The sequence below is a fragment of the Leishmania martiniquensis genome, chromosome 29, assembly GCF_017916325.1.
Source record: "Leishmania martiniquensis isolate LSCM1 chromosome 29, whole genome shotgun sequence".
NCBI classification, from domain to species: Eukaryota; Euglenozoa; class Kinetoplastea; order Trypanosomatida; family Trypanosomatidae; genus Leishmania; species Leishmania martiniquensis.
The window spans coordinates 613,240-681,210 of record NC_090164.1 but is presented as its reverse complement, the minus strand read 5'-3'; the positions used below and the strand labels follow the sequence as shown (position 1 = coordinate 681,210).

The window sequence follows — 67,971 nt, the reverse complement described above, 5'->3', positions numbered from 1 at the left end:
TCCGCCCTCACTCAACCCCCATCCCGCCCAATGGCGAACAAGTGCGATGCCGGACCGCTTCCACTACGCCTCGTTCTTCAACCTCAGGAAGTGGTTGCAGCAGGGCGTGTGAAAAACGTGCTGCAGGTGCCATCGCCCATCTACACCGCCACCTTCGTGGATGCACATCACGCACTCATAGGAGCCGGCGGGGGCGGCCGGCGATTTGGCATGCCGAACATTGCTCTGCTGCTGCGCGTGCGGTCACTGGTTACTGCGTCGACGGCAGACCCTACCACCAACCCAGCTGTGACGTCTAGAGCGCCAGCAGCAGACGCACCGTCCGTGTGGGGCTTCACGGCGGCGCTGGATCTCGGCCCCGACGACATTCCGTGGTGCACGTCCTCTTTTCTTCCATTCGAGGCACGTGGGCACGACGGGAAAGCACGCCGCAGCGTCTCCACAGAGCCGGCAGCGCTGGAGTGGACTCCTGCGCAGCGGCGCGTCCTCGACGGCCTCGTCGGGTTTGTCGCGCTGAGCAGCATCACGTCCTTCTCGCTTCTCGGCGTTTATAGTGGTCCCGAGCCGTCGACCGCCCAGGCCGCGGACGCCTCCGCATCCCCCGTCTCAAGTGTCCCTGCAGGCAGCAGCGCACACGCGGAGTCACGCCGCTACCTCCGCCAGCTGGCCCGCATCGAGGTGCCCAGCGATGGAAGGAACCCGGACAAGAAGCCCATCGCCCTCGTCCAAAACCTGGTCCTCGTCTCTCACGACGACAATGGGGTGCTCATGTTCGCCCTCACTGACCTTGTGCCAGAGAGCTTTGAGGATGAGGACGTCGACGCGTACACGACCCGGTACGCCGACCAGGTGGCGACCGGTGCTGCTGGCGCGGTTCTGCAGCGACGCGTTCCGCGCGTGCAAAGCAGTGCCGCCCCTGTAGCCTCATGGCAGTTTACCGCGCGTGTAAATGATCTGAGTGTTAATCGAGTGTGCATTGTGCAAGCCGATGCCGGCAGCGAAGCTTCGTCGCTGTCGTCAAAGCCTTGTAAGGCGCATCTGCAGGAGCACCTCGTTCTCGCCGCCTTACTGTTGGACAAGACGCTGGCACTGAGTACCGTTCGCCTGCGGCGTCGCTACACTGGCTCCCGTGGCGTCAAAACGTCCACCATTCGAGAAGAAAGCATTTCTGAAAACACCGACGCGGAGGCCAAGTTGGCGGCTGCGCCAGTCACCACTGTGAGCACCGCGCTGACGCTGACAGAAAGTTTGCTTCCGCTGCCGTTCAAGCTACTCCCCTCCTCTCTTCGTCTAGTGCGTCTCTTCGGCTGGGGCGACATCGACGCCGCCCAGCAGGCTGACATGCGGCGGCGCCTCACGTGGCAGTCTCTGCAAACAGGGGGTGCTGCGACGCACGGGCGACTGTGCAGCATCATGGTGGTGGCTTACAACTCTTCGACCAATGAGTCATACCTCATCGACGGCGCCGTGGAGCTCACCCCACTCGCCTCGTCTTTGTCATCCTTCCCTGTACCGAGTAGTGCCGGGGAGCTGAGTTTGAAGGTGCAGTGGGCGCAAAAGGACCCAGTCCCAGTACTGAGCGATGCCATTACGTCGCTGGCCGTGTGCACGGACGCACCCCCCGCAGAGTATGCCGCGCGCGCTTTAGCAAACCCTCTTGGCGCTACCATCCCCACTCACTGGATTGCGGGGACGGTTGAGGGCTGGATTGCATCTCTGCGTCTCAGCCACGGCTGCGGGCAGACGCAACGCTGGCGCGCGGATCAGATTCGTCCTTCACCAAACAAAGCTGTGGCGCGGCGGTACCCAGCACTACACAAGGATCCCATTTCGTGCGTGGCCGTCTCTTCCGAGAATGACGTGCTGAGTGCCGACATTGCGCAAACTGTGGCGCTGACAACACTGCCGTACGCCGTGCCGTGTGGCTGTGCCTCCACCGCGACAGCGCTATCGTCGAATTTGAGCGGCGATGCTGTTGCGCAGCCTCGCTCCACCTCTTCCTCCTCCCTGTTCCCTTCATCAGGGGCGGCGAATGGTTGGCTTCTGGGAATCCTTACAAGCGAGCTCGCCTGCGGTCCGCGGTCGCTGCGCGTCGGGTGTTTCCTGCTCGTGCCTCTCGTTCTGGTGTTGGCCGGCTGGATGGTTCGCATGTGACCATGGCGTGTGTGCTTTGCAGGCCGTACGATCCCGAATTCTGCCGCGCAGTGGGCGCAGTCATTTGTCTGTGCTGTCCTTGGTGATCGGCGTCTCCTTTGCCGTTGTATGTGTGCGTGTGTGTGCGCCAGTGCAGATCGCCGTTGTGCTCACGAGCATCATCGAGAAACCAACGACAATGAGAGAGAAACCAACGACAATGAGAGAGAAACAAAGGATGTGCTACACGCTTCACGTGGGACCAACGCGTTATCCTACGCCAGAAGCAGCGCCGGTCGGAGGAAGCGAAGGGAGAGGAGGAGGCGGGCAGGGGTTGCGCACAGATGAAACTGAGAGATGTATCTGCAGCCGTAGCGTATATTAGGCGCTGTGCCTGCACGCAGGCCCCGGACACCCATCCTGCCAGTTCCCCCTCCCCTCCGCCCGCCCTGCCATCCAGACCCACTGCACCTCCCGCAGTTACACATGGGTGGACATGATGAAATGTCTGTCATCCTTCGCCTCCTTCCCGTCCTTTTTCCGCTTTGCCTTGCGTTCACCTCCCCCCAACACACACACACACACACACCGTCTCTTCGCTCTTCCCTCCCCTCCTTTCCCTTCGCCCCCCTCTTTCTTTCGTTGTGTGTGTATTAGTATGCTTATCCTCACAGACCAGTACGCGGAAACGGAGGACGACGCCGCAGGAAACGTTACACGGGCAAGATCCTCCCCTCTTCCTTCTCTCTCTCCCTTGAGTCCCCACGCATACATCGCAGGCAACGATCACACGCCTCTTCTGCCACACCGACTCCCCCCCTCATTGCCACTTACCCCCTAAGCACACACGCCCAATCTTGCTTTGCGCTTCTTCTGTTTGCTTCTAGGCTTTCTCTCGCAACCTCCCCTCGCCCCCTCCCTCCGCTCCCCCCTTTTTATTATTTAGTTTGGCACCTTCCCCTTCTTTGTGGGTGGGCTTGGCTTCTTTTCCCTCTCTTCCTTTACGCCGCAAACACGTCTCTCTCGGCACCCAGAGGGAAAGCACTTAGTTGGCACCCCCACGAGCTGTTCTCCTCCCGCCGCGTTTGCTCGTTTCGAATATATATGCTTGCTTGCTCTCTTGCTCTATGCATGTCTGAGCGTGTACTCTTAACCCCTGCCCACCTTTCGCCCGCTTCATCTCCGCATTCTCAATAATACAAAAAAGCAGAACCAATACAGACGTCTCCTCCTCCTCCCCTCTTCAAATCTTCTTGGGCTCCCTGACACAGGAGCACCGCGAACTCAACAACAAAGAAAGATTCCAACGCTGCACGCACACACATACATATAGGCAAACATTGACGAAAAACCTCGCTGATTTTTCTTCATTGCGTTTTGTTTTTATTTCCACTCTGTGTCTGTGTGTGTGTGTGTGCGTCTGTGTGTTTCGCTTCCGTATTCACTTATTTCTCACGTACTTGGGTGCCTTGATTCGCTTCTTGTGGACACCCCCACGGCTTGCATCCACGCCCTCGCGTCGTCTGGTAGTCGGTGAATCTCCTCCTCCTCGTTTTCTTCTCTTCTGTGGTGCGCGTGTGCCTGAGTTCCGGCGCACGTGTGTGGCGGCTCCTTCTTTCTCTTCCGCAGAGCTCTTTCCCCCCCCGCCAATACAGCCGCACAAGCCATCAAGCGGGGCGGCGAAGCGCGAATAAAAATGATCACAGCAGAGAACTACCGCATCAATGAGATTTCGCGCTTCCTCATTCTGGTGGGGGGCCTCTGCGCCAGCGCCGGCATCTCTACCCTATACGGCTTCAACATTCTGAGCAACAAAATGGTCGAAATGTTCAACTTCAGCAGCTCTGACCTCACAACGATCACCACCGTGGGGGTTGTGGTTGGCTTTGCCACCTTTCCGTTCGGTATGCTGCTCGACTACGCTGGTCCCATACCAGTTCTTGCCTGTGCCACGCTCCTCACTACGATGGGTGCCACCCTCTATGGACTTGCATTCGAAAGGGTGATTCACGGCTCCGTCGTGCTGTTCTCCGTCTTCAGTGCCATCATGAACCTCGGCTGCTCCTGCTTCGATGCAGGCTCGCTCATGGCCGTGCTTGGCAGCTTTCCGCTGACGAAAGGCCCTGTCGTGGCCATCATGAAGACATTCACCGGTCTTGGCGCGTCCATCCTGGCCCTCATCAACTACAGCTTCTTCCGGGACGCGTACTCGCACTACATGTACTTCATGGCAGGGCTTATTCTCCTCATGGGCTCCGTGGCGATCACGTTCATCCGCTTCCCTCCCTACCACATCGTTGATCGAGAAAAATCCCGTGTGCCGGAGCAGATGCAGGTGCGCCGCCGCCTGACAGAGCGCGCCTACCTGACCCAGCACCCGCCGATGACTCGCTTTTACCTCGGATTTGGTATCATGATTACGCTCGTTACCTATCTTGCCGTTCAGTCATTCTCTGTGGCCTACGCGAACCCAAGCGACTCGGCACGCATGGGCAACACGATCGTGACGATCATCCTCATCTCAGCGTTTGGCATCATTGCAGCTCCGCTTCCGTTCCTGGGCGGCATGGACAAGGAGCCGAGCAAAGACCTCCCCGACTACCCGGAGGACGAGGTGAGGAGCGGGGAGCCCGAGGAAGAGGAGGGTGTCCTGAAGGCGACCGTTGGCGAGATGACGCAGGAGGAGACGGCACTGGCCGAGAGGCTTGTGCCGCAGAAGGTAGCCGAGGAAGTCAGGAGCGCCATTGACGACCAGACCTGCTCGAAGTCGACATCCCAGAGAATCGAAGCGCCCGATCACGACGCGGTGGTGCTGGAAGACGAGAACATCGATTTGATGCTTCTTTACGACAGGGACCCGCAGTACCAGTCCACCTTCTGGCAGAGCCTCAGGCGCCCCGACATCTGGCTGTGCTTCTGGAACTCGCTGGCGACGTGGGGGTGTGGCATCGTCATTACCTTCAACTCGGCGCAGATCTACCGCGCTTTGGCGAACGACATCTACGAAACCAAGACGAACACAATGTACTCGGCCATCATCAGCGTGGCGAGCGCGCTGGGCCGTCTGTCCATGGGGATTTTTGAGTTCATGCTTGCCCGCCGGCCGTCCGACAGCCGTCCCGTCATCACCATTGTGTATCCCGTGTCGTCCACCTGCATGGTGATTGGCCTCATTTTCCTCCTGGCCCTTCCGCTCGAATCGAAGGCCATTGTCATTGGCTTCTTCCTAAGCGCCTTTGGCAACGGCTTCAGCTGGGCCTGCACGGCGCTGACTGTGCACTCTGTCTTTGCCAAGGATATTGGGAAGCACTACAACTTCATGTACGTGGGTGCCTTCATTGCAGTCATCGCGTTGAACCGCTTTGGATACGGCGAGAACTACGATCGGCAGGCAAAGCTGAACCGCGCTGCCGACCTGGCTGCTGGCAGGACGCCCATCTACCCCCGCTGCGCTGGGAAGGAGTGCGTGACCAACAGTATGGTCATCCTTCTCTGTGTGAATGTGACGGCAATCATCGGGAGCACGTGGCTCCATCTGCGCTACCGCAGCTTCGTCGGCAAGCAGCGGATCGCGCGAGGCTCTGAACTCGATAGACGTCACCCCCTCTCATCGCGATGCGAGGAAGCAGCAGTGGATTGATGTGTGGCATTCCTGGTAAGGGGCCAAGGCACCTTGGGAGACGCAACGAAAGCTGCACTTCTCCCCCCTCCTCCTCCTTGTCGCTTCACCATTTGGCTTTGTGTTGTTGTGACGAATATGTTTCTCGGCGGCCCTCATTGCTCTCGTGTTTTCTGTCTTCCTTTCGTGTTGATGGGGCGGTGCCATCGTGTGCCTCTTCGCGATGTGCTGCCACTTCGGCGGTGACATGCTCTGCCCCTTTCCATGCGCGGGAGAGTCTGTACGAGGCTCCTCTTCGTGTTGCTTTGCTGAGTGATCGAGACCGAAAGGTGCGCGCACAAGTGTGGCGTGTCTACATGCGCTAGGAAGGGGAGGGGACAGAAGGGGAGAGCACGACGGCGTGCGGGCACGCGAAAGCAGTGGAAGAATAGGGGGGAGGGTGATGCACTGAGACTGCGCGGCCCTAGAGGAGGAGAGGATTCGCTTTATATATGCTGTTTTGGGCGCCGTACGTCACTACCTGATCTCCTTTCCTTGACCCTTACCCTGCCGGGTGCCTAGCCTCCTCCCCGCTTCTCCACAGACACACACGCACACGTGCCTTCCCTATGTGTAGAAAAAGCGCCGAAGATGGCAACACAGCATTTCAAGAGCGTCCCCCCCTCTCCCTCTCCCTCTCCCTCTCCCCCTTTTTTCTCTTTGTTCTTCCTCAACACGACGCCCTCCTGCGTCGATGCTGGTAGCTCTCCCCATCTCTTTCTGTGGTGTGCTCTCCATTTTCGGCACCTGTCCTCCGCCGCGTTCCCGTCTCCTTTTTTCCTGCTGCTGCTTTTCTTGTTTTTTGGCCGAGGACTGTGTGCCCACGTGCCTGCTCGCCGACGTGTTGGCGCGCATTCGCCTCGCCTGCGTCTCCGTCACGGATGGCGGATCTTCTCGATCCCCATGGGCGTGCACGAGCGCCCGAAACGGACGACGAAGATCGGGGCCTGGAGGCACGCCTTCGCACGTTCACAAACGTGGACAGACGAGCAGTGAACGCTGGCATCGCTCCCTCACTCTATTGCTAACGTTTACCTTTCTTTGCGCATCAGGGACTCGGTGTACATGGTACATTGGCGGGTGCTAAAGCGACGGAAAAGGAAGCCAACCGAAAAAAGGGGAGGGAATAGGCTGTCATGCCCATCCGACCTACGTGACGCTCTCTCTGGTGCTTTCCCTCCCGCTCTCTCGCTCACCTTCTCTGTCTCTCCGCCTGCGTGCTTTCGTCAAGGCACACCAATTGAGCCTTTCTCTATTCCCTTGGCCATATATATATATACATATATATGCATGTGCACGTGGGTGTCCACGTGTCCTCTCCACCTGCTGCCCCTCCTCCCCTTCATCGCCCTCATCTTGCTACCCAGCACGTTATCCCCACGGAAGGCTCGTCCTTTTACCCACAGCCAACACTGCATCTGCTCCTGCCTCCACACTTCCTGTCCATTCTTCCCTTTCTCTTTTTCGCCATCGCCGATGTTCTAATCCTCCGGCCGCGCCTTAGGGGCTCACAGCTCGCTATGCTTCGCTTTCACGGCGGAGCGAGTGGAAGCGAATCCCTGGCACTGCTAGTTGGCCTGCTGCGAGGACGATGTGCTCGGCCACGGTAGAAGAACGCGTGCTGTGGTGGTTCCAGACTCGCTCTCCCTCCCGATGGTGCTCAGTTGGTGCCCTCCAAAGGGGAAAAGGTGTACAGCGGCGCCTCGGATACGAAAGCTGGCGTCACTGTTCCGTTCCGTGCGGTCTCCTTTCAGCGTGTCTGTGGCGAGTGCCAATAGGAAGAGAGCGGCCCAGATGGAAAGCTTGGGGACTCGGCATGAACAGAGAAACTGGCGCCAACTGCACAGGTGACGCACTCGGCCGCTCCTCTCGAGCGCCAGGCTGGCATCCGTCGAAGCCGCGCAACACGGCGCGACACGCGGAGGCAACCGCCTCACACCAACATGCACGAATGCTGTGCTCACGCGAAGGCAGAGAGCGGGCGTCGTCCAGCTGGGCACAGGCGCCTGCACCGTACTCCAGGTCGCTGCAGTGATGGGGTATCATCAGCTGCAGCGCGGATGGCAGGTGACGCGTTTTGCCTGCAGCCCTACTGGCGTTGTGGTACCCCCCCACACACACACACATACACACCACCACCACCATCTGGGCCTGCTGCTATTGGCTATGAGGGGCGTCCATCCCGGCGCAGCGTCCGACGCTACCCCCCATCTCCGGTATTGATCTTGCACGCGGTAATGCGAGCACGCGCATCTGACCGGCACCGCACGCCCCCTCCCGCGTCGTGTGTGCCGCTGCCGCCCTGTCGCGACACATGCGGACAAGACACCCAGGCCACGTCACCGTCCCGAGGCAGGCGCCAAGAGCGGAGGATGCGAGCGCGACGCGCAGGGTGTATCCCATCGATTCGACTGCGCAGCTCTCTTCACACACAAAAACACCTTTGTGTACCTTCTGTGCTTCGTTCGCCTCACTTAGCGGCTTCTGAGGCCCTCTGTCAGGTAGTTCCCCCCCTCCCTTTCCCCCTCTTGATCACAGAGAAAGGGGGCGCCTATGCATATTTCGTATCTCCTCTCAGTCATCTCACCTCCTCCTTCTGCACACTCCCCCCTCCCCCTCCCCTCCACATACACACACACACATACGTGCATATAAGCACGTGCGCTTTTGGCGGCAATCTGATAAATCACCTAATGATTTTGGCTCTCTCTTCATCTCTCACGTTTTCCTCTTCCCACTCCCTGCCAGTGATCACATACCCCCAAATCCAAACACGCACAGAGACCGAAACACAGACACGCACTTTTGTTTGGCAACTCGAATTGTTTTTACTCTTCCGCTGTTGCCGTTTTCGTTTGTGCTCCCTCTCGTCATCCTCCTTTTCTCCCCTACCGCCTTCTTCCCCCCTCCCTCCGCACAGAGAGAGAGAGACATCACCAACTCTTTGTCGTTGTTAGTGTGACCGCCTCCAGAGTCTATTCACATATCCATATATCTATGCATATAAATAGATATACAGAGAGAGATACGTATACCCGCTCCGACACTTCTCGCTCCCTCTGTGTGACTCTCGCCCGAGCTCCGCCGAGTTTGTTCGTGCCGCACAGCTTTGACCTTTGCTTTCTACCCCATCCGTCAGCGAATCTTGTCCACACCCTACGCCTCCCCGTGACTCACGCGTCGAGCGAATGGTGTCCCCAGCCGACTACCGGATCAGCGAGATCCGGCGCTTCCTCATTCTGGTGGGGGGCGTGTGTGCCAGCACGTGCATGTCCACCTTTTACGGCTTCAACATCATCAGCAAAAACCTTGCGGACATGTTTGACCTGACCGGTGCGGACCTGACCACGATTACGACGATCGGTATTGTTATCGGCTTTATCACTTTCCCATTCGGTATGCTGCTCGACTACGCCGGCCCCATGTGGGTGTGCCTGTGTGCCTGCATACTCAACGCCCTCGGCGCGCTTCTCTACGCCCTTGCATTTAACGGCACCATCAAGGGTTCCGTTCCCACCCTCGCCGTCTTCTGCGCCATCATGAACCTCGGCTGCTCCTGCTTCGATGCAGGCTCGCTCATGGCCGTGCTTGGCAGCTTTCCGCTGACGAAAGGCCCCGTCGTGGCCATCATGAAGACATTCACCGGTCTTGGCGCGTCCATCCTGGCCCTCATCAACTACAGCTTCTTCCGGGACGCGTACTCGCACTACATGTACTTCATGGCAGGGCTTATTCTCCTCATGGGCTCCGTGGCGATCACGTTCATCCGCTTCCCTCCCTACCACATCGTTGATTGAGAAAAATCCCGTGTGCCGGAGCAGATGCAGGTGCGCCGCCGCCTGACAGAGCGCGCCTACCTGACCCAGCACCCGCCGATGACTCGCTTTTACCTCGGATTTGGTATCATGATTACGCTCGTTACCTATCTTGCCGTTCAGTCATTCTCTGTGGCCTACGCGAACCCAAGCGACTCGGCACGCATGGGCAACACGATCGTGACGATCATCCTCATCTCAGCGTTTGGCATCATTGCAGCTCCGCTTCCGTTCCTGGGCGGCATGGACAAGGAGCCGAGCAAAGACCTCCCCGACTACCCGGAGGACGAGGTGAGGAGCGGGGAGCCCGAGGAAGAGGAGGGTGTCCTGAAGGCGACCGTTGGCGAGATGACGCAGGAGGAGACGGCACTGGCCGAGAGGCTTGTGCCGCAGAAGGTAGCCGAGGAAGTCAGGAGCGCCATTGACGACCAGACCTGCTCGAAGTCGACATCCCAGAGAATCGAAGCGCCCGATCACGACGCGGTGGTGCTGGAAGACGAGAACATCGATTTGATGCTTCTTTACGACAGGGACCCGCAGTACCAGTCCACCTTCTGGCAGAGCCTCAGGCGCCCCGACATCTGGCTGTGCTTCTGGAACTCGCTGGCGACGTGGGGGTGTGGCATCGTCATTACCTTCAACTCGGCGCAGATCTACCGCGCTTTGGCGAACGACATCTACGAAACCAAGACGAACACAATGTACTCGGCCATCATCAGCGTGGCGAGCGCGCTGGGCCGTCTGTCCATGGGGATTTTTGAGTTCATGCTTGCCCGCCGGCCGTCCGACAGCCGTCCCGTCATCACCATTGTGTATCCCGTGTCGTCCACCTGCATGGTGATTGGCCTCATTTTCCTCCTGGCCCTTCCGCTCGAATCGAAGGCCATTGTCATTGGCTTCTTCCTAAGCGCCTTTGGCAACGGCTTCAGCTGGGCCTGCACGGCGCTGACTGTGCACTCTGTCTTTGCCAAGGATATTGGGAAGCACTACAACTTCATGTACGTGGGTGCCTTCATTGCAGTCATCGCGTTGAACCGCTTTGGATACGGCGAGAACTACGATCGGCAGGCAAAGCTGAACCGCGCTGCCGACCTGGCTGCTGGCAGGACGCCCATCTACCCCCGCTGCGCTGGGAAGGAGTGCGTGACCAACAGTATGGTCATCCTTCTCTGTGTGAATGTGACGGCAATCATCGGGAGCACGTGGCTCCATCTGCGCTACCGCAGCTTCGTCGGCAAGGAACGCAAAGCGCGCTGTGCGGCGCATGCGGAGGTGCCCAGCCAGCACGGTGAGCCGATCGCCGCCGGCGGCCTCTAGCATGGGACAGTCTTCTTCAAATCCTGGAAAAGAAGCGGACTCGCAGGCGCAGGGCGATTCCACATGGCCAACTTTTGTTGCACCCCTTTTTCGTTCAATACGTTTTTCTTGTGTAAGCAATCGCACTCGAGGATGCAGTGCGAGGGGGCGATGCTGCGCCTCCGCCTCCCCCTAATCGCCCTAGAAATGGCGGGATGGTGTCACGATGGCAGCTCACGGTCCATTATTCACTCTCTGTCTCTCCCTTTTTCTGTGCGGGGAAGGCCAAGCAGCTGATATGGATGTCAGGTGCCGAACTGCCTCTGCTGGTGGTATGGGGGGCAGGTGCGCACGGTGCGGCGAGGGCAGAGCGATATATCACTACGGACGTCGGTGGCCTGGTCCTGTGTGGCGTGGCTTCAGAGCTGCGTGCGACCGCAAAGGCGTTTGTATTGTTCGAATGATCAACGAAGCGTCAGGGTAACGCGTACGTATCCCGCAGGACTCGGGGCCCTGCCTTGTAGTGCGAGGAGTCTTAGCCCACCCAACCCCCCTCTCGTCCCCCTCCTCCTCTTCTCGCAAGCGACGTTTCCGCCCGCATCATTTCGTGCACTACGGCAATCGCTTTCGCACGAATGTGCGAAAGAATGGAATACAGGAGTGGGTGCCTCAGCAACGCACTTACATGTCCACCGACGCGCAGCGTAGCAGGTGGACACGAGCAAAAGTGGCGGCGCAGAAGCACTGTCGATGGCCCCTGCGTGTACAGGTGTGGATGGTGGGGCGGCCTCTTGTTTTGTGTGTGTGTGTGTGTTTTTCTTTCTCTCGTTTTATTTTTCTTTCACGTTTGTCCCCTCCCCTCCACCACTTTTTGCTGTGATCCCTTTTTCCCGTTTAGAGTCGTCTTTGCCCATCGATGCCACTCTCGCCCCTCTCTCGTGTTGTACATCGTTGCGGTCACTCCCCATTCGCTTTATTTCGTTTTCCCACCTGCCCGCTCCTCCGCTGTCTCGCAGTGTTACCACCGCATGGGAGAAGAGGGCGCCTCCCTCTCCACTCACGCTGTCGGGCCGTGCCTATGGCCCGTGGTTGGTTCTTGCTGCACCGTTCCTCGGTGCTGTGGACGCCTTGGCGCGCGCCTTCGTGCTCCTCTCTCAATACACCGTGATGCAGCGCACCAACAAGCGCATGCAAGAGGGAGGCACACACGCGTCTTGGTTCCCCACATGACGCTGTCACGCACAGACGGAGATGGGTGCTGGGCAGAGGGAGAACGCGCGAAAACGTCGAGTGTGCTGAGGAGAAGAGGGGTGAGCTGTTCAACAGAAAATGAATAAAAGTGAAGGCAAAGCGGCGAAGCTGTATTTGCTCTTTCTTTCATGACATGGTATATGTGCCTCGTTGGGTACGTGTGTGCTTTCTCGTGCTCGTTACTCGTGCCTTGCCGCCGCTTGGTGTGAGCAATAGTTCGACGGTCTATGTATCCAAAGCCTGTCTCGTTCATATATATATATATATTTATGTGTGTGTGTCTCATGGTGCTTCGCCGCAGCGACTGGCTCTCCCTCTTTTTCTCGCTCTATCCCTCTCTTTTTCTCTCTGGAGGGCGGGGGCACAGCTGCCTGCTACTTGTATGAATCGACTCTTAACGTCTCGGCCTCCCTCTCGTATTCCCGCTTCCCCTCCCCTCCCCCACGCAGCTACACTTTTACACGCAGAAGGTCATAGCATGAAGAGGGTGTACACACGCGGGGGAGGGGGGGGCGAATAAATGGGTCAGTGCACCAAGCGCTCCCTTTTCGATTCTATTTTCTATTCTTCAATGCCGGCACTTCGCCTACAGCATTTTCGCAATCTTAGGCCGGTGCCCAAGTGTATCTCCTTCGCATCATCTTCTTGTTCTCTTTTTCGGTTGCTGTTGTTGTTGAATCTGTCCTCCTCCTCTTCTCCCTCCCTCCCTCCCTCTCTCTCTGCATGTAAGTGTGACTGTGCGTTTGCTGCTGCTTCGTCGTGTCTGCGTGTGTGTATGTGTCTGCGTGTGCCCGCGCCGCTTTCCCGTTCTCGTTTCTTTTTTTTCTTTTCAACGGACAAACGCTCAGTCACGCACATACACACACACACACACGCAAACGAGCGAAGGCCAGGAAGGCATCATCGCTCGTCAGAGTAGTTCAGTAGGGAACCAGCAAAAACAATCTGTGTGTGTATATGTATTAAGGCGGCCCACTCTGACGCATTCATCCTTTGAGGATCTGCGCGCATGCAGTAGTGTATCGCCCCTTTCTCCTTCGCGGCAACACAACTCGCCGTGGAATATCACTGGGCCGCACGTACAACTTCCAGATGTAGTGCACGCGCCTGCGGTGCAGTTTTCTCTTTGTCTGCCCTTTGGGCTCCGGTGAGGCCCGTGGCAGCACTTGCACATATATGCACGTTTTCCATGATCGTCTCATCCACGATCCCACGCCTTTGCTCTCCTGCTCTTGATTCATCATCTTCCTCTGCCTCCATCATCTTCCACCTTTGCTCCCGTTTTCACTCCCTGCTGTTGTCTCTGCCTGCTGTCTCTCCCCCTCCCCCACCGCTCTTCTGAGCACGCACACGCACACACACACATACATAAATGCATATACATGTACGTGACTGCCCTCCAAGTCCTTTGGCACCTTAGTGTTTGTTTTCTCCCGCACGCGCGCCACAGCGGGGCTCTTGTCCTGCTCGAAGGGCCCTCAAGGGCGCCTCTTGCAGAATGCGTAGCGCCATTCCGTACAAGTGCCGGAGGGCGTATGGCTCTATTCTGGTATCGTATTCCCTCGCAGCGTGGGAGGGGTACGCGACTGTCTCGGTGTCTATGCACCGCCTCTCCCTCCCTCCGTGTGCTCCCAATGGCAGGGACGCGCGCAAAGGCGGAAAGGCGGGGGGCATACCGGCGCAGGGTGCCGCTCGCGCACCCCTTCCACGCGCATAACTGATGGGTGCGATGCATTGAAGGGGTCAGAGATCTTATGAGGTTTGGCGATGGGCCGATTCGGGTGGACGTCTTTGCGCGTTTAGAGGGGAACGGTGCGTGCTTGAGAAGCTGTATGACTGAAGTGTTGCAGTGGCTCGTCGGATCGTCTAACGAGAATAGGTGAGAGTGAATGTGGCGATGAGGCGAGGAGAATATTCGTTGTGACTGTGATGGTGTCACTCGTGCTGTTGGGGGCGCATCGGAGCGGCCCATAGGAGCGCGCTATTGTCGGTTCTACTATGAAAAGGCCGGCTTGGCTCTGTCTTGAGGTGGGATGAGTGTGCTAGGTGGTGGTGGTGGTGGGGAACCTTCCGCTGGGGAACTTCTCCCGCTTCTGCCTAATGTAACAAAGGACAAAGAACTGGAGTACAGCGGAAGTGGTAGTGGTGGTGGTGAGGGCGAGACAGTGGTGGGGCACGGCGCGCTAGGGGAAGGAGTGGAAGGGAAGCGAGCGCGGAGGAAATCATCTTTGCGATCTCGCTGGTGGTCTCCCCCCGTGCCGTCGCTTTCCAACCGCCTTTTACTCTCCCGTGCCGCCCCTCTGCGGATCTTCTCTCTCACTCACGCACGCTTTATTTCCGCCCGTTCCCTTTCCTCAATGGATCCTTCAGTGTCATAGCCTTTGAAGATGTGTCTTGAGTCGTGTGCGCACGTTGTGGCTCTGCGCGAGGCCGTGAGTGTGTGCGCGTATGTGGCATGTGCATTGGTGCACAGCGAAGGTGTTTGAGGGGCGGTCTCCTGTTTTCACTCTCTCATGGTGATGTCTTGCTCCATAGGAACTTCGCGAGACAGAACGGTGGGGCAGCGCGCAGGCGTGCGGCGAAGATCGCCTGTGGGCGTGCACACAGTGCCCTTTATCCATTGGTTTTAGAGGGGCACACGAGCGCGTTGGGCTTCCTGCTCTCATGTACACGTGCGCCGGCGTTGTTGTATGCGTACGCGATCCCACTCGTCTCACCACCTCTGGCAGAGGAACTTCTTTGTTGCTCGAGCCTTGGGGGTCGAGGGGCCGTAAGATGGGTAGGGGACAGGCAGCAAGGAAACAGAAGCGGAGCGAGGAGAGAGACAGCAAACAAAAGTGCGTCTTGCGCGGCACCAGCTCGTGCCCCCCTCCCTCCTCCTCCTTTTCCCTTGCCTTGTTTAGCTGTGACATGATTACTGGCCTCTGGATAGTGCATCTGCTCCGCATCTTAGCCTTTCTCTTTCGCCGCGAGTACTTGGACCTCTCCGCTGAGCCACCCAGTGTTTCCGTGTCGCTCTCCTCCGTGAAAAGTGGTCCACCAGAGATGAGCGGAGATCGGTAAGTGTGCCCACACCCACGACTCCCCTCTTCCTCGATGAGGTCGCCCACCTCGGCGCGGAACGGGAGGGAAGGGGGGAGAGAAGGGGCTCTTTCTTGCTCTCTCCGCTGACAAAGGGCCAATCCCGTGTAGTACGACGCACCCGATGGGGCGTTAGAACGCCAGGCTGCCATGATCCGACTTGCCGTCCCTGCGAAAGGCATCTCTACCTGCTGAGCTTTTCTTCTGTTACCTCTCGCTCCCTTTTCCTCCCTCGCCGCCGCTTCGCTTCTTTTGACACGCACCAGCACGCGCACACGCCTGCACCCGCTTCCAGTTGCTGCTCCTTTCAAGACACAGAGGTCGCACTGTCCTTCCCGCACGTGCCGCCGCATCTGCTGCCGCCCCCCTTTACTCCTGCCCGTTCTCTTCTCGCTTCATTGCATCAGAGTCATAGAAGAAGCTTCTGCAGTGTATTTAAGCACTACCGCGCCCACAATATCCCTAAACTGCAAACAAAACGTTGACGCGTGCCGTGTAAAACGCTCGCCTATCCCATTTCCGCCCCTTCGCCTTCCTCCCCCTCCGTCGCCTCCGCCTCCTCTCATTGGTGGACTGTCCCTCTCCTTGTTGTGTTTCCTCGTAAAGTCGCATTATCTCAGCTGCCGGCGACAGCGCTGGAACATTTAAATTACCCTTTTCTCGCATAAACTGTAAACCGTAGGCAGGGCACCATGAAGCTTGTGGTGGATGAGCTCTACCGCTCAAGGATGCTGATGGCCGGCGTGTACCTTGGTCTTGCAATCAGCTCCACGTACGGCTTTAGCCTTTTCACGGAGCACCTGCGGGCCAAGTACGGCTTCAATCAGGCCGACATCACAACGATCAGCACTGTGGGCAACTGCTGCGGCTATCTTGTTTTCTTTGCCGGCATGTTGTTCGACTTCGCCGGCCCGAAGGTACTCTTTCCCATTGCCGGCATGTTAGGCTTCCTCGGCTTCTTACTCTTTGGGCTCGCCTTCGACGACGTCGTCAAGAGCACAAGCAAGGAAGTGGCCCTCATTCAGTTTTGTATCTTCAACGCCATCCTGTACTTTGGGTGCCCCGCCATGGATGTGGCAACGCTGATGCCGCTCATGGTCAACTTTCCGCTGGAGCGTGGGTTCATGGTCATTATTCAGAAAACGTTCTCCGGCCTCGGTACATCAGTGCTGATGGCGTACTTTAATGGCTGGTTCCTGAACCAGGAAGCGAAGGAGTCCAGCAACTACTCGGGCTACGCTTACTTTGTCGGCGCGCAGATGCTCTTCTGCGCGCTGCTGGGGTGCTACTTTATCGACCTGGCCCCGTACACGCCATGCCAGTTTCAGCGGAAGCGCCTCACCGAGGAGCAGAAAGCGGCACGGCAGGCCACGCTGGCTGTCTACGGCAAGCAGCACGCTTCCCCGCGGCGCCTTTACATTGGCTGCTTCCTTGTTGGTGCCAATCTGATCTTCCTCACAATCAGCTCGATCGTGACGGGCTACGTGACTACCAAGAAGGGCGGCTACATCGGGATCTCCGTTGTGGCGGTAGTGCTGCTGGCTCTCTTCGCACTAATGGCGATGCCCTTTCAGTTTCTGGGGCGTTTCCCAGTCATCAAAAGGCGCCACCCCGACTTCCCCGGCCTCGGCTACACAGATGACGTGTCGGAGGAGCCGGAGGCAGTCCGCACGATGGACGCTGCGGGCTGTGATGAGATGGATGCTGACTTTGAAGCCAGGGGTGCCGGGCAGCAGCCGCAAGAAAGCGATGCAAGCAGGGAGCCAACGACTGAGAGAAGTCCCACGAAACCGGATCCATCGGAGGGGGAAGCCGCTCCTGCACCGCAGACGAACGCCGTCGGTGACCCGCAATACCGCCAATCCTTCTGGCGCAACCTCCTCACCATCGACCTGTGGCTCTTCTGGCTCAGTTTCTTCGGCATGTGGGGCACCGGCACCGTAATGCAGATGAACGCAGCGCAGATCTACCGCAGCAAGAACTACGGCGTGTACGAGCAGTCCCACCTCTCTCTCTACATCGCTCTCATTGGAGTTGGCAGTGCCATCGGCCGCGTCACGAGCGGTACTCTGGACATGTGGCTTATGCGGCGCAAGGGGCGCTCCTCGAACGAGATCTTGACGACTACCTTCCTTCCCGCTGGCGCGGCGCTGCTGTGCATTTCGTACCTCTTCTTTGCGGTGATCCCAGCCGAGGGCCTCATCCTGCCCTTCGTGCTTGGCTCCATCGGCATCGGCATGGGCTGGGGCCTCGGCGCTCTGAGCGTGCGTATCGTCTACGCCGCCGACATTGGCAAGCACTACAACTTCATGTTTTCTTCCGGCTTTGTCAGCACCATCGCCCTCAACCGCTTCATGTTTGGCGGAATGTTCGACAAGGAGGCTGATCGGCTTGGCACGGCTCCCAGCTGCAACCAGCCATCGTGTGTGCGGAATCAGATGTTCATCCTCATGGCGGTGAATGCCATGTCCACCGTGACCGCCTTTTTGGTACATTTTCGCTTCCGCAGATTCGTGCGCCAGGAGCGAGCAAAGCAGGCGGAGGCGGCGCTAGCGGCGGGGAAGAACGAGAGAGACTCCCCGGCGGCTGGTGGATTGATCAATGAACAGGCGACCCAGTGAAAAAGACACGTGGTCTTCTGTGCATTCGGTCACGATAGGAAACGCGACTGAGCCCAAGGAGCCGAAACAAAAACGTGCTGGGTGTACAACCCTGCTGCACACGGTGCACCTCTTCTCATCCTCTCGCCCTAGTGGAGGTTTAAACGCCACGATCGCCTTTTTTGTTTCTTCCTGTGTACGCGTGCGTGTGCGTGTATGGGAGCTGGAGAGACGGCAGCGCTGAGAAGCCAATGAGAGCTGCCAGGAAGCACAGAAACGGAGGAAAATGTACGCATAGCCACCCTCCTCCCACCCACAGAGGCATACGCACATAGCGGTGCAAAATGAGCCAATGGAGGAGAGAGAGAGAAAGAGAGGACCTGACGCCGACACCAACTCAGCGCCAGTCAAAAAAGGGGGGACCGGGGTGATAGCACAGGAGAGCAATACAACGGGTTTGCCTTTTTTTCTTGATTCATTGCCTCCTCCGCCGTGTTCCCTTCCTTCCCCAACGACCCCTCGTATACAGCATGGAACCAGTAGAAGGAAAGCTTCTTTGGTGTTGGTGTTGCTGCTGCGGTGACTTCTCGAGGCTTCCTGTGGATGCGCGTAAAAGGGTGAGTGTCTGTGTGCGTGCCCCTCTTCTGATTTTCCTCTCTCTTCGCTGTCCATTCGGTTCGCCTATTGCTCCTTGCGTTTATTTTGTCGCTTCGGTTTTTGTCTCAGCGCTCACGGGTGGCGATCGTCTTCGCGTGTTCTCCGATCGCACCGCCGCCCACCGTCTCGCTTTGTGTGTGCACGTGTGTGTGTGTTTTCTCCGTTTCCATCACCCTCCCCCTCCCCCTCTCTCCGGTATGTGCGGTGAGGGTTCCATCTTACTTGTTGGGTAAGCATTGGTCGCTGACTTACACGATACATTCGCGCACCACCCGCCGCTGCCGCTCCTCCCCCCTCTCTCTCCTCACTCCTCCCCCGGTAACTTTTCTGTTCTTCTTGATAAATTTGCTTCTTATTATAATAGTGGGCTGCCGTTCTCCCTCGCTTGATTCGCGGCGGGTGTGTTGGAGCGCGTCACGTGGGGATAAAAGGCCGGTTTCCGCCTTCAGGTACAAGTTTGGTGAAGAGCACATCGTGAAGCTACGAACAAGTGATGTAGTTTTCTAATGTTAGGACGAGTAGAGCGAACAGCTCACGTGCTTACGCGCGCGAGATGCAGCCTGAGGGGAGGGTATAGATGACGCGTGAGGCAGCCGATTCCTATGAACAGGGAGACGCTGGGGCAGAGACGATGATAGTGCGCGGCGCGAAAAAGAAAACGCTTCGGATTCGCACCTCTTCATTTATGAAGTGCACGGCATTCCGCTTCTGCAAGCACTGTTACGTCTCTATTAAGCCGCCCCGCACCTCCCTACCTCCAGAAACGGTGCGTGCTCGTAGTGGGAGCACTGAACGCTCTAAGTAGACGCTGGGGGAGCGCGCATCCACAGAGCTGCACATTTCTCTTCTATTCCGCGTTTGAAGTTTCGCCTGAAAGGGTCGGAACCACGAGTGTCTTGGCTTTTTCGGACAGATCTCGCCTTCTACTACACACACTTCCTCTGGCGGTTAATATCTTCCCCTCCCCCCACTCTCCCTACTCTTGGACTGCGGCCGCTTTCAAGATTTCACCGTCCCGCGCCAACGGAGGTGCACACGGGGGCGCGCAAGGGACTTCCCTTTAGGTGGAGAGGAAGCAGAGCGCGCACGACTGATTCCTTCCTTGAAGTGGCGTGTGTGTTTGTGTGCGCGTTTTTGTCAGCTCTCCCCCTCTTCCACTTCACTCACCCTTCCCCCCATGCTGATTTCGCTTTTCCTTTGCCCCTTTATTTTTGGAAGCAGAGCATGACTCTGCCGCTCTTGTCTTTTGCATTCGCATAAGCGCACCCTTCTTGTCTCGACGTGCGCGCACGCTCTCTCTCACTCTCACTGTGTGTGTGTGTGAGAGAGCTTTTCGGCATGTCGGCCTCTTTCCTTTTGCCTATACGCGTTGGGTTTCACATTCCCGCATGCGCCGTTTCGGCGTGCTAAAAGAGGCCCGTTGGCGCACCACAGCCACCCGCATCTGAAGACGTCGCAGTTTGTCTTCTCGCTTCGCTTGCTGCCCTCCCCCCTCTTTCTCTTCCTCGACCGAGTTCCGTGTCCGCCTCTGGCGCCTCTTTTTATTCTTATTGCTGATCGGTCTTCCCATAGGCCGCCAGCCAAGGTGAAGATGCGGCGTCTTTTATTATTATTATTCGCTTCGCTTTCGGCCTTCTGTTTTCACAGCAACTCCGCAAACGGCGCCCATCGCGCACTCTGTTGTGTCCCTTTTGTGTGTGTGTGTGGCGCGGGCGTGTGCGCGTGAAATGCACCGAGCGCTTCTTTTTCTTCTGTCTTCGCCTCCACAGCGGACTGCCTGCGGTATCCCCGCAGGATGGGCCGAGGGGCGAATCACAAAAAAAGAGCGCGCCTGCATATACGTCGTCGGTAGGGATTCTTATGAGTCACCGAGGGGCGCTTTGTCGCGAATGGTGCCTTTCGATCTCTGTGTCTGCAAGCCTGCCCTATCACGCACGATGCTCTGGCGGCGTCGTTGTTGTGCCCGTCGGAAAGCCGCGGCAGACGAAGAAATCGAGCGGGTTCGAGGCAGAGACAGCGCTGCAGCAAAACGGTGGGGGAGGGGGATTGGGGCGCATGCACCAGAAAGCAAAGTGTGGCTGAATCGTTGTCCGCTTCCCCAATCCCCCTCTCCCCCACCGATTTAGGTCTCTGACGCTTGGCGAATAAACCCCCCCTCCCCCACAGTGCTCTGGGAGGGGGGAGGGGGGGAAGCGCCTTCAGAAACCCCTAGAGCATGCCTGCTAAGACCTATGTGGGTGCACGCGTGCGCATTGGTGTGGCTGGGAGAGCGTACTGCGGAGGCGAGGTAGCACCCTTCAGCAGTGGCGTGAGGGAGGCGGTAGGTGGTCGGCAACAGCGCTGAGCGTAACGAGAAGCGGAAGGAATCATCACGCGTCGGAGGCCTGTCGGGTCCCTCTCTGTCTGTCGCAGAGGGTTAGGCTATGGATGCAGCGCTGGTGGCGGCGCATGCGACGTACTACTGCTTTCTGGCATATGTGCCTACCCAAATGAGGGGAGCAGCGAGCAAGAAGCTGCAAATTAGCGGCGCTGCCGATGCCCAGGGTAACCTCCCCCCACCCCCACTGCTTCCTCCTAAAGAGTCTGATACCCTTTGTCCTGTCGGCCTATTGTGTACTTGCTGACCGCTATCCATCCCCTCTTTTCGCTGCCCTTCCTCTTTCCTTTCTCTCTCTCTGTCACTGAGCATGCGCGCCTGACATCGAAAGGGGCCAGCGAAAGCCATCGAGGCCTCGCTCGTCGTGGTGGTGGTGCTTGCCGGTGTCTCGGCCGCTTCTTCGAAGTCATCTGGCGAAAGCTGCCGCTTTCTCCCGTGACGCCGCACCCGTGTTAGCGCGCATTTATCGGCATGCCTGTGTCTGTGTGCTTGACTCTCCCGTTTTCTACCCCTTCAACATACTCGGCGAGCAAGCACAACTCGCGCCTTCGGCCACCATCAACACCCCACGCCTTTGTCAACATCGAAGCCAGATGTGCGGCATCTGCCTTCTTGTGCGGCAGACGCTCACGAGCGCCGCGCTTACGGTCACGCCCGCTCTAGCTTCGCCGCCACACCCATCACAGCAGCATCTGGCGACGCCCAGCCGGACGGCTCCACCGTCGGATCCCCGCTATGTGACGGAGGGCGAGGCAGAGCAGGGCCCCAGCCATTACGCCAAGGACATCAGTAGTGTCACCTCTCTTCAGTCTTCGGCAGCGCCGATGCACTGCCTGACTCCGTGTCAGTGCGCGCAGCCGGGTCTGGAGGTGAAGGACTTCTTAAATAGCGGTTGCTGCGGCACTGCCGATCCGCTCTTTGCAGAAATGATTGACAACATTCGCCGCCGCGGCCCCAACACGCACGGCGTCACGCGGCGCTCCTTCTCCACAGTCATTCCGGCGCCCACTGATGGCGGCGTGTCACCGCTGCGATCCTCGTTAATGGCGAACGGCGGGGACGCGACGGCTGCAGCGGCCGCCCTTTCCGCTCTCGTGCCAGCCAACGAGGCCGTAAGCGTTCGTACTGAGGTTGCAGGGGTGGCGTCCGTTCTTGGCCTGCGCGGCCACTCCACCGTCGCGCAGCCGTACGATGTACACGTGGAGACGGACGCTGAGGGTGAAGACTCCGCCAATGCGTGGGACAACCGCTCCTCTCTCCTGTGGAACGGTGAGATCTTTGGCGGCGCTCTCTGCCCGCCTCCGTGGGGTTCCGACACGGCGCTGTTGGCGAGCCGCCTCTCCCAGATGGAGTTCGAATGCCTGAAGATGACACACAACACTGCGGCAGGGAAGCGCTTGCTCCCGCTGGTGCAGCGTCAGCGCATCTTTCTGGGAAAATGCACCACTCTGTTTGAGCGGCAGGTAGAAGGGCCCTACAGCTTCATCTTCATTGCGACACTGCTGCGCGTTGCCATCTTTGGACGAGATCCGCTTGGTCGGCACTCGCTCCTCACGCACGTTCGTGTGAAGGTGCCGCCGTCGGACGGGGGGCACATGTCCTCCGCGGCTGAGGCTTTCCCAGGGGCAACAGAGGAAGTGTCGGCGCCGTTGGATGTGGAGCTCATTGTCACTTCCGTCGGTGTGCAGCACCGCCCGCTGGCAAGCACCCCCACCGCGGCGGCCGCCAGCACCGATGCTCCCTCGGCGCCTCCCTTTTCCTCGCCTATCGCGAGCAGCACCGGCCCCGTGCCTCAGCTGGGCAATCTCGCGAAAGAGAGTGGTGGTGATGCGGTAACATCGAAGCGCCCTCGCCATGAAAAAACGGCCCCGGCGGCTGCGCTGCTGGCGGCCACTCTCCCTCTACCATGCTCCCCCGTGCTGCAGCAGGGTCAGCTGTCGCCACTGAATACCGGGGGCGAGGTCGACGTCGACGATGGTGATGTTACCGGCGCCGGATGCAGGGAGGTGTGCTGGCAAGAAGTCGGCGTCACAGGACTCTTCGCGATTCCCCTGCAGGCCCCTCTCCTGTACCGTGGTACTGCCGCGGCAGCGGCATCGGAGGTGGAGGGGTGGCCTGCTGAGCCTGCAGGCTCTGACGGGGGCGCAGCGCACCAGTCGCTTCGTCATCTCATCTGCGTCACCGCTGCGACAGGGGTGAGCCGTGCCACTGATGAGCATCCAAACACCTCTCATGCCGCTCACGTGCTCCTCTTGCACTGCCCGTGGCAGCGTGCCACCCACCTAGTGCATCCGCTGTTGCGCACCGCCGGGCTGCCGATGGTGCCGCACGAGCCGCCGTCCTTCGAGCTCATTCTCGCGCACGAGGAGATTGCAGTGTTACCGGAGCCGCTTTTGCAGTGGGCGCGCCACTTAATGAAAAGCATGCAGCCCGAAGGGGCCCCGGACCAGAACTGGGTAGACTGGGCTGCTGCGCACTACATTCTCGCCCTCGCTGTCTCGGTGCACCGCCGCATCACCGTGGCGAACGCCGGCGCAGCCGACGGCCGCGATGCGCAGGAGCTGACGACTGCGCGCCGGAGGCCTCTGTGTATTCTTTTTTCCGGCGGCATCGACTGCACCGTCATCGCCGCCCTGGCGCACTATCTGCTGCCTGTGGAGACCCCCATCGAATTGGTAAACGTGGCATTCGGCGAGGCTCCTGAGCAAGCGCCGGACCGCGTCGCCGCCCTCCGCTCCATGGAGGAGCTGCTGCGCCTCCCACTCCTTCACACCTCGGCCGACGATGTGGCGGCGAGTACGACAAGCGCTGCCGCCGCCATGCCGGAGCGGGAATGGCGCCTGGTCTTGGTGGACGTCCCGACGAAAACTACCGCAGACAGTGCCCACATAAAGGACCTTCTGGTGCCGCGGCACACTGTCATGGACCTCGACATTGGCACGGCGCTCTGGTATGCCGCGCGCGCCTCGGGACGCATGCAGAGCTTGCGCAGCAGCGACGTCGCAGGCGGCAAAAAACCGGCGGTGGCTACGGCACCGTGGGATTGCCCAGTGGCCGCCACCGCCGCCGCGCGTGCTGGCATGGACAGTCCCACGGTCACGCTGGACAAGTTCTGCAAATACTTCCGCGTCTACAGCGATGCAACTCCTGTCGCCCGTTTTCCCCACGACGTCGCCGTACCGGACGCGCCGCCCCCTGGAACCGCCCCTTCCTTGCGCACCAACCACGCGCGCCCGCCAGGGGCCATCCATTCGGCCCCCTCATCCTCCGCCTCTGCTGATCCCGACTCGGCGGCGAACGCGCAGAAGTACCAAATTCTCGTGGACGTTCTCGTCAAAGAGGGGCGCAGCGGCTTCGGCCCGCACACGCCAGTGCTGCTGTCCACGCTCGGCAAGGAATACAGTCTTTTTCTCCGCCCCCATATCAAGCGCTATGGATACAAGAAGCTGGGCAGCTTTTTGAACGATGCCGCCAAGGCAGGGTACGTCAAGTTTGCGCCGGACGCCCCATCCAAGGCGGTGAGGCTCTGCCGGCCGTGCGATATTCAGCGGGCCGCTGCCGTACCACCGAGTCCGTGGTTCATGACAGAGTACATGAAAGCGAAGGAGCCGGTGCACGCTTCCGATGGGTCGTTGGAGCCGCCACTGCCGTGCCCAGGGACGTACCAAGATTCGTACGTGTCGCAGGCGAAAGTGGTGCTGCTCGGCATGGGTGCCGACGAGACACTGGGCGGCTACACGCGCTACCGGCGCTTCTTTCAGCGAGAGGGTATGCCGGGTGCCCGGCGAGAGCTCGAGCGAGACTTCGCCAGATTGTGGCAGCGCAACTTGGGGCGCGACGATCGCATCACGATGGACAGCGGGCGGGAGCCACGCTTCCCATATCTCGATGAGGGTGTCGTGCGCACCCTGGAGTGGATTGTGCTGAAGCGTCGCAACAGCATCCTGGCCTTATACGAGTCGCTGTCACGTCGCATGGCGGAAAGCGGCGCCGCTAGTGAGAACTCTGCGACGCAGGCGCCGCCAGCATCTTCCTCCTCGATGCGCTGGACCACAGGGTCCCACTCGCGCGAGGCGGCGCCCTCGCTGACGAGGGACGAGCTGCTGCAGTTCTCCCTCGAGCCCATCGTCAACTTTCGTCTCCACCTCGGGGAAGGCGAGAAGCGTGTTCTGCGGCGCGTGGCGAGCGTTTTGGGCCTCAGCGAAGTTACGCACTTGCAGAAGCGTGCTATCCAATTCGGCTCTCGAATTGCGGAACGCAAAATCAAAGGTACTACTGCCTTCTAATGTGTCTGCGCGTGAGTGAGGTTCGGCGGAATAGCGTCGCGAAGATGCGTGCAGTCATCCCTGTGGCCCTTTACCATTCGCCTCACGTCTCCTCTTTCGCTCCCGCCATTTGGCTTCGCTCTGCTCTTTCGCCGTTCCGCTGTATCGCCCGCGGAGGAGCGGCCAAGAGCGCGGCGCAGCACGGCACAACCGAGCGTAACGTGAAAGAGCGTGCGTGTGGAAGTAAGCGTCATGGGCTGTGATGAGCTGTACTGAGGAACGCCAGGCGCGTGGGGGGAAGCGTGGAGGAGTGGGCGCTCCTCTCGATGTCTTCACCGTGCGAATTCTTTCCCGCGTCTCATCCCCCGTCCTCCCTCCTCTCCCAATGCCTCACATCCAACAGTGTGCGCAGAAGGGGCGGTGCACGAGAAGTTTAGCCAGCGTTGCAGCCCGCGTCTCCCGCTCCCCGCCCGAGGGGTGGGGAGCAGGGGGAGATATGGAAAGAGAGGATACGGTAGGAACAGGAAACAATGGCAGAAGCGCGAAGGCAAGTCCGGAAGAGATCGCGATGCCAAACGCATCATTCGAAAGGACGCACAATAGCCCCGATCGGTTTCTCTTCACATATATATATATACCTTATATATAAATCCTCGTCGAGCTTTGTGCATGAACCTCTCCCCACTTCTAACCCTCTCCCAACCGCTCTGTAGAGCCCCACAGATGCTTTCACTCTCGCCCAGGCACATCATTACCTTTCCACCGGCCTCTGGCGCATCGGTATTGACTCAGCGCGATCGCGTATCCTTTGCACAGGTACAACAAAGAGTAGATGGCATGCGTGTGTGGCGGGACTAACAGCAGCGGAAGGGGGTCCTCTACGTGCTGACGTCGGCATTCCTCTGCTTGCTCCTCAGCATCTCTGTGCGTGTAAGTGTGCGTGTATGTGTGTGTATGTGGCTTATCATTGGCGGTCTTGGATGGTCTGCAACTGTCTCCGCGCTTTGTATCGCTTCTCAATGGTGTGTCGTCCTGTCTTCTCACCCCCCCCCGATGATGGCAGAGGTGTCACCCTCTTGGCACTGATGCTGACTGGGGAAAGCCGCAGCAGATCGCCCCCCCCATCCCTCCCTCTCGCTCTCTTTTCCATGCCGGACCTGATTCTGGTAGTGAAACAGGGTCAGGTGCCCACGGCGTCGCGAGGTCGGAGCGATCCACTGCTACGAATGTCGACTGTCGGGGGGGTGTCTGGATGGCGTTGCGTCGGAGCTACCCGCGACAGCGGAACACGCTTGCACCACCCGCATGATGCGCAAGGTTTCAGCGTGGCCTGAAGGCATCTCACCGGGTCCTGTCACCGCCTACTGGTATGGGAAGCCCGTGCCACCCCAGAAAGGGTGTACCGCGTGGCCGCCGGTACAATGGGAGGCGCGACTGCGATGCGGGATGGAAAGGGAGAGACTGGGGCAGGCTGGGCAGAGCGGCGCTGAGCTTACCTGTGCTGCATGACAGAAAACGGGCATGCTCGAAGGAGGGATATGGGGGCGCGGGTACAGAAGGCTCCGTTTTTCTGTGTCGGCTTCGCTGGTTGCCGACAGCTATCTGCGCATGCATTGCACAGACGCCGCCTGGCGCGTGCGTGCTCTCTTTGGTAACGTCGACAACGATACGAGGAAACAAGGCGGGCTGCGTTATTGGACAGCTGCGGCTCCTTCGAAAGAAGTCAAGACACACACACACACCGAGACGTGCATCATCAGCAATTCGCAGAGGTGGCTGCGACTTGCCAAACTCATTCTTTTGTTTGTGTAAGTGTGTGCGCGCTGCTCTTTGCCTCCCCACAGGCAATTGTTTCCCTTCCCCCCCTTCCCTGCGGTACCCATGCAGTTGGTTATTTTCGCGTTGTCGCTGCTCCCGCCCTGTGTGTGTGTGTGTTTGAGTGTGCATCTCTCTCCCTTTTGCATGGCCGTCGCGTTTTTAACCGTTTTCTGTTTCTCCTTATTTTCGTGTGTGTGTGGAGGGAAAGGGAAAGGAGGCTGCGTGAGTGTGTCCGGTGTTGGGCACCTCTGTTCGTGTGGAATGGGACGCTCGGGTGGCTTGACGGCGAGTGCTTCGCTCTTCCCTATCCGCCTCATATCCTCCTAACTGTGTCCTTCCTCACTTTAATCTGCGCAGCACATGACGGCGCTGAATGCACTGGTGCCTCTCTGGTCGTTGTTGCGTTTTTGCTCTTCGAGGCCGAATATGCAACGGCCCGAAGACAAAGGCGGAGTCTACTCTGAAGGGGGGAGTGTACTCCCGCTGCATCTGCTCGCCTTCTTCCTTTCCCGTCTCTTTAGGAGGCGTGTGTGTGAGTGGTGGGGGGGAACGTCTTCGCCATGGCGAGGATCTCGTGCCCTCCCCTCTCGGGCACTCCTCCGCGGCCTCCTTTCCCCGACTCCTCCGCGCGCCCGTGTCCCCACTGTCGCTACCTTTCCTCGCCTTCTTGTGGTACTCTGTCTGAGCGTCTCTGTGTGTGGTGTGGCGTGTGTGTTGCCGCGCACACGCCCTTTGCTTTCTGCGTCGCAGCGGACGCGTTGGCGGTGGGAGGGGAATTATACCAAAAAGAACGCCGAGAAGGTCTTTTGGCGCGTGCTCAGCCTTCAGTCGACCATAAAATGGTACAGGCAGAGAGAGGAAGAGAGCAGCTGTCAAGGTCCCATGAAGGCAACCGTGCCTCCAGCGATCTCTGCAGTGGCGCCCGTACCGACTGCAGCTGCAGCCTCCGTGGCTTGGGCGGCGGCAACACCATCCTGTAGGCCGAGCTCATCTGTACGGCGACTGTTTGGGATTGCACGGACTCCTTCGGTCACTGTCAGCGCTCTCGCGCGTTGCCGCCGTGTGCACATTGGGCATTCCACTGACGTGCACCGGTGGCGCAACGCAGAGAAGGAGGAAGTGCGGCGGCAGTTCCGCGGCGGCGTGAAGTTGGGAAGTCATATCGTGAAGGTTCAAGAGCAGGCGGCGAAGGAGAAAGAGCTGATCGAGCAGGACAAGTTCACGAACTGGCGCCTGGTCTACAACTACGCCATCGGCGCGGCTCTGCTGCTCATTGGACTGAACGTGATCCTGGCCTGTGTGGAGCCCAATCCGTCACCTGAGTACGTGCCCTACACTGAATCAGCTGTGCCGACTATCAGCGCCAGCGATGCGACAACCGGGTCGAGCGAGACGGGTGCAGAAAGGTATACCCGGGGTGGAGGCTAAGTCTAGCGAGCGCGGTGGGTCAAAAGCGAAGCTGCTCGCTCGGGCGTTAGCGCAGAACTGACACGAAATCGTTGCAGAGGAAGGATGACAGCCGGTGCCGCCTCAAGTGTCCTGAGGGTCTCTACCTCTGCTTCCTCGTGTCACGCCTCTCTGTCCTTGCTGCCACGTGGGGTTAGCGGGGTGGAGACGAGCGCGAATGTATGCATTCACTCGCATGCGCGTATCCTCACAAGCGCACAGAAAGGGGCGCTTTTGCAGAGGAGACAGTGAAATCAAAAAGGGAAAACGTGCCAGGGAAGGGAAAGCGATTTCCTCCTGAAGGAGCAGCACATGAGGAATGCGGGAGGGGCAATGGCACGGAGAGCGTCTATCACGCGCCACCCCTTCTCCTCACAGTGCAGATGTGCAGCTACCTGCCTTCTTGATTCCGAACGGGAGGGAAAAAAAGAAGGGCAATGTGGGCTCACTCCTCATTACTGGTCGCGAGAGGACGACGCCCTAATCCAAATGCGACTGCCGGGGGAGGATGGGGCCGAGCTCTCGTCCTCTCTCCTTCACGTCTCACGCCCCGTCTGCTCCGTCTTTTCCTTCGCACCCGCTCGATCACGTGAGCGTGTGTCTTCTTTGAACTTGTTCACCCCCTGCTTGCACAATCACCCGCCCACCTCCGTCCTGGTGCGAGGTTAATCTTTTTTTACCCTTCTCTCGAACGCACTTTCGCAAGTGAACTCGTCGCTTCCCTTTCCCTCACTTCCTTGTGTCGCGCGCGCGCGAGTGAGAGTAACGTGACGCCCATACATACTCTTCGCACCTCAACGCTCTCGCCACTATCGTGCACCAAGGTACAAAGGCTGACATTCATCCTTCGCCTGCGTCCGGCTCCACATTACTGCTTCCTCGTGTTCACGACTGCCCTCTCTCCTTGCATCCGACCGTGATTGCGCTCTTCTGAGTAGGCCACCGCGGCTCTCGGTATAATTGGTGGCTGATTTCGCGCATTACTGCCTGCCGTTTTCAGGTTTGTCGGTGTCCTGCTGTGTCCCTCAACGACGTCTGCGCCCGGGGGGGAAAGCTACGCTTCCCCGTTGCGATCTCATCGCTGCTCCACCTTCTTCGCATCCATACGCCCTAGCAGGTCACCTTGCATCCCTCGCAGAGAGCTTTTCCTAAACTACAAGAGCGCCAGAGGCGAGTGCATCATACCACACGAAATGAGTGGGGCACCAATGAGCGATGAGCAGCGGGCAGCGCTCGAGCAGCGCCTCGCTCGGCTGCGCGCGGCCCAAGCTGCTGCGACCGCAAACGGAATCGTGGGCCCTGCTAGGCCTCCCCTGGTAGCCACGAACGGCTCCCACCACATCGACGCCAGTGCACAGCAGACGGAGCAGAATGGGCCTCCGACGCCAAACGCGCGCGGTGGTTCTCGCGGTGTGGCGGCGCCACCACCGCCGCCGCAGATGGGGTACGCCTACGAAGATGACAATGACGAGGAAGATGATGTCGGCTGTGACAACGCCCGTCAGCAGTTCGAAGATGAGTTTCTGCGCCTTGTCGCTCAACAGCAGCGGCAGCAGGAAGTGAATCCACAGTCGTCACGCGAGTTAAACGCCGCCTCCGTTGCACAAGTAAATGCCACAAGGGACGCCGATGAGGGTGTGAACGTCGTCGCAACGGACAAGAGCGCCCCACGCACACGCGAGCTAGGCGACTTCGAGGCCCTTCGGCTTGCAAAGATGGGCGATGGCGTCTCGATGAAAGATTTTGGCGCCGCGTGCGGTGTAGTCTGGAAGACGCTTTCGGACAACCACGGTCGCAACGCGCTGCACTACGCCGCCGACGCCGGCTCGGCAGCACTCATACGGCAGGTGGCGGATGACCTTCATGTCCCGTACGTGGCAGATGAGAAGCAGATGACCCCACTCGATATCGCGGTTTTGAACGGTCACTCCAGCGTGGAGAGTGACGAGGTGTACGCGGCGCTTGTGGCGGCAGCCAAGGCATCGGGGCATGCTGACGGAAACCTGAGCCCCACTGAGGGTGGTGTAAAGACACGAGAGAGCGTGCTTAAGGCGCATGCCCCTCCGCCGCCTAAATTTGTCATGACTAAGCCGGTTTCCAAGGCAGCAGAGGCGACTGGTGCACGCACGTTTTGGTCTTGTACGTCCGACAGCCTGACAGCGGCCAGTGTGCGGTGCATGAGTGGGGCCGACATGAGCGATGCCGAGCGGCAAGCAGTCAGCGATGCAGTGTGCTCGCTGGACCAGCACGGGCGGCTCGAGTGGCTACTACCTGTGACGCGAGGTGCGCAGGCACCGTGCGAAAACTGGCAGGTTGCGGTAGCATCGCAAACAGACACGACGCCAGCAACAGCGGCGGCAAAGGCGACAGGAGTGGTGGTGGCGCAGGTTCTGGCAAACGCGTCCTTACAAGGGCCAGCAGGGAAGCGGGTCAACGCGGCGACAGTGGCAGTTGCGGCGCACTTGGCGGTGCGCGGTGACAATCACCATACCGGCGTTGCTGCTGCATTGCTGCACGCATTACGTACTCGTATTGAGGTGTTGGCCGGGAGCGGTGATACTGCTGTCGTCTTTTTTTCCTCCGGCGCGCAGCTCAGTTGTCCACCGGCGTCCATGGCGACGGTCAAGTGGTATCGCCGCGCTTTTGATGCCGCCTACGTCTACGCCTCCGACAGCGCCTACGATGTCTTCCCCGATTTCTACAACTACGATGAGGTACTACGTGCCGATGCAGTGCTGAAGGGCACTATTCCCGCGTCACTGACGCAGCAGTACCTCGCGGATTTGCCGTCGTGGTGTGATCTTGAAGTGGCCTCTGATGAGCAGTGTGCGTTGGTGCTGGCCTTCATGCAGACCAAAGCAGGCAGCGCAGAGTCCAATGTGGAGCTAGCCTGCGTGCCAGATGATGTGCAGGAGTTGCGCCGGAGCTACATTGGCCACCCGGACCACCGCACTTACGTGCGAACCGGCGCAAATGGCTCCGTGACGGATCTCGTTGTCTTTCGGGTACGGGACACACGCAAAGCTGGTTCGTCAACCGACATCGCCACTGGCATCTTTGCAGCGGAGGTCGCGTACGCTGTTTTCACCACCCTCGCCGGAACGGCAAAGGTGGATCACATGATGCTGCTCGCGTCGAAGCTGCTGTCTGCGAAGGTGCTTCTCGTGCCCACCATGTTTGGCATCACCGACAGCGACCTCGCCAGGTCAAACTTTGATGAGATCGTCGCAAACCGCGAGTACATTTACGCGGTGTCCCTCGCGACACGGCGTGAGATGGACGGGTTCGGGCCGATACCTTCGGCAAAACTGGCGCTGCCTGTCTACACGATTTGAGTTGGCAGGTCTCTCGCTTTGGCGACCCGTTCCCCGACGGCCCTGCCACGCCCGATGACCTCCCCCCTTCGGCTCCCGCCCCACTCCACACCCACGCTCTCGAATGTCTGTCGTTGCATCGGTTTGGTCGCTCGACACGCCTCTGGCGAGAGCTTGCCATTGATGGCGCGCCCGTGTCGCGTGTGCCGGCATTGTAGGAAATGCTGTCGTCGTTGAGGGGGGAAGGCTTTTGACGGCGGCCATCCACGCGGCGGTGGGAAGGATGCAGTGAAGAGCTCCTGCGCATCTCGGAAGCCACATCCCTTTTGTATCTCCAGTGTGTTAGCTTCGGCTATGCCTCTTCCAGCGCGTCTTCTCCGACGTTTCTGTGCGTGTCTCTTGTCGTGGCTCCCCCCTCGGCATCCGCCCCCTCCTCCCCCCCTCTTCCTCGCCCGGCGCACGCACAAACTCCTTTGCTCTCAATCTCACCAGCCTATCTTTAGGCGATCTCTCTTCTTTTTCCGGGGCTGTCCTGTTACCGCCCTTTTGTGGCTGCGGTGGTGGCCTTCGTTGTAAGCGCCGTGTTGTTTTTTTGCTGTTCGCTCTGTGTTCTCTAGCACGGTCCTCCGTCTCGCTCGCCCTTTGTGCCTGAGCATTTCCTCCGTCACACGCCGGGGGATGGCGGTCGTGGAGCATCGATACGAGCCCACTAGCAACGTACGCGATATGCTGCTCAAAGTGGCCACCATAGCCGCACCTTCGCGCAAGTTCCCTTCCCTCCTTCCTATCCCTTGTCTTTTCAAATTACTCTTTCGGCACCCTCATCCGTCCCCAGTCGTCTGCTGTATCGCGCATTCGGTGCTTTCACGTGGCCGCTGGTGCTCTAGCCTCAACGATTGCTGTTGATGCCGGTTTCCGGTTACCAGCGCAGCGAAGGTATGCGCAGGTGAGTAGGTGGGGAAGAGGGTCTCAAAAGGTAACCGTGGGAAGGAATCCCCGAAGAAAACGTCGCACGAACTCAAGCAAAGGAGGTGATTCATCACGCATTGAGCAACCGCTCCTTCTCTGACCCCCACCCCACCCCCTGAGTGCTCCCTCAACTCAAGGTAACAGCACTCCGTGCGCGATAGCGCAGGGGGTCTACCAATCCCACTCTTTCGGTGGGGAAAGCCGCAGCAGATCGCCCCCCCCATCCCTCCCTCTCGCTCTCTTTTCCATGCCGGACCTGATTCTGGTAGTGAAACAGGGTCAGGTGCCCACGGCGTCGCGAGGTCGGAGCGATCCACTGCTACGAATGTCGACTGTCGGGGGGGTGTCTGGATGGCGTTGCGTCGGAGCTACCCGCGACAGCGGAACACGCTTGCACCACCCGCATGATGCGCAAGGTTTCAGCGTGGCCTGAAGGCATCTCACCGGGTCCTGTCACCGCCTACTGGTATGGGAAGCCCGTGCCACCCCAGAAAGGGTGTACCGCGTGGCCGCCGGTACAATGGGAGGCGCGACTGCGATGCGGGATGGAAAGGGAGAGACTGGGGCAGGCTGGGCAGAGCGGCGCTGAGCTTACCTGTGCTGCATGACAGAAAACGGGCATGCTCGCAGGAGAGGCAATGCTCTTTGCCCCATTTGCTGCATTCCATCTGGCCATCGGTCCGTTCTGTGTACCTGCGTGATCGACCAACATGGTCGGAGCGGACGCTCGTTCAAATAGGGCATCTTCAATCGCACGTGGCCTCACTCGCGGCCTCTTCACGCATCCATTTTCCTGCGATCTCCTTTTCTATCCCCTCTTACGCCCCCCCATCCCCTTTCGCTCTTGTGTGCTCGCACATACAGCTCTCTCTCTCTCTCTCCCTCTCTGTGTTGCGCGACCGAATGCGCCTCGTGTGGCCGGCCACTCTTTTGTTGTCTGCTTGGTTCGATTTGCGTGTGCTCGTGTGCTCGGTAGAAACCACCAGCACACGTCTACCGGGGTGGGTGAGCCTTGCGACGAGTGGCGGCGTCGCACATCTGCACGTTTGCAGACGTATATCCGTGTGCGTGCACAGCGAGGGCAACAACAAGGAGAAGAAGCCGGCTGCAAGCGCAAAGTGGCCACTCTCCTATAGTGACAGATCGGCGGACAGACACGCACGCCACCTAAAAGAGGAGGTGGGGGCGGCAGGAGGGTCAGGACGTGCGTTAAGCAGTAAAGCTGCTGCGCCTCTTTCGCAACGGAGTCATGCTCCCTCCGTACCGCCTTTCACCGCATGTTAGCATCGCCTGTGCGTCGAGGACAATTTCATTGCAGCGGCCCCTGGCCTTTTTTGGCACCTACATAGCGAACGCCGCCGCGGCACCCGTCGCAATAGCGCCGCCCTCACTCGGTTCCGTGGGGCAATCCTCGGCGCCGCTTGCTGAGCGACAGGGAGGCATCCACCCATGGTCCTTGAGGGGCGGTGGTCGTGGTTGCAACGACTTGGCGTCACCAGTGCGGCGCGCGTTGATTGCTTCCTTCGTTGTAGGGCCCGCTGCGGAAGTCGCGACGGCCCTCGCGTCGTGCGCGCGGCATGCCTCGAGTGTGGCAGGCCAGGGCCAGCAGCGAGAGGCAGAGTACGCCACCGAGAATGGCAGCAGCGATGTGAGAAAATCGAGCGGCGTCTCTGCAGCAGTGGGCGAGTCAGCCGAGACGGGATACGCGTCGGAGCGTCAGGTCGAGAACGCCGAGGCGGCTCTGCAAGAAGTGTTTGGGCGAATGGCGAAGTTGGTTTTGCACCGTATTCCTCAACGCCGCCAATCGTCAGCGGCAGCGGCCAATGCCGAGCCGCGCACAGCAAATGAGGGTGACCAACTCGAGGCAGACGATGTCGCGGTGCAGGGAACTCATCGTGCTGACGAAGAGGCGCCCTCGATGGAAGATATGGGGAGTGCAGCGGCCCCATCACCGCAGCCCCACCCACCGCCACCGGAGCAGAAGTTTTACTACCGGGCCTCCGCAACCTTCCGCGAGCTCGGCTTTCCCATCGAGCTCGCCGTGGCAAAAGGGCTGCGTGCCGGAGAGACAATCGACGCATGCCTCCAGCAAGCCTTGTCTAGCGATATCAGGTTTATCCCCACTACCGGCAACCACGGGCACACAAATCACCAGCAGCGTCGCTCCGCTGGGGGCAGGGCGCGAAGAAGGCATCAGCAGTTCGAGGGGGGCAACAGCAACGTGGCAGGGCTCCCGCGTCACGGTGGCAGCGGAGGCGGCGCCCCCTCTCGACTGTCACCGCACCAGCAGGAACTGAAGGCTATAATGGATGACCTACGGCAGCTCTGTGCTAGCTTCAGCCGCACGCTCAAGTTTTCTATTAAGCCCCCTCTGCAGGTGCGCCCGCCATGCACCCCTGCGAAGGCGTACGGCGCCGCAGCGGCGGTGGCGGCGGCCCCGTGGCGCTGCCGCTGCTACGTCAAGGAGGAGTGGAGCACATCGCCCCAGGCTCGCCTGGCCTACGAGGCATGCGGGAGCAGCCCAAACGATGCCCTCGTCCGCTGCGTCGCAGAACTCCGGCGACAGTACAGGGAGGAGATGGACTCGGCAAGCGTGACGCAAGAGGGTGTGCGTGAGGTGGCGGCTCTAGTAGGAGGGCAGCGGAAAACTGTGAGCGCCACCTGGAGAGAGGAAACAGCCGATGCCAAGCTGGAAGCGACGACAGCGGAAAGCAACTCAGAGGTGACAGCACAAGGCGACTCCTCAACGACACGGGCGGAGGTGCAAGCGAATTCGTTCACCTCTCTGGTGCAGCCGCCCACGTACTGCACCCAACTGCAGCTGACCGACGCGCGAGGGAACACTGTCGTGTACAGTGCACGCCGTCAGGTCTCGCCGTACATCGGGTATCAGACAGCGGCAATGAGCGCCATTCGTGCTGAGAGCGCGTGGGACAGAGATGCGCACTTGCTATCGGAGAGGTTGGAGCTGGTACCTTTGCTGTGGCGACTGCGGTGGCAGTTCGACATGTTGGTTGACCACATTTGCCGCATGACTGGGAAGCCACCGCTGGAGGTTGCTTGGATTAAGTTGGGTGGCGCGGGCGATAGCGGCGGTGGCGCCGCTTCGACGAAACAGGAGGCCAGCACCACTACCATGAGCGAAATCGGTACGGCGCCCACCCGTCCCCAGCCCGGTGCACCTGCCAGCCTCCCCATCGTCTTCAATGGCTCCCTCTTCGCTGAGGTCAATTCGCTAGTGTGGCAGACCGCTGGGCCTGGGCGGTATCGCGTGGAGTTTGATACGTATGTCCAGGCCGTGTATTACCTGCTCGACCAGTATGCCGATTGCCTAACCGCGCTGCCCTGCATGGCCCCCGGTGTAAGTGAGGGTCTGCTGTTCCCAAGTGCGGAGGTGCTAGAGCTGCACGTGCTGCGGCACGACGCCTTCCCTATCCTGAATCATCACCGAGGCAAGTGGAACTGCTACGCAGTTCTGGGCTCGCTCACGATGCACTTGCTCGGCTGCTCCTTCGACACCCATTACCACTTCGATGTTTCCGCGAAGGAATGGGTGTCGACGGTGACTGTCAACAACGGCCGGCTGTCGAGCTACCCCCTCGCGCAGCGGAGCTCGAGGATGAGAGGAGAAGCGTGGCGGCGTGCGTGCCTCGCAGCCATTCAGGACAACTTCCCTCGCCAATACGCCGCCGTCATCGAGAAGTATCCCGATGTGGACCTCTCTCATGACACCGGCGCACGCGGACAGCGCTTCCGCGCACTGCCTCGAGAAAAGCGCATTGCGCACATGGGGGGCTTCCTACCCATGGTGATGGCCTTCGTCGAGGAAGACCTCGGATGGAGGCAGCCGCGCGTCCGACTTCGCAACCTATCTGGCGACTTGGGCCTACCCCAGTGGGTTGCCGAGATGGAGGCCCAGGTGGAGGGGGAAGAGCAGCGGCGTGTTGTCGCCGTCTCACCGGCCTTCTTGCAGGTGCGGCAAGCGCGCAAGTCTCTCTTCTTCCGACTTGCGAAGCAATACTTCCCGAAAGAGCTAGAGGTGTATCAGTCCCTCAAACGCGGCGACGGCGACGACCCTGAGAAAGACATCAACGTACGCCGCACTAAGCTGTATGACCCCAGGAACGGTGCGGACGGGTCGATGCTGGCGCATGTCAAATCACTCATGGAGCGTGATCATGCGACCATTGCGCCGGTGAAGGTTACCCTGGAGGCGCGTGCGCGCCTGCAGGGAGCACGCGACACTGATGCTGCGAGCGCGCCCTTGGTAGCAGATGCCGACGGCGGCGACATGGAGTACGCGGACGGAGACACGAGCATTCTGCTGAGCCAGCAGCCGGAGATGCTGCTGCGCCCCCTGCATCTGTCGTACAGCGCGCAAGTCCTCGGTGAGCACGGTAACATTCTGATCGCTGACTACGACTCTAGTCGCGCGGCTACGGCGGCCGATGCGGAGGCCGTTCCGGTACTCGTGACAGCACTCAAGTCCGCATCCTGCCACCTCGCCGGTGCGGACGCGGAGACGCTATGGACAGAGTATGAAACCTATCCGATTGCCGGCACCAGCGCGCCCCGCGAACTGTGCCTCGCTCTCTTCGGGGCATTCTTTGGGCAGAGCGCCAAGGCCTCCGTACTAACAGAGACGGCAGCGACGAGGGCCGCAGAGGGTGAGCCGGCCAGGGCACATGGCGCACTCCCTCTCGGGCTAGCAGATGGAGAGGATGTAGTGAGTGACCCCTCCGCGCCGGTGAATGTGATGGTGACGGGGGTTGGGAGGTACTGGTTTGGCACTGTCGTCCTCCCTCGCTTCGGTATGCTGCCGATTGCTAGGGCAGTTGCCACGTCGAAGCGCCGGTGCGTGCGAGACGCCCTCATGCTGGCCACTCGCCGCAGCTTTCCACGTGTGCTGCAGTACATTGTCAAGCGTGACATGGCGTCCGCAGCGGTGGCGACCGAAGTTCTCTCCGAGCCTATCATCGAGCAGCTCCCCCCTGATGTGTGCAGCGACGTGCTGGCACAGCTGGCGAAAGCCAAGCGCAACTATCCGCCGCCGCCCTTCCGCCTGCTAATGCGCTGCATGAAATCGACGTATCCGATGCGCGACCACCGCATCCGCGTTCACAACTCGTACGACACAACACATGGCTTTCAGTATCGCCTCTATCTTCAGCGTGGTTTGATTACGCGACAGGGCGCTGTACAACTGGTGGGCTACGGCACCTCCACCACAAGCCAGTCGGAAGCACTGGACCGCGCCGCCGTTATGGCGCTGGAGAACCTCTTTGAAACGGCCCTGTACGAAGCGGAGGCACAGCAGCCGGGCTACCGCTCTCCAGGTGCGTCGAGCCCGCAAGAGGCGTAGCAAACGACGGTGGCACATGACTAAGATGCATGTGTACTGGGCGAGGTCGCGCTGGCTGACAGGTGGCTCAAGTCGGCCACCCCTCTACCCTCTTTTCTGCAGGATTGGGCCGTTACTCTCGCCGATGCTGCACGGTGCCTCTGATATCCTTGTCATTTTGCCTATGTCTGCGGTTTGCCCTCGGCCACTGACGTCACGAAGTCGCGAGGACATTATATATATATATATATATATATGTTCGCAGCCTCTCTGTCTCTCTCTCTGCTCCTCTCCCGCTCTGTGCCTGTGACGTTTACGCCGGAGAGGTCTACGCGAAAAAAAAAGTATCTCTGTCGCGCACCGCAGAACCTGGTGCGTTCCCACCGCAACATTTTCGCGTGTTGCTTCTTTACAGAAGGCGGTATAACAGAGACACCCGTGCCTGAGTTTGCTGTTGGCGGGCTTATGCACGTCGGCGGTTTTCCTCTTCCACAAACGGAAATCTGGTGCAGGAGAAGCAGCGTTTTGCCCAGCGCCAGTGCGAGACGTGCGACAGGTGCGCACAGACTGTCGCCAGCAACGCGCCTCTCCACGTCCGGGGCGTCGATATATACATAAAGAGGGGCCAAAAGCGAAAGGAAAGCTGTTTCGCTGTGCTGGGGTACGAAGTCGAGAACCTCCATGGGGTGTTGTGTTTGTGTCATGTTGAGGTGTTCGTTTTCTTGGCGTTCGCTGTCACAGAGCCGCACCAACATCCGCGCACACGACATATCGCACGCAGAGGGAGAAGAGAGAGAGAGACTGCAAAATAGAAGGCACCATCGCCTCCGAACGCTATGCTGGTGGGTGCTATGCGCCGCGCACCGACTCTGCATGGCTAGCATTACCGCTCACGCACCTTTCCCCCGTTACCCTCCCCCTCCCCTTGCTCTCAAGCTTTCTCTCTCTTTCTGTGTGTGAGGGGGAGAGGGCTGTTTTTCCGGCGATTCGCATGCATCGAACGGTCGCCGATGGCAACACCACTCAGTGCGGGTGTGTGGGCCCGTGATATATCTGGGTGCCATTTTCGCTATCGTTGCTTCTTCACTACTTGATACTCTGCCCCCTCCCCTCCTCTACTAATGCCGAAGGATAAGTGCACCGCTGGTCGCGTAAGGTGTCTCACAGCTTTTCTATCCCCCCCCTCTCTCCTGGTGGGGGAGCCAAGCAGCTCCTTTCCCTTTTCCATGCGAAACGGCCCCGGCGACGGAAACAGGGTCACGGGCACCAAAGACGTGAGAGGTCAGAGAACGTCAATCCTGCAGATGCGGTCGTCGGGCTCTGGATAGCGCTGCCGCAACGCGACCTCCGACAGCACACGCTTGCCCCCTTCACATGGTGCGCGACGCTTCAGCATGACTCAGACTTCCTGGACTCGCCTGTGACAACCTTCTGGCTGTGGGGCTCCAGAGCGACCTCAAGAGGGGACGCACCACGCCGCGATCGGGATAAGGAGCACTACCGGAAGATGACCTGTGAGCCAGAAGCGCGAAAAGGGCGAGGCTGAGACGTTGCTCCAATGAACAAGTCGGCGCGGTGCCGCAGGGCGTGTGTGAGAGGTGCTCTGCATCTCGCTATGTGGGTCTACGCTAGACCGGATAGAGTCCAGTCGGCACGCGCCTGCTGCTTCGGGAGAGATCGCCAAGGTTGAACATGAAGGGTCCTCCCCTCCTTCAGTGCCGGCGGTACCCCTTCACAGAACGTCTCCACGTAATGTTGCCTCTTTCTGGATCTTGCTTCGCGGGAGCCGTGCCGCGTCCTTTCGGGCAGCAAAGGAGTCAACGCCAACTGCACAGGTGACGCACTCGGCCGCTCCTCTCGAGCGCCAGGCTGGCATCCGTCGAAGCCGCGCAACACGGCGCGACACGCGGAGGCAACCACCTCACACCAACATGCACGAATGCTGTGCTCACGCGAAGGCAGAGAGCGGGCGTCGTCCAGCTGGGCACAGGCGCCTGCACCGTACTCCAGGTCGCTGCAGTGATGGGGTATCATCAGCTGCAGCGCGGATGGCAGGTGACGCGTTTTGCCTGCAGCCCTACTGGCGTTGTGGTACCCCCCCACACACACACACATACACACCACCACCACCATCTGGGCCTGCTGCTATTGGCTATGAGGGGCGTCCATCCCGGCGCAGCGTCCGACGCTACCCCCCATCTCCGGTATTGATCTTGCACGCGGTAATGCGAGCACGCGCATCTGACCGGCACCGCACGCCCCCTCCCGCGTCGTGTGTGCCGCTGCTGTATTGATTCCCCTCCACCACTACCGCCGTTCCCTTTTGGCTAAGTGAGTGATTCCTTTACTGGTTGTGCGCGTGTGGCTTTGTCGGTGCTGTTCTTTTGTGGCTGAAGTGGACTGCTTTTGCTGCTGCCGATGTATCGGCGAGGCACGGTGTCGTCTTGATCGGTCCGGCACTCACTCCTGTGTCCCTATTCCGTCTCTCCATCCCTAGGATTCTACCGACGCTCTTGACGAAGCACGCAGTGGCGCATACGCACTTCACCACTTCTTCACCTTTTTCTCTCCCTCTTGTGATAGCACGTTTTGAGTCGCGCACGCCCGCGCGCAAAATTACCTCGCCGCGCATTACGTCGGTTTCTCTCTCCCTCTTCTGCGGCACGCATCCTCCGTTGCGTCGCCGCGTAGTCCGTTATCACCGGCGGAGCACACGCGCCGGTAGAAGGACGAGCCAAAATCATCCATCGCCCAACACAGACACACATACACCTCTCCTCCCGTCTGCGCGCCCTTCCTCCTTCTTCCCCTTCCCTCCCTTTCTGTATTCCCCCCCCCTCCGCACACACACACACACACGTGCGGTGGGCCATTCTTCTCCGTCTCTTCTGACGGCCGCTCTCAGGTTTGCTGATCTCCTCTGCTCGTGGGCCTGTGCCTCTCTTTAGACATTCCGCGGCTCCCCTTTGTGCCTCTCTGCTCACCCCTCACCCTCTCTCTCCCGCTCTCTGTTGCGTTCAATGTATGCACGGTTACCGGTAACGAGCAAACTTACACGGGCGAGCGAATCATTCGTCTCCTCCATCCATTCGAAGAGGGAGCGTCGGCCTGAGAATTTTGCCGACTGAACAGTGCGATAGCAAGGCTAACTGTGGCGAGTCTTGGCAGTATGAACGACATCCGTTTTCCGGGATGGATCCAGAGCAGCCCGACGCTCGTGATGGCGTCGGTGCTTGCACAGTTGCTGGCGGATGAATTTGCCGAGCCCGTCTCATCTTCGCCAGCGTGTGCGCCGCGGCCCGCGCCAGAGGCGTGCGTGCGTGGCGGTAGGGAGTGGTTGCGCCACCACACGTTTGACGAGGACATGAGTTGCAGCAGCAGAAGCAGCAGCAGCAGCTGCGGCGCCGGAGACGTCGATCTGAAAGACTCATGTGCTAGCGGGAGTGAAAGCTGTGGTGGTTCGATCTCGGATGCAATGCAGGGCAGTGCTGGGGTGGACACGGGGTACCTGCGTATGGTGGATCGGTTTCTGGAGCTCAACTCAAAGGGGCTTGACTCTCTGTCTCCCGCGGCGGCCACTACCGCTGGAAGGACCTATGTGCCCTGGCAAGCTGTGAACGCTCCGGTAGCCGCTACGCCAGTCGCTGTCACGGGATACTGGCCACGGGGCATCGGCGTCGGCTTTACCAGTGTTAACGGTGGAGGTAGCACGAGCAGCATTGGTGGCAGCCATGATATCCTCCACGACCCGCGAGTGCAAACCTTGCTGCGGCTCTCGCGACTCGGCGATGTTCTCACGCGCGCGGAGGCGGCACCGCCTCTTATTTCGCAGCGTACCGCAGCCGCTATGGTGTCTTTCTTCGCCTTTGCCGTGTCGTGCCGGCATAGCGGGCTCCCTGTGGATCGCACAAAAGGATTCTTCACAGAGTGCAGCGTCCTTTACACAAACCTGCTAGCAAAGTTGCGCTCGCTTCGCTTCCGCGGCGGCGTCAGTCTGGAGGACCTCACAGCCTCTCTTGTGGCATGCGGGCTCAAGTTACGTGACGAAGAGGACGGCGAAGGGGACGAAAAGGAGGCGCGTGGTGGCACGAACGAGGCGGGCGCCAGCGCCGCGGGAATGACAGGTGTTCCGTACAGCGCCCGCAGCAACTGCAGCAGCGCTGTAGCTTCTGGTGCCGCGCCGATAGGGAGCGCCACCGGTGGTGCCGGTGCCAGAACGCCAACTCAGCCGTCCTTCACGCGTGACAAAAACTGGGGCTTGGTCGGCTTTGGCCACCGCGCCCTCGACGCCACCTTCGTCCGGTGCCTCCCTAAGAGCATCGACGATTGCGTGCACGACCCTGTCGCACTCGGTGTGCTGCGCGGCATCGCTCTCACGCATTCGCAGCAGCTCTTTTACCTTGGCCCGGAGCTAGTGAGCCTCATGCACGACCTCACCGACGCCTTCGCCACATCCAACCACCGGCGCGAGCTTCCGTATAAGCGGGCCCTCTCCATGTTACTAGAGGCCATCAGCTGCTCTCGCGTGGTCGACTACGAGCGCACAAACAACTGGATTACCGCAATTATTCAGGAAAGATACGTTGTTCGCGGCCTCTTCCAGCGAGAGGAGCTGCACGCACACGTTGTGACGGCCACGCTGACGATGCTTATCCGTCAGTATCAGGATATGGCGAAAGAGTGCGTGGCACGAGTGGTAGATCTCGGATCGATGCCGGACTTTACGGAGGGCGATCAGCTCATTGAGCTTGTATGGAAGGCTCTCCAGGACACGATTGGTTCGTGGGAGGAAGCCGCGAGCGCTGCCGAAAAACGTCCTCTGACGTTGTTTCGGCACAACGTCGAAATTGTCGTGCACCATCTCCTCCGAACTGAGGTGGAGCGGCTGCGATGCTACTACATCATTACGAGCGCCACGGCCGCCTACCACCAGTCACTCGTCGTGGTGCCAGGGGGCATCAGTAAGAGCGGAAACCGGTGCGGTAGCCTTGCTGCCATGAAACCAGCTGAGCAGGGTCGGGAAGAGCCGCGGGAGACGAACCGGCGCCGGCGAGATACCCGTGGCGGGCAACACGGTAGTAAGCCGCGTGGTCGCAAGGCGTCTGCGGCGGCCCCGTATGTTCCATCGGCGGAAGAGGAGTCGCTGCGCATTCTGATTTGCGGCAACATCATCAAGTTCCTCCTGCTCCCTACCAGCATCATGAGCGTGCTTCCATGGACAGCGGAGGCGAAGCAGCTGCGCGCATCCCTCACAGAGGCGGCAGCGCGCGTGCTTAGCGTCGTGACAGCGACGGAGTTTAGCAGCCGTGACTACACGCCTGCAACGACGACGGGGCGCGGCCGTGCTAACACTCCGACCACGGCGGCGACAGCAACGCCGAGGGTGCGGTGCGCCGGCATCGCCGCTTGCACCACCGAACTGCTTGTTGTGTCACGGCGGCGAGCTTACTTCTCTAATAATTTCTACCGCGGCATTGAGGAACTTGTGCATGAGCTTCTCCAAACAGTTCTCCAGCAGAACGTGTCGGATGGCGCGGTGACTGTCGCCGCCCACCGAGGATCGCCCGAGGCCGCGGCAGATGTGCAGGAGCGGGCGCCGCGTGTATCGGACACCGGCAGCGACACGATTCTTCGGGGCATGGTGGCAGCAGCCTGCATACAGTACATGTGCTCTACAAACCACCATCTGCGCTCGTTTGCCATCTCGGAGGTGATGGACGCCGTTGTGCGCCTCTCATCCCGCCGCGCCCTCGATGCCACAGCGAAGGCTACGGACGAGTCGCCGGCGCGGAAGGGCAGCAGCGGCGCCGCTGTCGCCACTGGTGACGGCGGGAGCCGGAGTCCGGCAAAGACCCCGCAGGGATCGGCCGTCGGCGCTGCAGCCGCAGATCCAAAAGAGGTCGCGAAGCACGATATGCAGCTCCGCGCTCGACGACTGGCGCTGTGTTTCGATGCCATGTCCTCGATCCTCGTGCCCACTGTGGTCGGCGTGGAAAGCTACCGCTATGAATCGGAGGTGCGAGTAGAGAAAGCGGGCCTTGTGCGGAGCGGCAAGACGATGAGCTACCGTGGCGAGTCGAAGCGCGAAGAACTGTCACGCTATGGCCAGCTGCTGTGCGACACCTACGTTGACTCACTGCGCGAGCATCTCTGGTGCGTTGCGGAGGGAACCGCAAGCAACCACCAGATGCTCACGCCGGTGATGGCGGTCGCTGCCACGGCATTTTTGAAGCTGGTGCTTCGGGTGCATGAACGGCTGCGCGGCATGTCGCGCTTGGCACTCGCCCTAGTGCAAGAAGCGGAGTCCACGGTGGAGGGGCCAGACAAGCGGGTTCGTCGGTCGGAGGCGGTGATAGCGAGGGATCGCGTGCGGCTGCTGCGCGCCTTCAATGCGGAGCGCATGAGTGTTGTACTGCTCCTCCGCGGCGTCATCCAGAACATGCTGAGCGTGGCGTGGCCATCGTCGGGGGTACTGTACCAGAATCCGGCGTCTGGCTGCGAAAAGCCGCTGGACAGTACAACGGCGTCCGCTGTCATGGCCCCAGTCGCGTTGGCGGCGTTGTGGCCATTCCTGCGACCCTTGACGATGCTACTCCACATCTCTACCTTGTTTCCTGCGCGATCGCTAGCGCAGCTCTGCACTCACCATCAGTACGCGCGCTACCTAACCCTGGAGGACCCGACCACGAGTGACCAGTATGTATTCCATTACTACCGCCGCCCGTCGCGCGCGCTTGTGGCAGTTGAGGCGGGCGGCTGTGGCGGTGCTGGGAGCGGCTCTGTGGAAGAGCAAATGGAACTGGAGTGCTGGGCGCTATTCCGCTCATGCTGGATGATGTTCTCCTACTACAGGTATACAACAGAGGCACTAATGGCGGTGCGCGATGGAGGCGTGGCGCCTCTCGAAAGCACGAACCCAGAAGCTGCAGCGGCGGTGCTCGGCCGCGCGCCGATCTTGTCGACGAGGCAGTGCAAGCTTCTGTGCCTCACAGCCGCTTCAGCGGCACCACTTCTGCGCATGTGCTCGTCCGATGTTCAGCAGGCCATGGGAGACATCGCTGTGCTTCTGCGCTACACACTGGCTGGCGCGCTCCACCGCCCCGTTGTGTCCGCTGACGTCACGGCGATGAGCGGCACAGTGCACGCGTCGCTGCACAAATTACTGAAGCGGCTCTGCGGCGGCAAGAAGAAGTGCTGGAAACGGCTTAGCACAGGGGAGCTGATGCTTCTGCAGGGCGTAGCGGAGTTGGAGATCCTGCGAGCGGCGGCGGGCTCTGTGGCGCAGCTGGCGCTCTACTGTCACTTCGAGGTGCGCGAATTTGTCGCGAGCGCTGCGATACCGGAGGCGCTGGGCCACATTTTAGGTACGGCTTGCGGCCACTATATCAGAGCGGTGGGCAGTATGCTGCCGACCGTCGCCTTCCAGGTTGTGCGCTCTGACCTCATGCAGCTTGTCTTTCTGCTAAGCTTCGCAATCGGGTCGGTACGCGAGTCGGCGAGCAAGCTGGTGCTGCGCATGGTGGAGTCGTTTCCCACCTATGCCGCATATGCCAGCGCGTTGCCGCTCATGTGGTGCGTGCTGGACCTCCTCGAAGCTGGAACAGGCTGGCGGATCGAGGCGCTCTGCGAGCACGTGCGCTTCGCGGCGGTCCCCGCGGTGGCGGCTGACACACACAGTGTGGAGCGCCAGCAACATGTGCTGTTCGTTGCGCATGTCGCTGAGCAGTGGTCGACCATACTGCGGGAAGAGGCGCCGGCCGGCCTCTTTGAGGCAGCCACCAAGTTCATGGTGGTTCAGCAGCAAGAGTGCGGAGAGTATGCCGCGACGCAGTCCGGCAGGCGTCACGCCGGATCCCGACTCGCCGCCCTCGCTTCCCAGTGCAGCCTGGCGGAGGCACCATCCCTCTTGGACGATAGCTCCATCGCCGTCATGCGTGGGGCCGCGGCGGCTGGTCATGTCGTTGCAACGGAGTACGCGCAAACACTGCTGCTGCACGGCCGTGCGCAGGGGACAATGCAGGTTGCCAACCGGTACGCATCCGCCGCGCAGATGCAAAGCGCCATGCTGGCGCAGCTCTCGGCGGCCACGCGCCTCAGTCGGCGTGCCGTGGCGACGGCGGTGTTGCAGCGGCTAGAGTCGAGTCTCCTGCGGCCTGCCAGGGCCCTTTTCGTGGAAACGGGTTATTCCGTGGGGACTGTGTTGGCATCCGGGGCTTCCGCCATGGGCGACGAGGGCAGTGGAGCACTGGAGGAAGGAAAAGTGGCGCAGGCGTCGCTTGGCGCTCCAGACCGCGCGGAGACAGCGGCGAGCTTCGCAGTCGTGGCGGCGCTGCTAGTCACAGGTAACGGAACTTCCACCGGCCAGCGGCAGCTGCTGCAGCACCTGGTGCAAGGTGCTGTGCAGACCTTCCACTCTGATCTGCTGCACGACGCTATTCTCTGCTGGAAGTGGTTGCTGTGCCAGAACCGCGAGGCGTACCTGTTGCCGATGCTGCAGGAACTGGACGCGGCCATCGTATGGACGGCGACCAACCGGTTAGGACTGTTTGATGGCTACTGCCCCTCTAAGAACCGGCAGGTGCAAACAGGTGAGGTGTCAACCCTTCACCACACCGTGACCGCATGCGGGCAGAGAGGAACTCGTGTTTCGGAGAGAGCTGCTGTGTATATCGCCGACAACGTTGACAGCGCCTCTCCGCACAAGCTACTCCTCTCGTTTCTTGCCGACATCTACGTGGAGGAAGGCAACCCACTGCGCCTCAGTCTCGAGGTGCTTCGTCACCTCTACCTTGTCGCGGCGCATATTATGCAATTCGACGCGGTGCTGTCTCTTCGAGACGACATGTTCGGCGAGACGATGCGGTGCTTGCTCGTGGTTGGCAGCATCGCGCAGCTGCTGAGGGAGGCGAACGTGCGCCGGCTGCGCGCAGGGCTTGTGACTGTAGTGCCTTTCTCTGCGATCGGGGCGCTGCGTCAGCGTTGGTACACAGCGCTGCTGCGGTGGTTCACCAAGACGCCACCCAGCTGGTACTATGCCAACGATCCGTTGCTGGCGAAGGAGGAGGCGAAGGTGGTGCGTTCGCTGTCACAGTTACTGAAAGAAGAGAGTGATCTGCTTGCCCGCACGACGCTTGGCTTCCTCGACTTTACCAGCAGTGTGCGCCGTGGACAGGACTTGGCAGCCGCATATCAGTGGGAGTCGCTGAGCATGGTGCACGAGGACGTTGCTACGGTGCGGCAGGCCGTCGACGGCGGCGAGGCAGGCTTGCGGAAGCTCATCACGCAGGAGAAGCAGCGGCTTCAGGGATTGGTGCAGCTACTGCGCGTCTTGGTGGAGCATGAGTTGCTGCGGCTGAATGTCTGGCGCACGCCGCGCCGCACGCTCAAGATACCGAACACGACGGCGTCCGCCGGGTGGGCAAAACTGATCGAGTGCGCCAATCGCCACAACCCGGCGGTCGTCGTCGCCATGGTCTACCGCTTCTCGAGCGTTCATGAGGTGAGGATGGCGGCGTCACTGTGCGTCACCGCACATCCGGAACGGTATTGCAACGTCGCAGAGGCGGTGACACTCTATCTTACGGAGGACGTACTGCGCGCTGGTGCGCCGCGGCTGTACCTCTTTCGCCCCTGTAACATCATTCAAGCCCTCGGCCTGCTTGACCCACGCTATGCAGCGTATAAAGCGGTGACGAGTTACGCTATCCGAAGTCTGCTCTCGCAGCGCAGTGAGCAGCTCATCTTCTACCTGCCGCAGCTGCTGCAGCTGTTGGCGGCAGACAAGAGTGGAAATATCGAGGCCTTCCTCGTCCGAGCTAGCGCGAAGAGCACCATGTTTGCGCACCAGCTGCTCTGGAGCCTGCAAACGGAGGGCGAGGGAAGTGGCGCCCTGGCGAAGAAGTGCCGTGAGCTCGAGAAGCGCGTCAAGGAAGCCTTCACCCCGAATGAGGAGGCCTTCTACGCCAACGAGTTCGCCTTTGTGGACCTCATCACGTCGCTGTCGGGGGAGATGATGGCGTTTGATAAGCCCGAGCGCAAGGCGAAGCTGCGGCTGAGACTCCAAGACGGCGCCTTCCACGCCCAACCGAAGACGCAGCATCTGTACCTTCCGACCGATCCAAGCTACCGGATCACGAACGTTATCCCACACACGGCTGGTGCCATGCAGAGCGCTGCCAAGTGCCCCATTTTGGTGCAGTTCACGTGCGTCCCGCGCGCAGCCGAGGACACGCGCACACTAGACGAGCTGGCCTTGGCGGGCGCCGAGGAGCACGGGCGAGATGAAGGGAACACCCGCGAGGGCGTCGCCGCGCACCCAATCGTGAAGTCATGCATCTTCAAGATGGGTGACGATTGCCGGCAGGACCAGATATCGCTACAGCTCATTGGCCTCATGCACCGCATCCTTTCTGCCACTGGTGTGCCGTTCTTTCTTTATCCGTACCGCGTCGTCACGACTAGGCAGAACAGCGGCATCATCGAGTGCGTGCCGCGGTCGCGGAGTCGCAACGAGATCGGCAAGCTCGTCGAGTCAAACGTCGCGGAGTTTTTTGTGCAGACGTTTGGCCATCCCGAGTCAGCTGGCTTCCGCCGCGCTCGCGAGAACTTTGTGGAGAGCACGGCCGCCTACTCGGTCGTCTCCTTCATCCTCAACATCAAGGACCGCCACAACGGCAACATCATGATCGACGCCGACGGCCACCTAGTCCACATCGACTTCGGCTTCCTGTTCGACACCTCGCCAGGCGGCGACATGAACTTCGAGTCGTCGCCGTTCAAGCTGACGACGGAGATGGTGCAGCTCATCGGCATGGACGTCAGGGGTGAATCAAAGCTGCAGAGCAAGGCCCTCGCCCGTGCTCTGGTGGACGAGGAGAACTACATCTACTTCAAAACCCTTGTGAACCGCTGCTACCTCGCCGTGCGGCAATACGCGCGCGAGATATGTATATTGGTGGAGCTCATGCTCCATAGTGGGCTGCCGTGCTTCAAACCCAAGAAGACTATCGCCCACCTCGCGCAGCGGCTGGCCATGGACAAGAACGAAATCGAAGCAGCCGACTACATGCGCCGCCTCATCCACAAGTCGCGGCAGAACTTCAGAACGGTCCTCTACGACTACTACCAAAAGATTGCCGAAGGCATCGAGATGTGAAGACGTTCTGGGTGCGTTGCACCTTTGCTTTCTCTTTTTACCACGCCTTCTCGACGGATCGCTGTAGCGGTGGGCCCCTCTTCGTTTTCATCTCTCTCTGGTGTGTGTGTGTGGCGGTCGTCTCCACCGCGGCATTGCTCTCCCCGACCCACAGCCCCCCCTTGGCTTATGCCAGCTGCATCGTGCATGCTGCGAAGCGGCAGGTAGACACATGAGCTACAGCAACACGCCAGCTCAGTGGCCTAATGACGGTCTCTCTCTCGACCCCCCCCGCTACCTCCCCGCTTCGAGGAGTCGCCTCGCAGCCGTTACCTTTCTGCCGATCGCCACGTCGGGCATCCACCTCTCGGCGGCTAAGGCTCTTCTCACCAGCAGGGGGTGTGAGGGCCGGATGAGAAGCGGTCGAGTGAAGCGGTAACGGTGCTCGTAACGTGGATAGGACAGACGTGTTCACGGCCACTTGTGGTTCCGGCGCGACGCCATACCGGACTGGACTACTGACATACCAAGGGCTAAAGCCCTCTGAATTCTGTTGATGTTCTGTGCTCGAGTGTTTTACTGCCAGAGGTCATTCGGCATTGGCAGGGGGGAAGATGGGAGCCGCTTCTCTTCCCCGCTCGACGTCGGATGAGGAACCCATACGAACATCACGCGCGCTGCGGTGTTCAGCAGCAGCAGCAGCAAGAAACTGCAACTCTGCGGAAAGGCAAAGCATCGTGCGCAAGGCCCTCGGGCAAGCCTACGCATTCTTGGTGTCGGCGGCCAGGTCTGGACTGGCGCTGTGCTGAGGAGCCGTGCGGCCATGGCTACACGTGTCGCAGCCCACTGCGTATTGTGCCGACACCCCCCGCAAACAGCCACGTGTAGCGACTGCTTTCTGCGTTAGCTGCACTGCAGCAATTATGCGCGCATCCCTGGGATGAGCGGCGCCAAGCGCCGCCGGCACGGTGTATCGCACCCAAACAGGGCCCCCGCGGCCGAGAGGGGCAGGGGCGATTGGCGAACAGGGCGCGAGGAAGCCCGCACCAGGCAACGCCGACGTGCGTGCGCGCCGACGTGTGCGGCATCCCCGGCGTCCGACCAGGTGCGGCGACACGGCGAGTCCCCTCCCCCTCCCCAGAATCGCGGCGGCGAGCCGTCCAGGCTCGGATGTGTGGCGTCTCCAGAGCGCATTAGGGGATGCAGCGGCTGTGCGCGGCTGGGGGCGAGGCACGGCATGGCACGGGGGCTGTCGGCGTGCGCCTGGGACGCCGCCTTTGTGCTTGAGCGTGCCCGCTGCCCGCGTGGGTGAGGGCGTACCTCCGCGTGCTAAGGAGAGGCAGTGGCGGTTGTATGGTGGCTTCATCGAGGTCGTGGGCAGTGCCTTGCGCATGGCCTCTTGGCGGCTGTGTTCCATGGGGCTTTTCTTTTCTTTGAGTGTTGTGTGTGGGAGGTCAGTACCTGTGTACTTGATTGATGAGGGCGGTGGAGAGACCCTACTTGGCCCCTCTTGCGTAACACAGGGAGGTTACCACCCACATGGCGTGCCTCTTCCCCAGCACCACTGTCATTTTGTGCTCTCCTCGTTTTTTCTTCTCTGCAGAAAAGTGGCCCTGGTCGTCGTCGCGTCTCTCTCCGTCTGTGTCGGGGGGGGGGGGGGGGAGTTGCGGTGCTGCTCATGAGCACAAAGGCGAGCGTAAAAGAAAGGGGCCGTACGCAAGCACCCACAGAGAGAGCGAGTACGCGAGAGCGCATCTTTGGATAGCCGACCTCATGTCGTGGTAGCCCAATTCTTTTTCCCCATTTCGTTTAGCAACTTCACCATGAGGTGCGCGCACACCTCCTCGTTTTACTTTTCCTTTCGTTTTCTGCTTTTATTTTGTTTGGGGGTGGGGGCTGCTGTTATGGAGTCGGCTGTGGCGGCGGAGAGTGTGTTGTCTGGTCGTCAACTTGTCTTCTGAAACGGTCCGACCGGCAGCGGCTGTGGCGACCCCTCTCCCTCGTGGGATACGTGTGCCTCCCCTCTATCTCTTGGGGTGTTTGTGTCTTGTGTCCCTGTCGGGCAAGGCGCTCGCATCTCCGCTCCGTTTCCTTTTCTTTAGTGTGCGCGCATGCATGTGTCGCCCTTTGCGGGTGCAGAGTAGTGCTAACGGAAGAGGGGTGTTGAGCTCGTGACAGACGGCATCAGCGAGGCGTGCGAGTTGGAGGCGTAGCCGTGGACGCGCCCGAGGGGAGGACCTTCACGCCTCCTTCGTCAAGGGCTGGTGAGAAATCTTCGGATCCAGGGCAAGTGTGCCTCGCCAAGCTGTGGTCGGCTCGTTGCGTTTGAACGCCCTTCTCCACAATCCTCGGTGTATGTGCACGTGTATGTATGTCTGTGGGTGTGTGTATGCGTTTCCTTCGTTACTGTTCATCGATTCGATTGCTGATAACGCTGCTTCACTCCTCTCCCTTCGTGTGAGTGCCACGGCCCCTCCCTCGCCTCCCTCATGTCTCTGTTTCGTTCTCTTGCTTCCCCCTCCCCCTTTTTTTCGCTGTCGCCCCAGACGACCGCCCCACTTCTGCTGTGCGGTTGCCTACCCTGGCAGTTTGGCGTGCTGCTGCGTGTCGATGGCCGCTCGTCAAAAGGAAGAAAGAGGGTGGGTGGGTGGGGTAAAGGCTCTGTTCTTTTACTTGGCACTCGCCTCACTCGCGGCAACGCTCCGAAGTGTGTATGCTTTCTTGTATGGAGCACCTGCCCGCCTCCCCCTTCTCTGTGCCTCACGTGATGGGGAAGAGAGTACACGACAAGTCGAAGGTAAAAGGGAAAAAGCTCACGGCCAAAGCCCTTAATGCTCCCTGTGTGTATGTGTGTGTGTGTGCTTAGGTGTGTGGGCACCTGCGTAGTACTGGTCAGGCACCCTCGAGGCAGCCCAGAGAAACAAAAAAGGACAGTAGTGTACACACTCATGCACACGCACACATACACTTACGCATACACAACGCGCGCACGTGACGTCTCTACTCTGTGTGCTGCTCATCTATCTATTGTTTCCCCTTTCCACTCTCGTCGCTGCATGCCCACTTCCCCTCCCCTTCCCAACACCCTCACGCGCATACACACAAACATATACACCTAAACGCGCATGCGGCAATATGGCCTCAGGAAAAGGGGCAGGGTGATTTATGTTTGAGTTGTCAAGGTAAGCGTGGACACCCCACAAACGTGCTGGACGGCTCCCAACATGGCAGGGGTAATTGTGCGGCCGCATGGTGTGACGTGCTGCACCACGGCACGGCTGCAGAGACCAATGTACTTGCTACACAGGCAGGCGCGTCCGCCGGCTATAGGGACCGGGCTGTCGGGTGCGTCACGCTCTCTGTCTACGGCAGCGGCGAGGCCTGCGGCTTTTTCAGCTTCCGTGCCACTGACCTCGTCCACATCCCTCAAGCAGAGCCCATCTATCCCCTCCCATGAGTCTGTGCACGCCATGAGTCTTACATTAACGGCGGAATCGATGTGGGAAACGGTGCCGCACTGGTGCGAGCTGTGCTGTGAACCCGTCAACAACTGGTGCAGCCACGTCGGCAAGCGCGATCACTTGTGCCTGGAGATGATTCTAAACTCCGTAGCCAGCAGCAAAGGACTTTGGGAGTCGAACAAGGTATGGGACAGCATTGAGCTCTTTCGGAGTCACTACACGAAGCGCCCGCGCGGGCAGCCACGAACGCCCTCACCGACTGTGCAGCGCCTGTTGAAAGAGGGGCTCTATGTGCCGGGACCCAATCACCCACTGGGCATATTTTACGACGCCTTCGATCGCGGCGACCCGTACGCGCGACGAGAGGAGTTGCATCTGCTGCTCGTCCACTTGAAGGAGTGCGGGATGTTGTGCCTCAGTCCCGATCTGTTCCCAGCAGCGATCTTTCAAGGGCACTTGCTCTTGAGCAGTGAGTTAGTGCCAGTGCTGACGCGAATCTTCCCAGACGGAGAGGTGCGCGGAATCTCAGCACTGCTGCAGGTGGTAAGATGCACCTATGGCCTGGCGGCGGCTTACGAAACGTGTGGGATGGAGCGACTGGTGCCGGTGTCCTTGCTCCAAAGGCGAGGGTTGAACCCAGAATTGCTGTCCGCTCTGTCATCGGTGGAGGATGACAACGACGACTTGGCGGCTACCGATGACGCGGTAGGCGGTGCTGAGGCTCGCGACGAGGGCACAGAAGGGGGGCCTCGCAATGGTGCCTTGTCAACGGACCAAACCATGGCAATGCGCTCCTTGAGCGCCGCCATGCCGCGGGCCATACTCGGCTCTCTCCGCTGGGCACTGACTCCAGAGGACGCGAGCCCCCCACCAATCATCTTTGAGCAGCACAAGCGCAACGCTCACTTAGCCATCTTGGCAGCGCGTGCAGCGCGCCTGCTCATGTCTGAACTCGTCTTCGAGCGCATCGCCGAGTACGTATGTCGGTTAGAGTGGGTTCTTCGGACAGACACCGGGCAGGAATGGCTGAACAGTCGCAACGATGCCTATAGAGAGGCAGGCACGTCCAGCAGCCGCGCAGCCTCGCAGCTCTGGCTGCGCAGCCAGCGTGTTGCCCCTTCCTTGTCGAATGAGGGATGTGTTACCTACACCAATGGTGGGCTTTCCGCCCATGGACTTGGCGGCACCGTGACGTGTGAGCACGCTGTTGGAATGCTTGACGAGGCTCGTAAAGTGCGCATGCATGGTCGCCGCGGACTATTGAAGTCGTCGGCGACCTCACCCTTGGCCCGCAGTGTACGCTTGCGGTGAGCGAGTTGAACGGCGCGCGCGTTGGTGGTGGTGCCACGCAGGCTCTGAGGGCAGTGAGGCACACGCCCCACGCGCACGCGGAAAGCAGAGCAAATGTGCGGGGGCGCGGCGTGGGTGAGTCGGTGCCTGTCGGGGTGGTCGTGCACCTGCGCCCTCATCGCTCTTGAACGCCTCGAAAAGGCGGCGACAACGTAATGCACGTTTTTTCTTCACGTCTCTGCAGATGCGAGAAGCAAGACGAGGAGAACGAGTGCGAGCGAGTCATGCGACGCGAGGGCCGTCACCGCTGCTACTTGCGCTTGTATCGTTCGCTTAAATTGACCTCCTCGACGCCCCAACCCGGCTGAGGCCGGTGCGGCCTATTCCATGTGGGTGTGTGAGCCTGTCCTTGTGTGAAGGACTGCCCTTGCAATGTCTCCCGTGCGTAGATGCTTCCAAAGACGCTTAGATGTTCTCTTTTCCCCTCGTCCGTCTTACCTCCGTCCCAGCAGCCCACCCCCATCCCCCGTTCTCCTCCTCACACGAAGAGAAGGCGAGAGAGCGGAGGATACAAAGCACGCGTGCACTGACGACACAAGAAGGAAGTTCACTACGCAAACCACACGCAATCGCCACAACAGCATCACCTTTGCAGCGTCGCTGCAGTGCGTGTGCACGCGATGATTCAATTCCTTCTACTGATGAGCCGTCAGGGCAAAATAAGGCTGTCCAAGTGGTACATAACGCTCTCGCAGAAAGAGCAGACAAAGATCATCCGCGAAGTGAGTCAGGCGGCACTCGGCCGCTCTGCTCGCCTGTCCAACGTGTTCGAGATTGAGGGACGCAAGTACGTTTGCCGTCGTTACGCCTCATTGTACTTCATCGCCTGCATTGACAAGACTGACAACGAGCTGCTGACGCTCGAGATCATCCACCACTTTGTGGAGGTGCTCGATCAGTACTTTGGCAATGTCTGCGAGCTCGACCTGATCTTCAACTTTCACCGTGCGTACTTCATCCTTGACGAGGTGCTGCTAGGGGGCGAGTTGCAGCTGTGCAGCAAGCGCGGCACATTGGCCTATGTCGACCGGCTGGATGCCGCCGCGGAGCGCAGCGAGGCCCGAATCGAGGGCAGCTCTCTGGTCGACCAGATGACCAATGCGCTCAAGGGTGTCTGATAAGTGTGTTGGACTGTTTACAGGAGGGGATTGCGGACGTGTGCTTTTTTTTCTGCAAGCAGTCTGGTTCCCCTCGATTTTCTGTGCTTAGCATGTTGCTTCCCTACAACAAAATCAGCCGCCGCGCGCCCAACCACCCTCCCTCCCGGGCGGCGGAGACCTGGCCCCAGGTCCACCCCCTCATTTGGGAAACGAGGCCGGCACAAAGGGCGTCCCCCGCCAACGACCGCCCCGGGCGGCTATCCGGGCGCCCTGCGATCCCGCGTGGCGTTTTTTTCGAGCCAGCATGCCAAGGCATCCAGCCACTTCCCTCCCGCCGCCACCCTGCGTGCCGTTTCCGCGGGCGCCCACAGCCCGGTCGGCGAGGGGCGAGCCTCGGCCGGGGGCGGCGGGCGCGGCCCTGGGCCCGCGCGGGGCCCCGGGGCGCCGCCGCCCCGAACACCCGAGGTGGCCCCTCCGCGGAGCGCAAACCAGCAGCCCGGCGCCGCAACGCCAACACGCCGCGGGCCCCCGGACGGGACCCGCCGACGCCGCCCCTGCCCGCACGCGCAATGGCCGCAGCCGCCATCACGCGAAACCGCTGGGGCCCTCGCACAGCGTTGGCCAGCAGTGGCTCTGATGCGGCCCGCCAGACACAGCAAGAGCAGAGACGACCCGCTGAAGGACCACATTCGCTCAAGCCAGGAGTCCTCCGCTTGGCAAGTCTGTCCACGAATGTTTTGGCAGCCTTTGTCGTGTGCCAGCGAATCGCGCGCAGTCGCTGGAGGTCTACACGGAGGTGGCCGCGATGGCGATCCGCTTCCAGGGGCACGCTCATGAGCAGCGAGCTGCATTTGGTGGCCGTGTCGTGCACCAAAAAAAGAGCGCTGCATCAGGGGGTGGAGGAGTGGGTCGCTCGGCTACAGAAGGTATCCCAGTGTCTGGTGCCCGGTCTTCCATAGTGCGAACCTTTGGTGTGGTCTGCTCAGCATATTTCTCTGGGAAAGGTGTGAGAAGCGTGGGGTCATGAGTAAGGTGTAGGGTCAGTTTAGTGTCTCGTTGGGTTCCACGTTCAGCATGTCTACTGCGATAAGGACGAGGTAGGTAGACAGGACCGCGTTGGTCATCGAGGAGAATCCTGGACATGTAGAAGTGCTTCTTATGGGAGCGAGCGTAGGCTCGGCGGTCGTGTGAGGTGCTCATTAACCGCGGAGTGTACACTGCAGGTGAACGGTCAAGTTCTGCAGCGCCGTGTTCTGCCCAGTTAAATGCGGCGCCGTTCACTCCAGTTACTCGCGCAGATCGACGGTTAGTATCGCAGTCGTGGGCAGACACGGAGACATCAGCTGACTTGTACGGCTTCAGGAGGGGCACCGTGAACCCCTCGCTCTACGCAGCAGAGGCGCGGCCGGTTGACGCTAAGCAGTACTCTCGTGCCGTGTACCGGTAGGTCTTATGACATTCTTGCAGCAAATTTTGTGATGCCCAGGGCAAAGTCGCAGCGAACTTCACGGAGTCCTATCATGGGCTCACCTGTTAACAGTATAAAGGGTGTGTTATGGGGTCTCGGTGGTACGCTGAGGGGAGGGGGTGCTGTGGGAATACCGTGCCGACTTCTCTTGGCACACCTTCATCACCCCGCTGGCCTTTGACTCTTTTACACTGAGAGGTGGCGCTTGCCTTGTAACGGAATCAAGATTGAATTCAAAGGACTATCAAGGGGGAAGTGGAGAAGAGAAGGGTGCGAGTGCCGGCACACACACCCTCCCATCATCCTCTCTAGGAATCCACAAGCGCAGAGGGGGGTTCGTTAGCCAACGCGATGGCATCAGCATCAACCAAAAGCGTGACAAAAAAAAGAAAGCAAGAACTGCGGGGAGGTTTCGTGAGGGCGGGAGTGGGGCAGTAGGGAGAAAAGGGGCAGCCCGGAGGGGGCGGGAGGGGAAGACAGACACGAACAAGCGGATATTCACCACATGATGACCTCCCCCTTCCCCCCGACACTCCCACGCACACGCTCAAGTGAAAAATGGGGGGTGGCAGATACGTGTATAGGCACGCAGACTGGGCAAGGGAGCGAGATCCCAGACGGGGGGAGAGGAAAGGAGGACGCGAGGCGGAGGGGAACAGTAATGAACGAAAACGACAGCTGATCACATGCAGCAGAGATGAGGGGCCCGCACATCATCGCGCGCGCTCGGTACGAGACTCAAAGATACAGCTGACACACGTGTACACAGAGACAAGGACATGCACACCGGCGCACCCGGAGGTGAGGAAGAGAGAGAGCGCCGAGCGGCAGTTTACGGTGTGTGCGAGTGCTGCACACGCAATCAGGTTCATCGCATAGGTAACACAGCGGAAACGCGGGAGAGAGATGCAAAATAGTGGGAGAGAGGCGCAAAGGAATGCAATGTCGTAAGCAAAGAATTTTAGTCGACGAAGAGCACGGATGTGTCACACGAGCGCAGAGAATGTGTGCGTGGGGGGGAGGAGGAGGGCGTGGAGGGCTTCTTGATGGGGGCGCTTGGCACTCACGCATGTTGTGGGATATTTTTTTGGAAGGACGGACTGTCACACGAGGAGCGGAAATGTTCAAAAAAAAGAAAAGAGATGGATTTTACCGAATTGATTGTCATGTGCTGCTGCAGCGGTCCGCAGCACGCGCATCATCACGCTGCTCATGCCCAGCCCTGGAAGACTGGAAAAAAAAAGGCGCTCCGCCCCCTTCCCCTCCATCACCACTCGTGTAAAGGAAAGACAGTCGCGCTTCTGATGCGCAGTAACACATCGAGAAGAGAGAGGAGAGCGCAACGGCGGAGGAGAGCGTGGTAAGAAACAGGCCGACACACAGTGACACAGAATTTGGCGCACATACGCCGGAACACACACACACACACACCGGCGCCGACGCGCACACCAGGAAAAGCATAACAGTAAAGAAGAGAGCACACCAAGACGAGCGTGCACCAAATATCGCACACAGCAAAGCCAAAGGAAACTGCGAAAAAAAATGAAATAGAAACAGGAAGGGAGGAAGGTGGCGAGCGGGTGGATGGCACACGCGAGGGGAAGGGGGGGTTGGGTGCTAAAAAGAAAGCAAGAATTTCAGGGATTCAAATGGGCAGCGCACAGAAAAAAAGACATTCGAAAAGGTGCGCAGGAAAAGAGAGCCACTAAGCGATGAGTATGAGTACGTTTATTAAAGGAAGATATAGGGGTGGAGCAAGCAAACGAGGCACACACACACGCCAAAAAGGGGGCCAGGAAAAAAACACAGAGAAAGAAGCCACAGTTTGTCTGGTGCGTGAGACAGACGATCGGAAGTGGGGGGGGCTTCAGTTGATAAGCAGGAGAGCCGTCGAACAGCGTAGGAGCCGTGGAGGATTGAAGGACGAGGTGGGACGGAGGAGTAAACGAATTGAGTTGATGTGGATAGAAAGCTTCTCGGCGGCGCCCCCACCCCCCTCCTGAATACCATCCCTTCACTCTTCTACCTTTTTCGCTTGTGGCTACCTTCTGCCATGCACCCGAGGGGTCGCCATCAATCGTCGCTCCCCCTCCCTCGCCCCCTCTCCCGCAGCCTGTCCTTGGGCACTCTGTCCTCCTGGGTTCACGTCGGAAAAAGGTTTCATATTTTTTTTGAGTTCCCCGACTACACGAGGGGGGCCTTTCATCCGCTCCCTATCGAATCGTCTGCAACGCGAGCGATACGCGGGTACGGCAATGTAAAAGCAACGCAGGATGAGGGGTGGAGGGGAGGGGATCGAGACAGTCTCTCCACCCCTCCCCACCCGACGCAAAGGCCTCTGCTCACAAGTCCAGCCAACGACAGAAGGAAAACAACAACGAAGAGCAGGTCAGCATCGCTTACAAAAGACACAGACGGAGAGACTCACAGACGAGATCGCACAAAGGCACTTTCAGAGGCGAGCGTCCGAGCTGGGAGGGGGGGCATACGACAGCAAATCGCTCTCTCCCTGCCCTACCCTGAAAAACCCAAGAGACAGTGGAGGGGGAGGGGCACATTGCCTTGTTCGCCTTCCTTGTCGCATCACAGGCCCGCATAGGCACGTGATGAAGCGCAGCTGTTGGCCGGGCTGCTTGACCGACAGCACCTCGGGTAGATGCACTTCTGTCACTGCAAGGTGGCCGGCAACAAGTCTGACCGCACCCACCTCGCCCCTTGGCACAAGCGCGTTCAATCACAGTGGTGTAATCGCCTCAACGGAATCCGGCAGCACCTTTATCGTCTGCTGTTGCTCCAGTACGTGCGGACGTTGCAGAGATGGCAGCGTTCGCGATAAAGGCACGAGATGAGGGGCGCGCTGAGATGCCGAGCTTTCGCCGGTTTAGTTCGAAGGCATTGGGGGCCATTGCTCCATGGACCGCGGGCCCTGTGCTCCCGCTGCGGCAGCGATGAAGCTCCGCCTCTTCGTTATGCAAGAGTGGCTCTTGCAGAGGCATGAGCAGCTTGAAGTGGTCGTGGTTAAAAGCACTGGTGCTTCCTCAGTGAGGTCCTCTCGGCCCCTGCACATGAGATTGGGTGGCGAATGCACGCGACGCGACTGGGCGCGCCGCAGCTGATGGAGGCGCTGAGTGGCAGCTTTGGCAAAAGGCGGCGCATCCGGGTCTTCAAGCAGTACACCCATGGCGCGTATGCAGTCCAATCGCGCCTCCTCGCCCACTCCCGGCATCGAAACGGCCGCGTCCTGAGGGGGCGCGAGCCCGATCACCATATCACTCAGCACCGCCGACTCCTCGTCACGCTCGCAGGCGCTGCTCTGCCAAACCTGCGACAGGATCACCCGTGTCGTCGACCGGGTAGTTGAGGGCGCAGCGGTAGTGGTCACATTTGCCGATGTCGTCGCCGTCACCGACGCTGCGTCGCCCTTGTCCACCCTCACAGGTGAGCGCGCATCAGAGTGGGGCACAATGCTGCGGTGTACCGTCACTTTCTTAGTGAAGTCCGTGAGCGTGACGGGCAGACTAGGCACCGCCGGTGGCGTCCGATGCTGGGAGCTGCCATAGGTGCGCTTAGCCTGCCTTGGTAAGCCAAGGCGAGAGTGGCAGAAGCTACTGTGTGATCGAAGGATGCCACCCACACCGACGGCAAACTCACCGCGCGGAATCCGCCGCAAGAAGCTGCTGCCGCTGCTGTCCGACGTGAGCAATGGCAGGTCGGGTTTACGGGGCATGGCCCACGGCGTTGTCGCACAGAAGTCAAGCGGCGCATCCACGGTGGCCTCCTCAACCCACGCCCGAACGCCCGAGGCATCGAAAGAAGAAAAGGACAGCTCCTGCGCACCGAAGACGTGCGGCAGCATCTCCGCCAACGATGGCGTCTGGTAGCCAGGGTGCCGCTGCTTATCGTATTTACGGTGGCCGGCAGCAGCGGCGGTGCCTGGGCTGATGCATCCTAGGGACGAGCAGCGTACCGAGATCATCGAAGCGGAGCGAGAGAAGGAGCTCTCCCACTGCCATTCCAGCCAGCTGGGCAAGATTCGCTGGCGGGCAACCGTCTCCATGCTCCCCTCCGTAGTCGTCGTTGCTGGGGACGGCGGAGAAGTGCCCATCCCTGCAGCCACGGCGACGGTGGTGCCCGACTTGGTCACGCTGTAGTCGCTCGTCAACCCCTCCAACGCCAAGGTGTCCACAGGCGAGTGAGGCGTGATTGCAGCAGGTACGCTGCAGGTCTGTTGAGGGCCGTGATCTGGCGATGATCCGCAGGGATAGTTTTCTCCTGCCTCATTGTCTGGGGAGAGGGGGGGTGCTGGCAGTGGTGTCGTCAATGTGTGGATGGTGTCAACGACACGCGTAGTGGCCGTGGTGGCGCTCCCGCTGCTGCGGTAGATGTACTTCGTGCAGAAGTGCTCCCCCCTTCGGGTGGGCCGAGGCTCCAGCGTCGATGACCGTATTTGGGCACTGCCGCTGCCAGGCAGCAGCACGACGCCGCGCTCGAGGGCAACGTCACTGGAGCTCATCGTGCCGCCTGGGGTGCCAAAGTCTGTGAAGAAGTCAGCAACGCTTGAGCGCGTGAGTCCACCACGCGGACGCATCGGCCTTGCGCGGACGCACGTGCACGGCAACCCTTTGCATCCAGCGAAAGGATCGATGAATGGAAGCAGCTCAATCATTTTGGGGGAAGCGTTGACGCTGTACACCGAGCGGCGGCTTGTCGACGATAGCGTGAAGAGACGCTCGCTGTCCGAGTGGGGCAGGTAGAGGGGGTCAGAGGCGCTTGCCAGGCTATCAGCGCAGCCCTTGTTCTCGGCACCCTCTGAGGTGGACATGAGGCAGCTGAGCGAGCTCTGCGGTCTTGACGGCGGGCACGGTAGCAGAATCTGCAAGCCGCTGTCGCGGCCCCCATAGGCTTCTTCTCTGTCGAATCGCCTCAGCGAGGTCGGCGGGTGGGAGCTCCGCGGCCCTGGCTGGCCGCTGCCTTTGAAAACGCTGTAGCCGGTAGCGGGTAGGTGAAATGTGTGGGAGAGCGGCACAGCCGCAGTAGAGCAGTCGAAGGTGTCCGACGCACCAGATGTCGCCCCGCTGCTGTGTGCAGGCAGCGTGACCGGCAGCCGCTGCGACATATTCGCCACGCCTGGGGGGCGAGGGGCAAACGGGACGGAGGTCAGGGGAGAGCGGGGCTGAAAGGCGGTATCGTTCTCGGCCACTGCTTTCGTTCGCACCCCACGCGCGATGACTCTCTCGGGCGGCAGCGCTGCAATACTAAGATTCAGTGCTAACTGCTCGCTGGCGACGCATGGGGCGCTGGCGCTGCCGCTGTCCCTGCGGCTGTGTAGTGCTCGCGCACTACTACCCCTCTGGCTAGATATGCAGGGTGCCGGAAGTCTCGGCGCATTCGTCCGCACCGAGCTGTCCGTCACGTCCGCTCTGAGGGTGGGCACAGCAGGCGAAATACAACCAAAGGCAGGCGCCAACATCCGAGCATCCGGGCTGACGTCATGCGGCGCCGCGCGTGGGCGGGACAAAGGATGCGCATCACATGTATTCCTCTGTGACAAGGGCAGCGGTGCCTCACAGAGAACAGGCAGCGACTCCTGATGCTGCGGTAGCGGATGCGGGCCACTGTGCAAAGTGGTGGCCACTGTGTCCTTTGCAAGGGTAGATGACGCCATCGAGGCGGCACTGGTGCTCACAGAAGCGTTGCGCACCCACGAGGGACTCGATATGCTCGCGAGTGCGAGAGCAGGCAACGGCAGCTGAGCCAGAGGTTCGCTATTCAGAGGCGGCGCTGAAGGCAGCGTGGCGCTGTAAGCTGGAACACCCACGCTCGATGCCTTCGCGAGAGACGTGCGGCGCGTACCCTGAAATGACGGATGATGCTCACCGCTCTGGCACTGCTGCTGCTGATGTCTACTGCAGAGCTGAGGATGGGAACAGGTGCACGTGCTCCCCCGCACAAGAGGGCGGAGCTGCGCTTCCTGAGAATTCATGATGCAGCTCTCAGGAGCTGCCCTCGCGAGGCAAAGAAAGGCGAGCGAGAGTAAGCGAAGCAGTACTACGAAGATTAATAATGCTAACGGCACTGAAAGCGGTTGTAGAGGCTGTGCTACCGAGTAGACCCCCTTACAGGTGCGGATGAATGTGTGTATGCGTCGCCAAAGATAAAAAATGATCATAATAGAAAAAAAGCGTGAATAGATCCACACCCCTTCATGTGTATAAACACACGTATATATATATATACACATATATATACAGACACACACACACAAGCATATACATATATATATATACTTATATACCTTCGCTTTTATACATAGCGTATACCCAACGTCGAAGAACAGAGGGAAAAGGGGGAGGAGAAGAGAGGGGGGGAAGAGAGTCGAGTGGAAGAGGTAAAGCACACGCGCAAGCGAATGAGGTCGACACGCTTGTGTAGGCTTCCTGTCTACCCCCTTGCTGACTCCCCGCCCTCTCCTCTCACTTGCCCTCAACACGCTCCCTCGCACGTGAATCCAGGCCCTTTTCGTTGGGCCCTGGCCCTGTCTTCTTCCGCGAAGTACTGCAAAGATCACTGGCACGCACACACACACACACGCACGCGCGCACTGAAGAAAAAAAAAAACAAGAAATGGGAGACAGCTACAAGTCCTGCTGTCCGGCGGAGAGGAAAAACAAAGGACAGGACCAGCACAGTGAAAGGAAAGAAGAGGGAGCTCGAGCAGGGCGTGAGAACGCACCATCACGGAGGGGATAAACAACGTGCTTCGTCCTCTTGTGTCTGTCTGTCTGAGTGTATGTGCTGCGTTGGTTTTCGCTTGGTTTTATTTTATCTTTTTTTGAAGTAGTCGTGTACGCAGGCACATACGCTCCACGAAAGGGAAGAAAAGGCGGGGAGAGAAGATGACGTGGCCCTTCGATACGTCTCTGTGTGGCCAGAGGACGCAACAACGTCTGGGAGGAAGTGTCGACGAAAAGGAGAGGGGGGGAAGGGTAAAAGGGGTAAGGCGCCGAGACGCTTTGCCTCCTCCTCTTCAGTGGCCACGCGAAAAAAGGGGGGAGAAGGAGGAGGACACGTGTGGTGTCGTAGCGGGACTGGCAGTGGAGGAAAGTGTCTGGACTTATTGGGTGGAGGGAAGGGGGAAAGGGGGCGTGTGTAGGCGGAAGAGGAAGGAAACAGCAACCGAGAAGCACACGCGCGCAACACCCCACCCTACATGTAAAGGGTGGCGAGAGTAATAGAAACCGGAAACACAAGCGTATATATATATATATATGCCTCTGTGTGTGTGTGTGTGCTGAGGACAGGAACGAGTAAAAAAAGGGTGAGGAAACACAAAGAAAGAGCTGTGCTGCTCTCCACGATCTTGTGAGAGCGGTTATGCACGTGTGTGCGACTCGCGAAGGAGGGGGGCGCGCGGCGGCAGGAAGAGAAAGGAGTGGGAGAGGATTACAGTGAAAGACTGCAAGGGGTAACGATGGGCCGTACGCGAAAGCAGACGAGAAAGATTTGTCTTCCTGGTTGCGTTCGCTCTCCTTTGCCGCTCACAGTGCGACCCCCTGAGCACTTGAAAATTCGGTGTCGAGCGACGATGAGATGGTGACTGAGGCAAAACAGAGATGGGGAAAAAAGGGTCACGCGCGCGCTCGGGTGGGTGGGAGGGGGGGGGGGGGGGCAGAAAGGGAGGTGATGAAGCTGGTGGCTGTTCTCAGTGCCGGTCGGTGAGTGCGATGTGTGTAGAGGTGGGGGGGCGTCCCTTTTTTTTGGCTATCCTCTCGACCGACTCCGAGTTTCTTTCGCGTCGAAAGCCACTACTCTCTCTGTAGAGCGGTGAATACGATGATCCTCCCACGTCGCTGCTCCGCCCCCTCTGTCTTCGCCTTCGAGTGTGCGCCTCTTTTTAGTGGTGGGCGTGTGCTCGACGGTTGCGGGCAAGTGTTGAGAGCGACTCGTCCTTTCTTCTGTTTGTATGAAGTCGACGAATGATGTGGAAGGAGCCGCAGGCGGACAGACGAAGACGCGGGTGCAGTTGGCGTCGATCTTCGCTTACTGCAGAAGTTTGCGTGCGCGCAGGTGTATGCGCCGGTGCGCATCAATCAGCACGCAGAGCACCTTCTGAAGAAAGACTCTGACTGGGGTAGTCGACAGCGGGGCATTACGAGAGAAGAAGGAGAGCGGGACAAAGGGGGGACGTGGAACGGATTCAGAAGTAAAGCGCACCGGCGACAAGGCAAACAAAGGTATGCGGCTCATCGATGTCCAGACCCATCGAAGCAGCAGGCGCACGAGAGCGTAAGCGTGTGCGTGTACGAGCACGTCCACCCCTCATAGCCATGGGTAAAAGGGGGTCGCCGTGATGGCCCACTCTGCGTGTGTGAGTGTGTGTGCGTGTGTGTGCGATTGAGCTCCTCCTCCTCACGCGCACACTTCGAAAAAAAAATGCCCTCATCATCGAGATGATGATAGCTATCGGCGCTGTGCGGATACCCTTATCGGTGAGTGCGATTGGACCCGTGGAGTGGGATACGACCGACAAAGCAGGAGACGTCAAGAAACGTTCTCACGCTGGCCCGCTGCTGCGGCAATGCCCCTCCTCGCCACTGAAAAGCCTCACCTGCCTTCCCGATAGCGAAAGGGGGAGAAGGCGCACCCGAACGTGACGGAGGCCCATCGTGAGGCAGTTGGGGAAGGGGACGTCAGCTTCCCTCTTGTCTGCGCCATGTGCGAGGATCGCTTGTCTCACCACACGCCCGGCGTCACAGTGCACGCGCTTTCTCGATGGCCCACCAGTGGCTCTCATTTTTCATTATGGTTAGACAAAAGTGAGGCTCATACACATCCTTCAAGTGGCGGGACGGCACGAGGAAGAGTCAGTTCAATGATCATCCTGTCGGGCAAAGCGAAGTCACGACAACGACGTGGTGTTGCAAGTGTGCTCCGTCGACCTCCTCTGCCACGCATCACCACCGACTCGCTTTCCGTTACACTTACCCGTCAATGCCGCGTGTTATTTCCTGCGCGCCCGTCTAAACAAGAATGAAGAAGCACTACGCAGAAGAGAAGCGCATGGTGAGGGTTGTACAAACGTACGGTTGAGGTATTTGGCACATGTGCACCAAACACAACAGCGCTCCAACAACATCAGGACTCGTCGCGCACGCGTATTTCACCCAACCGATACGCTTCCATCGCTGCCGATCTTCAAGGCCCCCAATTCGCCCGCTGTCTCTAGGGCATGGCGCACCGACTTGGCAATTCGTTTCGCGTAGCGCGCCACTAGCTCCTTCGCCATATCCTTGGTGCGCATGGAAGAGAGGCCGCTGTCACGCAGCACATCAGCCGCGATCTCAGCGACCTCTTTGCTGGTGCCCAACACGAAGGATGGCACAATGCAGTCCCTCGACATTGTGGAGCGCGGTAGAAGCAATGGCGTGTCCTTCTTGCCGTTATGTGCCACCTTCCTTTCTCCGTCACTCTTCAGCTCTTTGGTAGACTGGCGAGGCACAGGCGCCGCATGCGCCACCGGCTTCTCCTTTACAGGCGACCGCTCCACCTGCGCAGACGCTGCCACTGGCCGGATCGATGATGGTGTCAGAGGAGCTGAGCTGATGTTTTTCGCCTTCTTGTGTGCAGGTGCCACCATCGGCACCACGGCGGTTCTCTCCCCCATCTCGTCGTCGTCCGAGGAAGAGAGGCCCACGCCAGAACGCGGGTGCTTGCGGCAGGTAGTTGTGCTCCGCTTGTGGTGTCTGTCTGATGTGGCAGCGGCTGGCCTCTCGGGTGCACCTGCATCCTTACAGACTTTCTGGGTCATCCAGTCGTCGCTGCTGTCATCCGAAGTGCTGAGGTCGTGCATCGGCGCGCGCGGCGGGCGCTTCATGCCACCACGTAGTGCATCTGCTGACTTGGTTCTCTTGTTGTCGTCTCTCATCCTTTGCTTCCACTTTCCTTGATACTTCTCCTCCTCCGTCACGCAGGACGTGTGCCCCTTGACGGTGTGCAGGTCGAACACGTGCATGCAATCGACGCACGTGAAGGCCTCACAACCGCAGGTGCTTGCGTGGCTCTGCACCTTGGGCTTCTTCACCACATCTTGGCAGTAGTTGCACGTAAACGAAACCATAGTGGCAGCGGGCACTACAGTTCAACGGTAAGCGCGTGTGCGTATGCGCAATGATGGATCAAGGAAGAGAGCCCAGATAGGCGCCGGCGAGGCTGTTGATGAAGAGGGTGGTGATTCGTGAGTGCCTCTCGTATGCCGGAGTGCGCGTGTATCAAGAGAGGAGTGGGCCGTTGCTCCTTTGTTTTGTGCCGGAGAGCGAGCACGCCGTTCGCAACAGGAAAGAGACAGAGACAGAGGCAGAGAATGAGAGCACTATGTTTACCTCCCGTGATTGAGAAATGATCGGGTGCGGTAACGATTCTAAGAGGGAAGAGAGAGGCACCACCAATACGTGTATGGCATGAAGGGGTAAACGCAGTAGACAAGGGGCGCGGCAAGAGTTGCCCACGAGAGCATCGTGCCGTCATGGAGCGGTCATGCCCTGCAAAGAGGGCAACAACGAAGGAGAGCGGAAAAAGGGGAGAGTGAGGCGGCAGCGCGCCCGCCATGCGTCCCTCCCTTTTACACCGCCGCCCACTGCTGAAGACACTGAAATGCCTCTGCCTCTCTGCCGCCCGTCTCTCTCTCTTTTTCCTGCCGAGCAACGAGCAAAGGCAACAGATGCGCCGCTCCCACCCACCCCCGGCAACGTTACCCCTTCCCCACTTCGCATCTCTTCCCTTTCAAGGCGAGGGCCACTCCCTCCTGCCTCTTTCTGTGCGTGTGTGCGTGTGCGTGTGTGTGTGTGTGTGTATGTGTGTGTCGGTCGGTGCTTCATGTCTGCCTGTCATACTCAGCTATTCCTTCTTTTTTTTCCTCCACTTCGTTAGCACCTCCTTTGCATTCCCCCTTTCGCCTCCTCATCGGATGTGCAGTGAAAAGAAGGGACGAAGAAGCGGGAGTGGAGGGGGAGGGGGGAAGAAAACAAGCGAAAGGCACCTTATATGAACCAGTAAGTTTATATATATATACACACATATATATGTATATATTGAATCAAAAAAAAAAACATCGACGATAGCCAACCACACAGGACGACTTCTTCTGATACGCTGACGTCCTTCTCGCCTGCTCTTGCTCGTACCGCCGTCTCCCTCTCCATCGGTTCAACGAAAAACAGAAAAAAGAAGGACTCATGCGAGCACATACACGCCCAAGTGCGCAGGGAGAAGAGAGGGGGGGAGAGGGGGAAGGGGGCGAAGTAGACAACAGCAATCAGTCCGAATGGGCAACAGGAAAGAATACACAGAGAGCGAGCGAGCGAGAGGCCGACAGATACATACATGCACGCCTGCGAGCCAACAGGCAAAGCAAAGCGTGAAGCCAAGCCGCACGGGAGGG

General features: G+C 59.6%; 11 protein-coding genes across 11 annotated transcripts; 9 read left to right on the top strand and 2 right to left on the bottom strand.

Moving 5' to 3' along the window:
- Positions 1-30: 30 nt before the first annotated feature.
- On the top strand, positions 31-2,154 carry LSCM1_04447 (uncharacterized protein; the record flags this gene model as incomplete). Its single annotated transcript, XM_067321955.1, has 1 exon — positions 31-2,154. The coding sequence occupies one exon, from the start codon at positions 31-33 to the stop codon at positions 2,152-2,154; it is 2,124 nt and encodes a 707-aa protein (XP_067177050.1).
- A 13,772-nt stretch (positions 2,155-15,926) lies between these two features.
- Positions 15,927-17,855, top strand: LSCM1_04445 (uncharacterized protein; the record flags this gene model as incomplete). The annotated part of the gene is made up of 1 exon (XM_067321954.1): positions 15,927-17,855. The coding sequence occupies one exon, from the start codon at positions 15,927-15,929 to the stop codon at positions 17,853-17,855; it is 1,929 nt and encodes a 642-aa protein (XP_067177049.1).
- A 3,606-nt stretch (positions 17,856-21,461) lies between these two features.
- On the top strand, positions 21,462-25,154 carry LSCM1_04444 (uncharacterized protein; the record flags this gene model as incomplete). The annotated part of the gene is made up of 1 exon (XM_067321953.1): positions 21,462-25,154. One exon carries the CDS (start codon positions 21,462-21,464, stop codon positions 25,152-25,154), a length of 3,693 nt encoding a protein of 1,230 aa, XP_067177048.1.
- A 2,679-nt stretch (positions 25,155-27,833) lies between these two features.
- LSCM1_04443 (uncharacterized protein) lies at positions 27,834-28,379 on the top strand (the record flags this gene model as incomplete). Its single annotated transcript, XM_067321952.1, has 1 exon — positions 27,834-28,379. The coding sequence occupies one exon, from the start codon at positions 27,834-27,836 to the stop codon at positions 28,377-28,379; it is 546 nt and encodes a 181-aa protein (XP_067177047.1).
- Positions 28,380-29,590: 1,211 nt separating this feature from the next.
- On the top strand, positions 29,591-31,732 carry LSCM1_04442 (uncharacterized protein; the record flags this gene model as incomplete). Its single annotated transcript, XM_067321951.1, has 1 exon — positions 29,591-31,732. The coding sequence occupies one exon, from the start codon at positions 29,591-29,593 to the stop codon at positions 31,730-31,732; it is 2,142 nt and encodes a 713-aa protein (XP_067177046.1).
- Positions 31,733-33,929: 2,197 nt separating this feature from the next.
- On the top strand, positions 33,930-38,042 carry LSCM1_04441 (uncharacterized protein; the record flags this gene model as incomplete). Its single annotated transcript, XM_067321950.1, has 1 exon — positions 33,930-38,042. One exon carries the CDS (start codon positions 33,930-33,932, stop codon positions 38,040-38,042), a length of 4,113 nt encoding a protein of 1,370 aa, XP_067177045.1.
- Positions 38,043-41,190: 3,148 nt separating this feature from the next.
- On the top strand, positions 41,191-49,176 carry LSCM1_04440 (uncharacterized protein; the record flags this gene model as incomplete). Its single annotated transcript, XM_067321949.1, has 1 exon — positions 41,191-49,176. The coding sequence occupies one exon, from the start codon at positions 41,191-41,193 to the stop codon at positions 49,174-49,176; it is 7,986 nt and encodes a 2,661-aa protein (XP_067177044.1).
- Positions 49,177-52,379: 3,203 nt separating this feature from the next.
- Positions 52,380-53,927, top strand: LSCM1_04439 (uncharacterized protein; the record flags this gene model as incomplete). The annotated part of the gene is made up of 1 exon (XM_067321948.1): positions 52,380-53,927. One exon carries the CDS (start codon positions 52,380-52,382, stop codon positions 53,925-53,927), a length of 1,548 nt encoding a protein of 515 aa, XP_067177043.1.
- A 659-nt stretch (positions 53,928-54,586) lies between these two features.
- On the top strand, positions 54,587-55,084 carry LSCM1_04438 (uncharacterized protein; the record flags this gene model as incomplete). Its single annotated transcript, XM_067321947.1, has 1 exon — positions 54,587-55,084. The coding sequence occupies one exon, from the start codon at positions 54,587-54,589 to the stop codon at positions 55,082-55,084; it is 498 nt and encodes a 165-aa protein (XP_067177042.1).
- A 4,331-nt stretch (positions 55,085-59,415) lies between these two features.
- Positions 59,416-61,650, bottom strand: LSCM1_04437 (uncharacterized protein; the record flags this gene model as incomplete). Its single annotated transcript, XM_067321946.1, has 1 exon — positions 59,416-61,650. The coding sequence occupies one exon, from the start codon at positions 61,648-61,650 to the stop codon at positions 59,416-59,418; it is 2,235 nt and encodes a 744-aa protein (XP_067177041.1).
- A 4,044-nt stretch (positions 61,651-65,694) lies between these two features.
- On the bottom strand, positions 65,695-66,651 carry LSCM1_04436 (uncharacterized protein; the record flags this gene model as incomplete). Its single annotated transcript, XM_067321945.1, has 1 exon — positions 65,695-66,651. One exon carries the CDS (start codon positions 66,649-66,651, stop codon positions 65,695-65,697), a length of 957 nt encoding a protein of 318 aa, XP_067177040.1.
- Positions 66,652-67,971: the final 1,320 nt, after the last annotated feature.